At 33.1% G+C, this 70834-nt stretch overlaps 8 protein-coding genes, 1 long non-coding RNA gene and 1 pseudogene across 11 annotated transcripts in view; 4 read left to right on the forward strand and 6 right to left on the reverse strand.

The window, feature by feature from the left end:
* Positions 1-1739: 1739 nt before the first annotated feature.
* LOC146920047 (uncharacterized) lies at positions 1740-8223 on the reverse strand. 2 transcript variants are annotated; one of them, XM_085713439.1, is made up of 5 exons: positions 8155-8223; positions 7752-8048; positions 6160-7565; positions 5722-5871; positions 1740-2187 (listed from the first exon to the last, which is right to left on the reverse strand). In XM_085713439.1, the coding sequence occupies exons 3-5, from the start codon at positions 7558-7560 to the stop codon at positions 1825-1827; spliced, it is 1914 nt and encodes a 637-aa protein (XP_085569565.1). In that variant the 5' UTR covers positions 7561-7565; positions 7752-8048; positions 8155-8223; the 3' UTR covers positions 1740-1824. The 2 variants fall into 2 exon arrangements, with proteins under 2 accessions (XP_085569565.1, XP_085569564.1); XM_085713438.1 differs by lacking the exon at positions 7752-8048.
* A 6914-nt stretch (positions 8224-15137) lies between these two features.
* Positions 15138-18834, reverse strand: LOC146920048 (filament-like plant protein 5; annotated as a pseudogene). Its single transcript, XR_015011653.1, has 5 exons — positions 18565-18834; positions 18264-18465; positions 16390-17874; positions 16222-16282; positions 15138-15838 (listed from the first exon to the last, which is right to left on the reverse strand). The product of XR_015011653.1 is annotated as a filament-like plant protein 5 (transcript).
* Positions 18835-21873: 3039 nt separating this feature from the next.
* On the forward strand, positions 21874-23124 carry LOC146920049 (uncharacterized). Its single transcript, XM_085711097.1, has 4 exons — positions 21874-21899; positions 22022-22349; positions 22669-22718; positions 22788-23124. The coding sequence occupies exons 1-4, from the start codon at positions 21874-21876 to the stop codon at positions 23122-23124; spliced, it is 741 nt and encodes a 246-aa protein (XP_085567223.1).
* A 1112-nt stretch (positions 23125-24236) lies between these two features.
* Positions 24237-27568, reverse strand: LOC146920050 (uncharacterized). Its single transcript, XM_085713442.1, has 4 exons — positions 26616-27568; positions 25048-25336; positions 24738-24816; positions 24237-24653 (listed from the first exon to the last, which is right to left on the reverse strand). The coding sequence occupies exons 1-4, from the start codon at positions 26679-26681 to the stop codon at positions 24530-24532; spliced, it is 558 nt and encodes a 185-aa protein (XP_085569568.1). The 5' UTR covers positions 26682-27568; the 3' UTR covers positions 24237-24529.
* A 2591-nt stretch (positions 27569-30159) lies between these two features.
* RTH (RTE1-homolog) lies at positions 30160-32524 on the forward strand. Its single transcript, XM_085713440.1, has 3 exons — positions 30160-30235; positions 30329-30639; positions 31878-32524. Exons 2-3 carry the CDS (start codon positions 30358-30360, stop codon positions 32298-32300), a joined length of 705 nt encoding a protein of 234 aa, XP_085569566.1. The 5' UTR covers positions 30160-30235; positions 30329-30357; the 3' UTR covers positions 32301-32524.
* Positions 32525-36206: 3682 nt separating this feature from the next.
* LOC146920052 (thioredoxin H1-like) lies at positions 36207-38831 on the forward strand. The gene is made up of 3 exons (XM_085713444.1): positions 36207-36369; positions 38063-38185; positions 38442-38831. The coding sequence occupies exons 1-3, from the start codon at positions 36274-36276 to the stop codon at positions 38583-38585; spliced, it is 363 nt and encodes a 120-aa protein (XP_085569570.1). The 5' UTR covers positions 36207-36273; the 3' UTR covers positions 38586-38831.
* Positions 38832-39358: 527 nt separating this feature from the next.
* On the reverse strand, positions 39359-45044 carry BGAL3 (beta-galactosidase 3). Its single transcript, XM_085713443.1, has 19 exons — positions 44750-45044; positions 44549-44644; positions 44337-44449; positions 44173-44239; positions 43739-43831; positions 43434-43577; positions 43232-43320; positions 43040-43145; positions 42866-42953; positions 42543-42661; positions 42294-42458; positions 41951-42126; positions 41460-41569; positions 41268-41377; positions 41065-41175; positions 40872-40985; positions 40586-40788; positions 40163-40499; positions 39359-39960 (listed from the first exon to the last, which is right to left on the reverse strand). Exons 1-19 carry the CDS (start codon positions 44912-44914, stop codon positions 39835-39837), a joined length of 2532 nt encoding a protein of 843 aa, XP_085569569.1. The 5' UTR covers positions 44915-45044; the 3' UTR covers positions 39359-39834.
* Positions 45045-59779: 14735 nt separating this feature from the next.
* Positions 59780-60723, reverse strand: LOC146920054 (uncharacterized). Its single transcript, XR_015010712.1, has 2 exons — positions 60373-60723; positions 59780-59967 (listed from the first exon to the last, which is right to left on the reverse strand). It is a non-coding gene; the product is annotated as an uncharacterized LOC146920054 (long non-coding RNA).
* A 5025-nt stretch (positions 60724-65748) lies between these two features.
* DIM1B (Ribosomal RNA adenine dimethylase family protein) lies at positions 65749-68337 on the forward strand. The gene is made up of 2 exons (XM_085713446.1): positions 65749-66266; positions 67306-68337. Exons 1-2 carry the CDS (start codon positions 65937-65939, stop codon positions 67972-67974), a joined length of 999 nt encoding a protein of 332 aa, XP_085569572.1. The 5' UTR covers positions 65749-65936; the 3' UTR covers positions 67975-68337.
* Positions 68338-69449: 1112 nt separating this feature from the next.
* Positions 69450-70834, reverse strand: part of LOC146920056 (3-epi-6-deoxocathasterone 23-monooxygenase CYP90C1-like) — a 5219-nt gene continuing 3834 nt past the window's right edge. Inside the window, exons 5-9 of the mRNA XM_085713445.1 lie at positions 70526-70615; positions 70333-70411; positions 70125-70231; positions 69903-70030; positions 69450-69820 (exon numbers count right to left, since the gene is read on the reverse strand). Coding sequence (XP_085569571.1) covers positions 69730-69820; positions 69903-70030; positions 70125-70231; positions 70333-70411; positions 70526-70615 — 495 coding nt within the window. The 3' untranslated portion in view covers positions 69450-69729. The remainder of the gene's footprint in view (positions 69821-69902; positions 70031-70124; positions 70232-70332; positions 70412-70525; positions 70616-70834) is intronic.

The raw sequence follows: 70834 nt of genomic DNA on the forward strand, positions 1-70834 counted from the left end.
TTTCTCCGCAAGAGTACCTTTCCGTTTATGAATGACACCAAACACATCTTTGTTGAATGTAGTTGCATCTAACCGAATATGCTCAAGGCTCGCGGGTACAATATGTTCACCTTTATACCAAGATTTATAGACTACATCTGGAAAATCTTTATGTGTTAGCCAAGCAGCTTGAAAGCAAAACGGTCGCACATGTTTAGCTGAAACAAAACCGACACCCCTTAAGGGCGATGGTCGGAATAATTCTGTGTCAAGTTCTCTACATAAGCTTCTGGAAAAATAGTACGCCAACAATCACCAAAGGCCATGTCCAACCTTTTAACAACCTTCAAAATCCCTCGTTCCTTACGAGTCCAAGTATAAGTACTACCTGTAGCTCCAAGGTCAATAAGATTACATTGCTCTATCATATTAGAAAACTTCTCAGCTTGTCTAGCCGTAAAGATGTCTCCCTTTATCTCAGAGGGATGAAAGACTTAGTTGAAATCTCCTATCATAACCCAAGGTAGTTGAAATCTCCTATCATAACCCAAGGACTCAAAATATTTTCACGAATAGAAGTAAGGTAACTCCATAATTTTCACAATTGACTAGTTGAGGGCTACCATAGTTAGCAGAGCAAAGCCACATACAATCCACATTTTTAATGTAAATGGTGACCGCTTGAAAGTAGACATCTATCACAGTAATATCATAATCGCAACCTTTACTTTTCAGCACCCAAATACCTCCCGAATGACTGGACGCTTCAGAGATAACACATATCTCATAACCCAGACGATTCCAAAAAAGTGATGCTTTTGAGAAAGGACAACGAGTTTCCATGATAAAAATAAAGAAAGGATGATGTTTCCTTACCAAATCCTTAGCATGTCAGTGACCCTCAATCAAAAGCAAAAGGCGGGCAACAACAAAATCAAAACGGTGTGGAGACAACACAACACAAACGATCACGATTTAGAAAATTTCAATCCAACTGATAACATATGTTACATCAGTCATGACACATGGGAAAGCAATCGATTGCAAAGAAGAATTTAGAATTGAGAAGAATTGCAAAAAAGAAGCAAAAGAAGGGTGAACCTTGGAATCGCAGAAGAAAGGATTCACGATTTCAATTTCTCTCTCACGCTAACGCGATTCATTGAATCGTAAATTTGAGACGTAAAAATCGGTTTTTTCCCTCAAATATTATATACTTAATAGGCCTATAAAAAAAAAACGGTTTTCCAGATAGATGGATAGATGTGCCTGAAAGACAAAAAGGAAAGTGGATGGAGCAAGTTTCTTTCTATCCTTTTTTAATTTTGCAACCTTTTCTAATTCTTCTTTTAAAGAAGCTAAATTAACCGACTCAAATTGACTTTGGAAAATCGAACCTAAAACCTTGAGAGAAACACACTACTAGATCTCAAGTCAATACCACCAGATCATCCCAAGTGGGTTTGACCTTTCTAATTCTAATTTAAAAAAAATATATATGAACAAAGACAAAGCGATGCCGCTTTGCTTAAAAATCAATTTAAAATAAAATGAACCATTCCTTCATATAAAAATAAAAGGGTTTTGCTAAAAGCCACTGTCTTTTAGCAACCCACACCTCAAGGTGTGATTTTCACTTTTTAGTTATAATTTTACTAAAAGACACCTTCATAAAAATGATCATAAAATAACTTGCTAAAAGACACCTTCATAAAAGGTGTCTTCTAGCAAAACCCAAAATAAAAACACCCAAAAAAGGATAGTTAATATTGTAATTCATAAATAAAGTAAATTATAAGTTTTTATAAATGGATTTATTACCAAAAATAAATGGATAAAATAATACTACAAAATTATAAGCCGGCAATGTTCCTTTACTTCATCTTTAAGCATCTCATGAATAACATTCTCTCCAAACCAACAACCGCCACCACAAAAATTAATCCTTCTACGACCTATTTCACGAGCAATGGTGTCTTTGGTCCATCTACCAGCTCCAATATAGGCTTTGTCACGAGAACTGAAAGTCATTTTTCTGAGCGAATTTGCATTCCTCAATAGGTGACTAGCTAACTCAATAACATTTATGGAGCCAACACAACCACGAAATTCCACATGTTTCAAATCGTTATGAGAAAACCCTGTATATTCTCTTTTTTGCCTCTTAGATCCAACTTTATGTGAATGTTCCGAATGTAGATTTCTAATCTGAAAATTGAAAAATAACGATAACAATATTACATATATGAAAATTTTAAAATTTCATTAAGTTATTTATAGAATATCTTGTCATTGATCTATTGTTATAGGTAAATGCAACCTGTTTAAAAAAACATGAATTTTTCAAATACATATATGGGATCCATTATTATAGGTAACAAAAGCTTGTGTTTTTTTAAAAAAAAAAAAAAAAAAAAAAAAAACTTATTATTGAAAAAAAAAACATATACGAATAATTTAGAAAATGTATAATTGACAAATTGAACCTTAAATCAAAAGGGCATATAAATAGAAACAAAAAATCAAACATCATACAACAATGGAAAATACTAACTTGTGCCCTTAAGGCACAAGTTAATGAATCAAATATAGAAATAATGTATTAGAATGCGCGCGTTACATTTAATCATTAACTTTTCAATGAATTAGATACTCGGAATTTTAGAGAATATTTCTTATTTTGTGTTTCTTATCATGTGTAATAATTTTATAGAAATAATTTTATAGAATATTTCTTATTGTGTTTCTTAATCATTTAATCAGTTTTAACAATTATTTATCCTTAACCTTCACATTTATCTATGTCTACCCAAAAATAATTCATCAAACTCAAATCTTTCACCCAAAAATCATTCTCCCTCCATTACCCTTCTAAACCTCATCTCACGCAGTCACGCTCTTTGGAACACAAGAAAGAGACGAAAAAAGAATATCACATCCTATATTACCCTTCTTGAGCACTGTTATTTAGTACGATAAATGACACATACGAAACACAAGAAAGCTTACACATTCAATTTTGTAAACAATATGCACTATTCAATTCGGTAAGAATATCACATCCTATATTACCCTTCTTGAGCACTGTTATTTAGTACGATAAATGACACATACGAAACACAAGAAAGCTTACACATTCAATTTTGTAAACAATATGCACTATTCAATTCGGTAATTTGACACCTTTGTCAAATAAAATAAAATTGGCATTTAACACAATACATAGTCAGGTAGTGGGTGAAAGTGGGGGTCATAACATAATACATGGTCAAACAGATAGAAGAATTCGTGTGTAAAGCTGTACAGGCCGGCCCATTTTTTCCAACAACAAACCAAAAACCCCAAGTTCACCTTCGGGTCTACACACCCTTTACAAACCATAAATCAGTGTTTAAAAAATAGGACCGTCCGGTTGGACCTGTTCGACTGAAATCAGTCATGCATTGGAACGGGAATGAACTGGTCAATCAAAACCGATGAAAATCAGTGACCCAACAGTTTTGAAAAACCAATCTAGTTTGATGAACAAGATTTTTAATTAATTAAAATTTTATAAAAAATAGCAAAGGAGAAATTGAACACAAACACATGAAATATATTTTTACATATTTTTAAGTAATTTTTATTTATCGGTTAATTCAACCACTTAATTTTATCCGAAACTTCAAAATTCAAATTGCTAATTAACTATAAGTTAACTTATCAATTATTCGTTATTTTTTGTCGAACAAAGCATAAGCCATGAAATATTAGATTTGGACACTGTTTGGTTACGTCAATAAATGAGCTTATAGCTTATAAACTCGTATCTGTTTGGTAACAGTCTTTTCAACGAGTTTATAGCTTATTTTTCAGCCACTTTCAAATAGCATTTGAGCTTACAGATTATAGCTTATTCTTTTTTCTTCATATTTTACCCTTATTATTTTATTTAAATACCAATTTTACCCCTTATATTTTATTACAATTTAAAATAAAAGATTAATGTTTTTTTAATAATAAAATATAAATGTATTAAAACATGGATTACGATAAAATACTTTTATCATGTTGATTATTAAAATGTTTAATACAAAATAAATGTATTAAATAAAAAGTGTTATGTTTATTTAGAGAAAAATTGTTATGCTTTTATCATGTTTCGTTTAACTTGGTTTCCCTTTTTTCTTTTTGCTTCTAATTAGGGGTTCAAACTAATAATTAATATATATTAAAAAATGTTATTGCACTAAAAAAATACCGAGTATTATATATGATTAACGGAAAATGGACACTACGTGATTTTATTGAGAAATGATATTTGAACAACCACTTTTTGACAACTTTTGTGACAACTTTCACTCTCATACTCACATTATGTTTTTGCTATCTCTTTCTATTGCTTTGGATTTTATTTCAATACCCCATTTTCTTTGTAAAATTATGGTTGCACAAAAGTCGTAATATAAATAGATATTCAAATAACACAACTTTTTTTTATTATATTTCGTTGTATTTATACTTGATGTTTGTTTTATATTATAATTTTTAGTATTTTAGACAACTTGTAATGTGAACGTGTTGTGATTTAATAAAGGACAAGAATTTGACCTCGTGAGCTTAGCTCAGTTGGTATGGACAATGCATAATATATGCAAGGTCCGGGGTTCGAACCCAAGCCAACAAAAAAAAAAACAAGAATTTCACTTTTTGTCCAGTTTTCTACGCTCAAATTTGTCAAATCCCAATAGAGGTATGATTGTTGTTTGCCGTAATTGCATAAACTTAAATAGAGAGAATCTATCAATAGAATTAAAAGAGAGGTTGCAGTTAAATTGAGAGAGGAGAGAGGATTTGAAAGAGCATCTACAATGGGGGCATCCATTTTTGAGTACTTAAATGGGTCTCCCATCAAGTGTACACATCACTCATTTATAATTTTTTTAATAGTAGTACTTAATAAAAACTCAATCACCCCAACTCACATCTCACAAATTTCTTAAATGGAACCCACGAATCAATAACTTTTTATCATTACACATCAATTTTTTAATATTAAAAAAGTGTGGGTAGCACTTAAGAAATGACACCCTAGATCCTATAGAACCCCAAATAAATTTCTCTCCAATGGGGTACTTAAAAGGTACCGAATCTTGAGACTCATTGAGGATGGTCTAATATATTCCCACCTATGTTACACATTCCAAGACTTATACAATTCACTTTATAACTCAAAAAGTGAAAGTACAATTCTATTATACTTCTTTGCAATTAACGATACAGGAGTTACTAATTGAGTTAAATTTTAGATTCCTATTTTCAGTATACAAAAAAAAAAAATGGTCGAGTAGCCTAATGTTCGAACTTTAGACCCTAAATATTACAATACATTATCTCTTCAAACTGAGTTATGCTTACGGAGATATACACATAAAAATTTACCAATTAATTTAAGAAAGTAAATAAAAAGATTACAATAATCATTTATTAAGTTATCAATCAAGATCATTAGAAATCATCTGATGTTAATCTATCTGCAAAATTGTCTATTATTTTCTGATATAAAATTAGTTTTAGTTTAAAAATTTCTTGATACATGAAGAATTGCAGAAAATATAAAATAAGCTTCTAATTTATAAACTTCTTGATACATGCAGACAAACACATTGCAAGTATTAAATTAGGAAAATAAACTTCAAGTTCCATTCAAGTTAAAAAAAGTGAACAGCAAAAAAAAAAAAAAATAGAGTTTGAATAACTTACTGTCAGAGAAAGTTTTTGGAGAAGCTGAGAAGCCATTGCAATATCTAAAATCCAAAAATAGTCCATACTAGGATCATATGCTCCCTCGATAAGTAACTCCAATTGTCTAAGATTTTGAAATCGAACCAAGACCTTCGTTAATTCCTTTATCTGTGTACAATAGTTATATTTAAAGTGAATTAAAAGCAACTAATGATCAAATTAATTAAAAGAAACCTAGGCAGTGTCCTCGTGAGCTTGGCTCAGTTGGTATGGACAATGCATAATATATGCAAGGTCCGGGGTTCGAACCCCGGCCACTACCAAAAAAAAAACCTAGGCAGTGCTGCAATGCACTATTCCGTTGTCTCAAATTTGGGACCAAACGCTATCCGAGAGTGGCAACCTATATACAACCAATAAACACCAACTAGCAAACACGGGTTTTGAGTGACTCACCTGTGAAGTGCAGATGTTCATAGCTAAATTCTCAATATGTGGTAAACTTGCAATCGGATCAAAGAGGTGTGGTGCTGTCCTTCTCTGAGCTGTATTCCAGAAAACCTTGAATAATCTTGGGGCCGTAAAAGAAATTATCCTCGTGGTGTAAGTACTATATTTAAAGGATGAGAGATTCAATGCATCAATAGCTAACTCAGAAAGAGAATCATTCGACCCGCCACAACCAATTATGTTCAAATGACTATACTCAAAGGATGAGAGATTCAATGCATCAATAGCTAACTCAGAAGGAGAATCATTCGCCCCGCCACAACCAATTATGTTCAAATGACGTAACTTTGGACAGGTAATTTTTATTGAACTTATGAGCAGGCAATTCTTAAAGGTGACGTCTTCAAGTTGAAGACATTCAGAAAACAAATGAGGCAAGATGTGCGTGGATAGATTTTCAGTTAGTAGTCCATTAAACACAATTGCTGTTACGTTTTTCAACCCAGAAAACCCAACAGGTTTAGAAAATTGAGTACCTCTAAAGCTAAACTTGGATAACATATGAGCCTGAATGTTGATTGGGTGTGTTGGGAAATCATCATTACAAGAATATTCAAAGGATGAGAGATTTGATGCAATGATAGTTAGATACTTTGGAAAGTAAACCGCACAATTAACAATGTTCAAACGAAGCAATGATGAACTGTTTATTATCAAGCTAGAATTGAACTCACAACCATCAAGGGTCAAGTCTACAAGATGGGTGCAATTGGAGCACAGACTCTGAAGTAGTTTCCGCGGCACAAAAATTAGATGCAACACAAGAGTTCTCAAATTATTGAATCCAGAGTAATCCAGAGCTTCTACAATGAGGCAGTCTTGTAGGTGCAGATACGTCAGAGAATCATTGCCTGATAAGAGAGAAAGGGGAAATATGTATGTCAAAACAGAATCAGTAGATTCAGCTGACAAGAGAAGTTCAATTCGATTGACACCCTTGGCAATTCCTTTGGAGATCAATCTATTAATGACATCCCCGTGGTCAGATTGTACAAATGGAAATTTTACTCGGATTGAACGGATGATGGCACCTTTATAATGGAGCATAAATTGATCCAATCTTGTGGCAAATTCAGATTGAAAGTGAAATCTTTGAAAGTTTGGAAGGGTGTTTGGTAAGTCTTGAATTGTGTTATAGTCAAACATGGTATGACGATCAAAGTTGAGGTCGGTCCTTAATCCCCATTCGTGAACCCATCGTTTGGACAATGCACTAGTTTTCACCAAATCCTTCAAAGCTAACTTGGAAAAGATATAAGATATAATACTATCAGGCAACTCACTCTCAAGCTTCGTACACCTCTTCATTGCAGGCAAGTCACTCTTAAGCTTTTTACACCTCTTCATTGCCACTGCAAGCAATAACAAACACAGTTATTAAAATATAGTAAATACTCCCTCCGGCCCTCGTTATAAGAAACAATTGACTTTGACTTTTGACTTATAGTTAATGTATCTCGTTATAAAATAGACTAGATACATCAATTACAAAACTCAATTGTTTCTTATAAAAAGAAACGGAGTAGAAGAGTGACAACCTCAAGAGCACCAAAACCAAGCCGATATGCGCCTCGACACTCAAAACCAACTCCCCAGCAGATGGGCGGCCGAGAGAAAGAAGTCCCACCGGACAGAGCACAACACCCAGCCCCCAACAGATCTACTGTACCAGCACATGACGGGACGGGATGGGCCTCCCATCCATTAAAGGAGCGAGCAGAAGGCTACCGGATATTATACCTAGAAACCTCTTCCAACTCATACTCAAAAAAATTAATCGAAACCAGACGACACTTACAAACCCGCACTGAATTACCCCTCCACATCATAAATCCCTAATTACAAATCGAAACCAAAACCCTAATTTTAAAAACGATGAAAATCGCCTAATTTTATAATGATGCTAATTAATTATAGATGATGGAGAAAAGCTTATCGTACCTGTCTGTGCTGAACGACGGCTTAGATGAAAATACAATCCTCTGATTCTGATGATCGGGAATTTGAATTAGGGTTTCTTTGTTATGTATTTATTATTTATAGTGGCCACAATTTCTTCTCGTGTTTAATTCTAATTGGGCCTCGCCTCCTTTTGTGTTTGCTTTTCGAAAATTTGCTTTTCTAACATGTGTTTTTTCTTAAAAACACGTGGAAAATACCTTGTTACCTCCGCATTAGTTAACTAAAGCTGACACAAACCAACAGTAGTTAATTACCGTTGCGATCAAAATCAGCAGTAGTTAACTACCGTTATTCTTCTTTCTTTCTTTTTTTTTTTTTGAAAAATGAATATTCACTACCTCCATCATCTACGGAGTAGAAGCTACACGACAGCGAAGAGGCATCGTCGTGTGAATTTGAATTTTTGGATTTGGTTCCAAGACTTCATCATAATTGAAAAATGCACAAACCATCGTCATCCAAAAAAGAACCAAACTGAGTCAATCCAATTTTATGTGACACTTCTCAAAAAGCAAATGAAGAATTTTAAGTTATTGCGAAAGATGAAGATGAATTAATTTCATTAGATGAAATATGACACTTTTTTTGTCGGTTTTCATCCTTTTTTGGTCGATATTACACCAACATATTTTTTGTGATATACTCCCTCCGTCCCAAATTATAAGCAAAAAAAAAAGGTCATTTTCTTTGTCCCAAATTATAAGCAAAAAATACCAACTTTTATCATATTTAATTATGTTGTTTCAAAAAATTATCTTTTTCAAAGGAAAATTAGATGCAAAGTGCATTCAATTTGCTCTCTCTTTCATTTTCTGAATAACCAATGAAAATTGTTTTTACATCTTCCTATAAAAATTATTTCTATGATAACACAAGAAACTATGTTGCAAACTACTATGAATTAGTTTTTTTAATAAGTGTGATTTTTTTCTTCTTATAATATGGGACAGAGGGAATATAATGTAACGCAATATTTTTGTGGCAAATATGTAACTAACCTTTTATAAATTATATATATTTGACTTTTTATCTGGTGTACAAGGCACCTACATTTTACTTTGTTATTGATGTTTCGCATTTAATATAAATATATGTTTATATTTCGGTAATAATGTGTTTTACCTTTCATTTTGTTTTATTCTGATATTTGCTATTTTTTAATTTCTGCGAAGTTCATCATGTCTCAAAATGCACAAATTGAAGGTCATGTCTGATATTCCACTTTCAAGAAGACGGTTAAAGTTTTCTTAACTTCGACCGACATTATGGATGACTTGAAGACAGAGCTTAACAAATACTTTGTGTATCATGGTGAAGATTATACTACATCTCTTGTATTTGTACAGGTACCATGTGTAGATCTTGGGGCGGATAAAGACGAAGACATATAAAAAACGATTTATTATCCTCGGGTTATTCGTGATGATGGCAACATACGATTTATGTCTAGGACGATGGTTGAAAATAATGTGTTACATCTCTGTGTTCGTTCCAACCACAGGTGCTTAGAATGTCATGAGAGATTTTATGTCATTTAGTGTAATGTGTTGCATTTTGTTGAATTTCAAACATTCGTGTAACGTTAACTATCGCCGTATTCGTGTAATGTTAATGAATCATTGATAAATTATGTAATGTTGTTGTTCATGACTTGGTGGTTGTTATTCTATTGGTTTTATTTCATACGGAATTGCAGTTTGTAATTGCATGTCATAACAGGCCGAAAATGGCTTTGTTTTGCAATGCAGACTGCACTGTCTGCATTTATTGATAACAATGGTGGTTAATTGCCGCTGAAAGACAACGATAATTAACCGATTTTTTTCAACAATAGTTAGCTACGGTTAGGGATGAATGCGTCATTTCATTGTGTGTTTAAGAAAAACTGAATGTGAGAAAATCAATTTTCTTGCTTTACGCCACGCCTTTTGTGATATGTTATATAACACCACGAGACCCTTAAATTGATTTCTAAATTACTCCACTTGGATTTTATTTATTATAAGAAAAATAACTAACTATATATAAAATTATTAAGAAAAATTGTTAACCTCATTTAATTTTGTTGATGTAATATAAAAATAATTGAATTTTCTAAACTACTCTTTCTTTTCATTTATTTATGCATAAAAATCATATTTGTTTTTATGGGGTCCATGATAATCTAGAGTTAACATGAAGTAAATGAAATATAATACGATGGATGTGCAAAATATATTTATATTGTTGGTGTATGATCTTTTAACCTTTAGTTGTTTATGAGTAAAAATCAAATTTGACATCCGAAATTTACAACACTCACATGCATTGTTTACCAAACATTTGTGCAATACTTTGTGATCTTTAAACTCATAAATTAAACTAATTAATAAATCATTCTATTTTAAATTTGAATTGAACATCAATTCTTGACAATGAAGACTTTTCTAATCTATCTATCTATTTTTTAAAATGTGTCATGTGACTCTTCAAGCATTCTTTTATAAATAAATAAAACTTTTCATTTAGGTTTATCCTTTAATTTCAGTCTTATAGATATTATTGAAATGATGACTAAATTATACATCTTTACTAGTAAACTCCTATCTACAATTCTAGAAAATAATATAGCCAAAAACATTGTGATTGTAGAATAAAAAAGTAGGTCTAATCATATCTTCTTCTTTTTTTGTGTGAAAGGAGTAGGTCTAATCATATCATTAATCATAACAATTAAGCTTTAGTCAAGTCTATCCATTTAAAAACCACTCAGTACTAAAAAAAAATGAAATTCAATATTGAGAAATTGATAACTAGATGTAAGTCAAAATGGAAAGACATGGTATCATATAGAAGACGTGCTTTTGGAGGTGGCATTTAGCCTGGACAAGTCTTAGAGTTTCCCACCATGGGAATGGCCTCTCTAAACAGCCACGTGCCTGTTTTGCCAGTTTTTTTATTTTTGATTAAAAAAAACATTAAAATGTGATAATATATTTTATCTTTGGTATTTTCTGTTTCACCCCCCTTTCATATAACACTGTTAAACACACCTCCATCATATTAGACGATTTGTTTACTAAATTACCCCTCGTTATGATGTGAACTTGAAAAAAATTGGAAGTGTAGAATAAGTTCTGCAGAACCTCATACTCCACTGGTAGAAAACATATAAAACAAACTCTAACATTGAAGAAAGCTATCATTGAAAACAACCATTAAAGCTAGCTGAATCGGTGCATTCTTCCAGATCTGGAACTTGTTTTTTCTTCTTTGTTGTTTGCAACTTGGTGGTTCATCCTTTTTCAGCTGAAGCAAGGTAAGATATTCCATAGATCTGTAATGAATATTTCTTGGAAATTGATTTTGAAAACGAAAGTTGTTGCACTCTAGCTGGATTTCTTCCAACGGATCTATCAGTGGATATAGAGGTTAAATTGCTGCTGGATTTTTAATGAAATTTATAATATCAATTTTAAAGTGTATATAAGATGTAATTAGTATGAGTTATTTAATTTGGTGTTTTTTTTACCTTTTTTTTTCTAATTCTAATTGGATGAATTTCAACTTGCAGAATGGATCGGGAAGAATCTATTGGGATTTTCAACTGTCATGGACACCCTGATGGCTGCAATTTTCGGACACTTGCAAAGCATGTTCCATATTTAATCCATGAACCTCTTGAGCTACTGGTGCTTGAAGAAGACATCTCGAACCTAACTTCAACCAAAATGAAAAGATGAAGGAGAAGAGATGGTTGTTGATTATGGGTTTGTGAATTGGTATCTAAATGGATTGAATAATTCTAACACACTCATGTTTCTGGTACATGTGTTTAGAAACAAAATAATAGACCTTCAAACATTGTTAATAGAAAATAAAATTGAGCCTTGTTAACGAGTGCCCCGGACACTATTTAAGCATTCCTTATGAAGAAATTATATTTAAAAAAAAAGAAGTAAAAACTTTAATTTTCAATGCAATAAATGCACAAACTTTCGTAAAAACTTACTGCTTATTTATTTATGTAACCTATTTTGCATAAGCTAAAAATATGCTTAATCCAAATAGCTCCTAAAACCATAATCCAATCATTAAATAAGGTGATACAAAAGTAAAATAATTTGGGCTTAAAATCAAACTCCAAGATCTTGTAGCTCACGGTCCACACAGGCCCAAACACAATCATTAAAATATTGATATAAGAATAACGTTTGTTTATTATTTGTGTGGGGTCACAATTATTTTCCAAATGTATCACCAATAAGTCACTAAACATTAACCAGTAAAGCATCTCTGCCATTGAAATATAAAAGTAATATATCTATGGTGTTAAACTCACTTGGCCATCATGGGAAAGTCTAACACTTTCCCATTCTAAATGCCACCGCTTTTGGAAGTTGTTTGGCAAATCTAAAACCCATTATTGATTATTTGAAGAAGCACACGAGTAGGTGTTCGGTTGATGAAGAATTTGTAGGGCAAACATGTGCATGAACAATAAAATAAAGCTTATGTTACCCAACGTACCAATTCTTTACTATTTTTAATGTAACACATTCATCATCTTTACATCCAACAAAGCCTAAACTAATACCAAACACCAAAATCAACAACCATTGGAATAATGTAATCTATATACTATCAAATTTGTCTCCTAAATTTCAAACTAAATGTTCTACTTTATGTATGCACAATTTCATCGAGACCAAATGTCTTTGTCTTCATTGGTTGCTTTTGCTTCAATCCATAAGTGGATTTTAGGTACATTTTGAAACAGTGTCCTTCATATTGTAGACTATAGTTTTAAATTTTAATTCAGCTTGCACATGACATGTTTATGAATTATTATTTTTCATTCGTGGTTGAGCACTAAACTGAGTATATGGTTCTTTAATCTTTTCTTCTTTTTAAATTAGTTGACCTTGCATTTGATTTCAGCTTCTGCTTATCAACACAGGTGTTTGGTCCATGGTATTTTTTGACGTAGCCATCAATAATTCCTTAAGTTGTTCAACTTCTAATGAACACTATCGATTAGAAATTTGGAAATTCCTGTTTTTGAGTCAATGCTATAATATAATTGATAAAAGAAATAGTTAATGTAAATGATATTGAAATCATGTTTGCTTTTAATTCTTTATGCATAGTCTAATCAAATGTACTTTAATTTTTTTTTAACCCTCGGGTTCCTAAGAGCATTTGGTAATCCAGAGTTCGGCCGAAAGGTAAGTAAAATATGAACAATTTGTTATTTGGTGAAGTTCATTAACCATTTAAGCCAAATTGCTTGATTATGTTCTTCAACTTTCATTCCGACTAGTTTCTTATATATGCATAATAAGCAAAATAATGCTATCCACTTTTTGCTCTGTATGAATATAAGTTGAATTTTCTTATGACCTGATGTCAACTCAATAGTATATGTTAAAAATGTTTATTATACAGAATGCCAAACAATCAACATTGGAGAAAATCAAATTCCTTATGTCAAAAACAAAAATAGAAGTCCTACATGCACTAGAGATAAAATCCCAAAACATTTATAAAAAAATGGACATGTATCAGTTGATTTTGTAGCTTTGAAGTAGGTCCAAAATCTAGGACAATATCAAAGCTTATCCTGGATCCACAGGACTAATCCACAGGACTACTATGGAGAATTTGATTATAATAGCATAGATACAAAATTAGGCTTATTTATGCAAATAGTCCTTGCAAATATACGTCACTTGAGTTTTTACCCCTAAACTTACTAATCTTTTCAAACAGCCACTGCAATTACTAATCACTTAAATTTTGGTCCTTAAAACCTGTTATAAGGTTCTAAAAAACGGTCGCGGTCGCGGTCGCGTTAAGGTTGTCGCGATTTCGGCTGTAACGGACGTTGCGATACAAATAACGGTCTTCGCGGTGTGAATTAATCAAAACGTTTCACAAAACGTATTAAAACTATTTATATTATCATATAATGTATAATAACTTAGATTAATACTTTTTTCCATAATTATAACATATTTAAAGTAAATATAATAATAAAAATATACTACATTTAGTAAAGATAGAATGTTTGACAGATTGAAAAGAAATTAACTAATAAATAACTACTCATAGCATAACTTTAAACAAAGTTCATGATCAATTAACTACATTTAGTTTACATTATAAATTTTTATGAATAAAAAAGAGGCATTAAAGTGCCAAAAATAGTGTAAAAAATAATAAAAATGGTGAAGAAATAAATAAAAACAAAATTGGCTCAGCTGGATTAAATCTGGACCACTTGATGCATCAAGGGGTCCAAACTTAATCACTAAAGGGCTCATCACAGCCACAAGATCTAAATCAAAGAGTTAAACAAAAACAAGGGTGCAGAATTAAAACAGATGGGGTGTAATAACAAGCTGCATATGGAACAAAAGAAGGTGAGGGGCCCGCAGTCAACAAGGAAGGAAGGAGGTCAACTCCTTCTTCTTCCTCTAGTTCAAGTAAAACACCAACAACAACATCATTATCACTTCAAAAATTAAAATCTCAATTCTTCACCAAATCTCACAAACTAAAATACCATTTTGCTTGGATTTTCACGCTGATCATGAATCTAAGCTTATATTTCACAGTGAATGTTTGTATAGAGAGAAAAGTGAGAAAAAAGTTTTGACTGAATTTTCAAGTCTGAACGGAGTCCGTAACGGCGTTCCGTAACGCCGTAACGGCGATTTTCCTGTGATTTTTGTTCTCAACGTAAAAAGGTCCAAAAACGGTCACGGTGGCTGCCAATACCGATTTGTAACGGCCGCAATCCAGGTACAGCTCCGTTTTTTGAAACCTTTTATAATATTGATTGAAGGAGTGTATGAGAGTAAACTACTCTTAATCATCTAGGTTTTCAACCATGGTTAACTGCCTAGTAGAAACACCATTGAATAACTAATGAGGCTTAATACCTATATTACTACGTACCTACAAAGAAATCAAAGTGGAATAAAAAAAACTAGTGTGAGCTTATCATTGTCTATTTTATGATAAGTTTTAGACAGCCAGCTAAATTTTGGTAAAGTCTCAGTGATGCATACATGGAATAGAAGGACTAGGGCAAAAACAATATTTATCTAAGTTCAATATACTCGGGAGAATTACAGACACAAACATCAGTGTCCACATTTTTTTTTTACTATATAGTCTATGTACCGCATCATCGATGAGGTCCCTCTGATACTAGTAACAAAAAGTGCTAGTGACCAGTTTTCTCTTTAGAAGAAAATAATTGACTCAAACCATGTGAATTTTGCTTCCCTGTGGCAGAAGCAGAAGGATGTGAATTTGATTCAGTAAGCATATAACAACTTCGGCTTGACTTCATTGAAGAATTTGTCGAAAAGTTGCCTTCAGTGTCCGAAAGACATGATGTGGAACCAAAGTTGTGTGAAGATGAAAACTCATCATTCATTCCTTGAATGTCAGAAGTAGAAGATACACTACATGCTTCAGCATGATCAATTTCATCTGAGGTATAGGAGCCATTAGAATTCGACCAGCCATAATTCGGTCTAACGGAAGATTCATTTGTTTGAAACCTTCTGGAGTCAGTTTGTGGGCACATTGCTTGTAATTGCCTACCAAGTACATGTAGTGTCTCCTGACATTCTGCTAGCTTTTTCTCTGCAGCTGCTAGTTCTGTGTCCTGTAATGACATTAAGGTATCGAAAAATTATCATTGAACAATGAATTCATGGATGAAATAAATGTAATAAAACATTCATCAGAGTTGTTTCTAGTTGAGGTTGGATCTAATTACACATAATGACAATACAAAACAGCTGCATAAGATCTTGCCAAAATATATAAATAAATAAAAAAAACAGATACAGTTGTGATTCTATGAAAAGTAAACACAACGTCGATTTTAAACAAAGAGAACATAAAATGTTGAATCAATTCCAGTACCGAACCTATTTGTTTACTTGAGTATGCAGAACATGTATGACGGTATATAGGAAATAATGCAGAACCAACCATCACCACTATGATATGTATTAGTATCAGTAAATAATGTAATGTAATTACCTTCTGAGTGTTGATGTCATTATTTTCTGCTGAATTCGTTGCACACACCAGACACTTGTCCCTTCAAGTGGCAAACAGAAAGAAAAATCAGAAAGCACTCAAGAAACAAAAGAGAAAGCTCAAATTATACAATATGTAAGTTATCATATTGTTGCCAATGGGCCTAACCTTTGCATTTTTTCCTCAATATCTTTGTGCCTCGTCAAAGAATCTTGATGACATTGTTTTTCCTCTTCGAGATCATTCTTTAGCTCATCTATTTTTTCCTTTAGAAACTTATTTTCAGCTTCTAACTCTTCTACATGTGTTTGAAGTGACTTATAAGACTCTGTCATGCATTTCAGCTGAATCTCAGCCAAGTTGTATGATTTATGAGATGACACTAATTACGCTTTCAGTTCTTCCAGAAGCTGTTCATGTTCCACTAAAATCACATTTTTGTCCTTACAATCTTGCTTATCTCCAGATTCAAGCATATCATCTGATTGTTTATCTACGGCATCGTTCTTAACTTTGTTAACAATTTGCACACTGGCATTGTCTGATGAACATGCCATTTTCTCGACTTCAAGGAAATCGTCCATCAGTTCTGAGGAAGTCTCACTTTCGCGATTCTCAAATTTAACTGAGCTTCTAACTCTACTGTTACCAAAATGGTCAGAAACTGAGGATGCAAGTGACTCAACAGGACTTTCTAGATCCTTGTGCCAACCATCAGATATCGAAGTGATGCTCGGTGAATTGCTAGAAATTCTACTTGAGAAACTCCTATAATTGATTGCCAAATTTGATTTCTGGGAACTTCTTTCTTGATGAAGAACTTGTACCTCTGCTTCTAAGCTCTCAAGTCTGTTAACTGTTTTGGTGTACAAGTTCTTAGAAGCCTGTAATTCAGCATTACTTGAGGCCAAAGCTTCTTTCAATCTCTTTGTTTCTTCTTCAAACACCTCCAATTGTTTTGTAAGAACCTCGGATTCTTTCAGGCCCGTAGTTTTTCTTTGATGGATTCCACTGATGATGTGGCGTGTACTTTCAACTTCTAGCTTCATTTGTGCCAATGCAGCAGGACCAGGCAACTTTTTTCGCAACAGACCACGAAGCCGATGGCACTCGCCCTCCAGCAAGGCAATAGTCTTAACATCCTCGGTGTGTCGTTTGTTTGCCACTTCTGCTGATTTCATAATCATGTTCTTCTCTTCATTTCGGATATCCATCTCCTTAGAAATCATATGCAGTGCTCATACTTCAAAGAACTTATTTCTTTCTCGTACGACTTAACATTCTTCTTTTGAAGCTCTAACTCGGACTCAACTTCGGACTTTTCTTCTTTTAGTTTCACAATTTTATTTGAACTTTCATGAAGTGATCTCAGAAGGGAAGCATTTTCACGAGCTTCTTCGTGAAGTCCTTTATCTAATTTGTGTATTTCTGCTTCAAGCTCTAACTTGAATTTCTCCCACTGTTGAGATTTCATAAGAATCACCACTTGTATTTTCTGCTCACTTTCCTCCTTTACAGTTTTTATCTGCTTCATGCATTCTTTCAGAGCTCAATCTAAGTGAGCTATTCTCTCATCGCAACTAAGCTTCGAAAGAGTGATAGATTCAAGTTGGTGTCTTAAGGAAACAACTTCTGCATCAGCTTTCTCCCAACCTAAAATGCATAAAAGAATGAATCAATTTTATCTGATATTTCTGTTAGAACAGCTACCCGGTTCAAAAGTAAAAAGATACAAAAAATGCAAATAAAGAACACGCGATGTTTGAGCACGGAGTTTGGCCAATTGCACCTACCTCTCTGACTACAGTGTGACTGCATTACCTTTTTATTGATCAAGCTTACACTAAGAGTTTACATAGTACAAGTTGTAATTAAATACTACGGTTCTAGTTTACAAGATAGCGACTTGCCCACTTATCAGTAACTATGAATCATACCCCAATTTTACTTAACAAGTAGAATATAGAAAATGAATGATCTCTCTAATTATTTCATATTTCAACTAATATAAAGTCTATAGACGAGTTTTTATTAAGTCCTACCTGAGACAGCTTCCTCGGCAACTTTTGCGTGTTGTTTAACCAGACTTTCCTTGTTATCTAATTCTGAATAAGCTGCTGATAAATTTGCTTCCAAATCTTTTATTTGATTCTCCATGTTTACAACTTGATCTTCCAATCCAAACATACGCGTGTATGACTCCATGGAAATTTGAACATAGTTCTTATTTGTGCAATTGTCCTGCTGAAAAAAATAAGAAAAAACAGGACTAGTGAGCAATTTAGCTAGTTTTGAATATAAAAAACTTTTCCATCCCAAGAATTTAAAGCAGAAATTAAGTACCTGGTTTCCTAAATGGCCACAGAAGACAAGATGGAACCAACAGAACCAGGTGTAACAAATGGTTTCTCAGCCTTTGTGATTTTGTCTGATGATTTTTTCTTCCAAAGGCCAACCTCGACGGTCCATCTCAGAATTCTACTACCCTGCTCAAAGTATGCTCAAATTGATCATCATCAGGTAAAAAGGATTTTACAGCACTGATTAATATTATTCTTGTCATAAAATCACATCAAACACAAGAAAGAAGCTGAAAATACATTCTATAATCAAAAAAATTGTCACTGTTATTACTTAAAAATTAAAACCTTTTGGTTTAACTAGATTTATCCAATCAATATTTCATAAGTTATGTTAATGACAGCATATTACAGTGATATGATGCATTTTCATTCCCAATAAAGGTTTTCCTTTTACAAAACCTTTTAACCACCTATCAAATGCTTGCAGCTTCAAGTAACCCCTCCCCTCCCCCAAAAAAAGGGCCTTTCCTCACGAGCTGTAATATAAACTACTCCCTTCGTCCCGCAATAGATGACCCATTTGAAAATGTATAATTTTGACCTAACTTATTTTGACCATATTTTTCTACTAATATACAAAGATAAATAATATTATATAAGACGTCGTTAGATTTGTCTCGATAAGTATTTTTAAAATATCAAATTTTCATAATTTTTTGTAATATATTATTCAAGATATTTAAGCTCAAAATTATGCATTAGCATGCGTAATAAGGTCAACTGTGTCAAGTATTATGAGACGGATGGAGTATGTAGCAAAGACATTTCAGATTAAAGGTGTGACTCGGTCTGTCCAAGACGTATCACTATTAGGGGTGGGAACAGGCCAAGCCGTCCGACAGGGGCCTACGGCCTAGCCTATTTAAAGCCTAGCTCGGCCCAGCTCGTTTATTAACAAGGCCAGGCTCAAGCTTTTTATAAGGCCTATTTAATTAAACAGGCCAGGCTAAGGCTTGCAAAAAAGCCTATTAAGCCCATCAGGCCGGCCTATTAAGCTTTTCATATATAATATATCTTCCATTATTGATATTTTTGAAGTTTTTTTTCTTCATAAACACAAGCCTTTATATGATTGGTTATTTAGTAGCTGATATATTGGTGTGATTAGACCTTCGTAAGAATTCATTATTTAGTAGCAAACATATTTGTGTGCTTTAGGCCTTAATAAGTTTTAGCCTATTTAGGAATAGACTTACATGTGTTATCAGGCCTTAGTAGAAAATAGGCTTTTAAATAGGCTTTCAGGCTTCATCAGGCCTTTAAAAAGGCCAGGCCAGGCCTCGAAAATGAGCCTATGACGAATAATAGGCCAGGCTCAGGCCTATAATTTTTGAAGTAGGCCAGGCTTAGGCCTTACAAAGCCCGGCCCGGCCTAGCCCATTTCCACCCCTAATCACTATCCAACACCAACACGTTAGAGACACAGCTACATTCAATCATTTCTATTTTCTTAAATTATTATTGTTAGTGTTAGTGTCGTTTAAGTGCTTCATATACCATAAGCTTTGTAATTTTTTGTAAAATGGTCTGTCTAAGCTAAAATATCATGTGACTCATTTTAGTAAACATTTTAATGAGTGTATATATAAAAAGAAACGTTAAGAAAATGTAGAATGAAAAAATATAACATACCAGAAGTAAATACAAGAATGAATCAACACCAAAAAAAAAAAAAAATACAAGAATGAATCTGAGTGATGGAATGAAGAAGAGCAGAATGAGAATGAGATATGGCTGTATGAGAGTTCCAAGAATGAATTTGAATTTGAAGTGTTAGTTAATAGTTACTCCCTCCGTCCCATAATACTTGACACGGTTGACCTTATTACGCATGTCAATGCATAACTTTGAGCTTAAATATTTTAAATAATATATTATAAAAAATTATGAAAACTTGATATTTTGAAAATACTCATCGAGACGAATCTAACGACATCTTATATGATATTATTTATCTTTGTATATTAGTAGAAAAATACAGTCAAAATAAGTTAGGTCAAAATTACACATTTTCAAATGAATCATCTATTGCGGGACGGAGGGAGTATAACTGAAGAGAAGAGAAAGAGAGGAGCGGGGTGGCCAAATGTGAGCGTGTGTGGTGGTCACTGTTTAAACGCTCCTCATGTGGCTCCACCTTCATTACAAAAAACAAATATTATAACGTCAGAGTCAAAGAATATATGCATCGGATTTTTATTTTTTATTTTTGGATTATTATAAATACAAGTACATAATTTATGATCTTTCAAAAAAAAAAAAGTACATAATTTATGTGTCTTATTGTGTAAATTTTGTCCATTTGAAAATACATGAAGTTTCTTTTTCCTTGCTTGTAGTTATGTCTTATGTCGTTTTGTGTTCCTTTTTCCACATTAATTGTTGTCGTTTAATTGGTGAGCATTTTCACACTATATGTGTGAAATTGAATCGGTTGTTTTGTTCCTTTGCTATGTTCATATTGATAGAATTTTGTTCCTATTTCATAGTAGTTGCGTGCTTGAAGTTTGATGTTTTATTTTCGACCAATTATATTTATAAAAAACAATTGAGGAATTATTCAAAATAAATTGTTACATTGAAAGTTGTAAGTATTGTATAGATCGCATGTATAGGTTTTTACTTTAAGCTAAAATAAATACATGTTCAAACCATATTTTGTTCGATATGAGACCCTTTAACATAACATGTGTTTATAGGTGAGAGCAATCATCATCTCACAAGCCGATTTTGTGGGGTTGTGTTTGGCTCAACCACGATTACTAAGATGGTATCAGAGTCTCTCCAAGATCTATTGGCAATTAAAGAAAACAAATATAAAGACGGACCTATGGCAATTAAAGAAATTATTATTTTCTGGCATCATATTCCATAATTGCCACTTTAGAATATGTAACGATAAGTTTACTTGAGCATAACTCAGTTGATAAGGACATTGCGATATTCAATTGTCGAGGTTTAAACTCCGTGTTCTCCACTTATTTACCTTGAGGGGTGAATTTCTAGCCATTATGCCGCCAAAAAAGAATATGCAACAATAATACAAAAATAAATTAAAAATATCAATGCAACGAGTATTCTAGTAAATTATACTAATTTTACTATTGAAACCAACCAACTAAATATTTTCTTAAGGTTACGTGATTCATTGAGACATTGTAAAACTATTTGCACTTCTGGTGCATGGAAATTATACCCTTGGTATAATTGATTGTGATTAGAAGTAATGAAGTAATCACAGTTTTTACGATTAATATTAGTATAAAAATTTCAATTACGTGGGACGGTGATGGTAATTTATGTAAATGTCATATTGTATGTACATTATGAATCTGTAGAACTGATATTGAGAAGAAATAAGAAAATAATCGCGTTTTTCATGATTAGCATTAGTATTTAACTTTAACTGATAATGGGTGTTGATGGTTTGTTGACAGGATTAAGCTACCATCAGGGGCAAAGAAGATTGTTCCAAGTGAGTGCAGAGCTATGATTGGGCAAGTTGCAGGTGGAGGAAGAACTGAGAAGCCAATGCTTAAGGCTGGTAATGCTTACCACAAATTTAGGGTCAAGAGGAATTGTTGGCCTAAGGTTCGTGGTGTGGCTATGAATCCAGTTGAACATCCTCATGGAGGAGGTAACCACCAGCATATTGGACATGCTAGTACTGTTAGGCGTGATGCTCCTCCTGGACAGAAGGTTGGTCTCATTGCTGCTAAGAGAACTGGTCGTCTCAGGGGACAAGCTGCTTCCGCTGCTGCTAAGGCCGATTAACTGATAAGACTATTTGAAGAGATTCTTACGGTTTTATTTTGTTGCAAGATTTTGAAATTTTGTTTGATTCCTTGTTTTTTCCAAACTACTTGGGTATTTTGAGATCCTTTTGCCCCATTTATTTATTTATATGAAACTATTACATGACAATGGTTTACATTTGTTTTCAAGTTTTATTCAATTCATAGTTTACCTTCCTTCTGGGTTTCATCTAGTTCTAATGCTGTTGTTTTTTATTGCTTACTTTTCTTTCTTTTTTTTCTGTTGCGCAATTTATTTGTCTAGGTTGGTTTCTTAATTGTAAGTGCAGGATTCATACCTTGTCCAGGTAGTGGTTGTTTTACTATATGTAGTGAAAAGGTTGTTTTTTTATGATTTGCATTAGTATTTAACTTTTACTGATGATGGGTGTTCATGTTTTTTTGACAGGATTAAGCTACCATCAGGGGCAAAGAAGATTGTTCCAAGTGAGTGCAGAGCTATGATTGGGCAAGTTGCAGGTGGAGGAAGAACTGAGAAGCCAATGCTTAAGGCTGGTAATGCTTACCACAAATTTAGGGTCAAGAGGAATTGCTGGCCTAAGGTTCGTGGTGTGGCTATGAATCCAGTAGAACATCCTCACGGAGGAGGTAACCACCAGCATATTGGACATGCTAGTACTGTTAGGCGTGATGCTCCTCCTGGACAGAAGGTTGGTCTCATTGCTGCAAAGAGGACTGGTCGTCTTAGGGGACAAGCTGCTTCCGCTGCTGGTAAGGCTGATTAACTGACAAGACTACTTGGAAGAGATTCTTAGGGTTTTATTTTGTTGCAAGATTTTGAAATTTTGTTTGATTCCTTGTTTGTTCCAAACTACTCGAGTATTATTTTGAGATCCTTTTGCCCCATTTATTTTAAATTGACAATGGTTTACATTTGTTTTCAAGTTCTATTCAATTCACAGTTTACCTTCCTTCTGGGTTTCAACTTTCAACTAGTTCTAACGCTGTTGTTTTTTATTGCTTTTGTTTTTTTTTTCTTTTCTCTGTTGCGCAATTTATTTGTCTAGGTTGGTTTCTTAATTGTAAGTGCAGGATTCATACCTTGTTCAGGGAGTGGTTGTTTTACTATATGTAGCGAAAAGGTTACAAAAAACTATTTTTTTTCTTCAGTTTAGCTGAATTGTGCTGCTAGTTTTCATTCAGAATACGAATTGTGCTGAATCATGGCCTTGTTAGAAACTAGTGTTCAGTAACTAGCGTGTCCATATTGTCAGCATTGCAAGGATATACACATAATTTTCTACGGTTTTAGAAACACTGATCTTGAAACAATTAGCCTTGTGTACATCCTTGCAAATAGCATTTCAAGGATATATCCTTGCTACTGAAGTTATGCTAATGAAGTTATAGATCATTAGGAAGTCATTTTACAAACGTTCTTGAAACTACACATGTTCACTTTAAATATGTCAAAACAAAATCTGGATTTTATGCACGAAAAAATTGTTCTTGAAAACAAATTTATTTTTTGCACGAAAAAATTGTTCTTGAAAACAAATTTTCGTAGAAATTGCTTTGTTTTGATAGATTTAAAGTTACGATTCATAATATCCCATAATTTAAAAAACTATGAAAATGTTTCTTGTCCACAAAAAAAGAAACAGTGCAAAATAGTCTAAAAAAAGTCAACAAATCAATCCTTTAAATATATCAATTTCTAAAATGCTTGAAAATTATTTCAGTTTAACCATTCCTAGTATTGTATGACAAGAACTTAACAAATGCCAAGTCAAAAGAATTTATTTATTTCTTTGACCAAGTATTGTATGACAAATGATAAAATTTTCTACTTGGTATATATAAGTAATATATTTGCTGTTAAAAAGCTTGAGCGACATTACGAAATCTGGTGATGAGACTAACGCATTGGCTCATCAATCATCATATTCAACTACTGTTAATAAGCCAACAGATAATCAACACTCAACAAATAATCCAAAAGAAAGTACTTAGCAGAACACAAAACAACGAGCTAAACAACTGAGTAGCCTGGGTTTCAAACTAACCCCAGGGCTTATTCCCATCCACGTACATTTTGAAGCAGTAAGCGCTTCTGTCAAGAAGAATAATCCAAAAGAAAGTACTTGGAAGAACACAAAACAAAGTGCCAAACAACTGCATAGCCGGGTTTCAAGCTAAACCCCAAGGCTTAGTCGCATCCACAGACATTTTGAACCAGTAAGCACTTCTGTCTTGAAGAACTGCGTGTCTTACTTCAAGATCAGCAAAATACTTTGGTATGTCACCTGGGTCGCTGTTGAACAGAAAGATTTATCAGACTCAATCTTGAGGCAATAAAAGGTTTTATTAAAGCATATTATAATTGAATAATACTTACATCTCTGATATGTCCAAATTGAGTTCTTCGAACTCACTCTTGAGTTCCCCAAAAATTTTTGCACGAGTCCATTCTATACCTGCATTAAAGAAAGAAATGTACGGAAAGCAAAAGTTAAATATAACCAGTTCTGCAAGATTACTTTTTCAATATTACAAACTTTGTTTTGTTTATTGTGATATACATATCAGAACATTCACAACCTTATATGATACAACAAATCAGTTCATTCACATGCTTATAAGATACAAACATCTTTTTGTTTATTATAACGTGATTAACTTTTTGAAAGGGTAAAAGATAATATTACCATATAAAAGGTGGAACTGAAAGTCTGCCCCATGACGCTTGGACAGTTTAGCTATCCTCACATACAGCTCAGCTAGCTTCCTCATGGCATCTTTGATCTGCTTCAGCCTATGAAGCCTCTCAAGTCTGGAAGCCCTTTTCAATGATTCACTAGCAATTTCCAGCGTTTCCTTAGCAATCTCAGATTCAGTAGAATCATCCCCTCCAGCAGCAACCTTGGCCTTATAGGCCCTTACAGCATACCCATAGTGACGCTCAGCACGCGCCACCTTGTCTTGAGCAGAGGCAACCTGAAAACATGTAATACATTCATTTTTAGAAAAACACCATCTTCAAACCATCTATCACTTTTCAAAATAAACTCGGTGAATAAAAATCCTAAATTGAACAAATCATCGCAGCATAGGATCTATATGAACTAAAACCTGACCTAAAACACAAACGAACAAATCATCAAACAAATCATCACAGCATAATATGAACTAAAACCTAACCAAAATCATAAACAGATAAATCGAACTAATCATCACAGCATAATATGAACCAAAACCTAACCTAACGGTTTCAAGAAAACCAGAGAAGATCTAATCGGAAAGAAATTTAACAAATCATCGCAGAACAAGATTTATATGGATATGAACTAAAATCTAACCTAAATCATAAACAGATAAATCGAACTAATCATCACAGCATAATATGAACCAAAACCTAACCTAACGGTTTCAAGAAAACCAGAGAAGATCTAATCGGAAAGAAATTTAACAAATCATCGCAGAACAAGATTTATATGGATATGAACTAAAATCTAACCTAAATCATAAACAGATAAATCGAACTAATCATCACAGCATAATATGAACCAAAACCTAACCTAACGGTTTCAAGAAAACCAGAGAAGATCTAATCGGAAAGAAATTTAACAAATCATCGCAGAACAAGATTTATATGGATATGAACTAAAATCTAACCTAAATCAAAAACAGATAAATCGAACTAATCATCACAGCATAATATGAACCAAAACCTAACCTAACGGTTTCAAGAAAACCAGAGAAGATCTAATCGGAAAGAAATTTAACAAATCATCGCAGAACAAGATTTATATGGATATGAACTAAAATCTAACCTAAATCAAAAACAGATAAATCGAACTAATCATCACAGCATAATATGAACCAAAACCTAACCTAACGGTTTCAAGAAAACCAGAGAAGATCTAATCGGAAAGAAATTTAACAAATCATCGCAGAACAAGATTTATATGGATATGAACTAAAATCTAACCTAAATCATAAACAGATAAATTGAACAAATCATCACAGCATAGTATGAACCAAAACCTAACCTAACGGTTTCAAGAAAACCAGAGAAGATCTAATCGGATAGAAATTTAACAATCATCGCAGAACAAGATCTATATAACATAAATCATAAACAAAGATAAATCGAACAAATAATCACCAAAACCTAACCTAAATCATACACAATCGTTCAACTCACGGAAGAGATGAAAACAGATGATAACGGTTTCAAGAAAACCAGGGAAGATCTAAACGGATAGAAATTTACCTCACTGTTACGATACCTTGAACCTCCATTGTAGCGATTGCGATTAACCCTTGGATTACGAGCCATGGTAGAGTGAGAGAGAGAGAGAGAGAGAGAGAGAGAGAAAGCGCGCGCAAATGTTATGAAATATGAAATATTTTCAGCGAATCTGCATTTTTGATGCCCGATTCAAAATAAATAGTCCCGCATTGGTTTCTTCCGGGTCGGTCTTTCATGATTCTTCGGGTTTGGGTCTTGCATGATAAACGGGCTTTTCCCAAGCCCATTTGCATAAAGTACAAAAAAAAAACGGATGAAAAGATAAAAAATTATTTAAACTCCAAAAAAATAAGACAAAAACAAGAAACCAAAAAAAAAAATAAAAAAAAAATTGGATCCTCTCCAGCACTCTCTATCTGCTGCAGTTGGTCCTACCTTATCCTCAGCCATTAGATCTGTGATAGATGGCAGAAGAAAACAGCAGGAGGTGATCCAGTTCCACCAATAGACAGACCTGTAAAATTGGACCTTTAAAATTACGAATTTTATAGATCTATCAACCTATAGACAGATCTGTAAAATTGGAAAAAAAATTAATAATAAAAACACATTTTTTAACATGCAAAACGACCATGTAAAATCCTTGATTTGAATTGAAAAACTCGGATCTAGTTCCCAAATCAAAAAAAAAAAACAAATAAGAATAAAAAAAAAAGAGATAATTAAGACGTGAGGAGAGAGAAGTTGTTGTATTTGTGACGTGAGGTTGGGAATATCGTGTGTTGTTAGAGTTGTTGGATTTGTGAAGATGGAGAAGGGGGATTTGTGAAGAGGGAGAAGGGTCTATCATGGTTATTGGATTTGGGATGTGAGGTTGAGAATAGATGAGAGATATGTTAAGAGGAGGGAGAAGGAGCGGTCTATTTTGTGAGGAGGGAGAAGGAGAAAAAGAAACGGCACATATCGTATGACATGAGGAATGAAACAACTGTGAATAAAAGTATTTAAAAGCAACGCAGCCTCGCCAACACAAACTAGGGTTAGATATGTTGACCCGACAACAAAGTACAACATGGATGTCTCATGAGTCCAGCCCATTAATCTTTTTGGTCCCTTTTTTTTTCAACTTTTATTTTTTCTAACATCTTTTAGTTTTGACTGTTATTTTTTCCACTCTACTTATTTTTTCTTAGCAAGTGTCATTCCGCGTAAAGATTAAAGTCGTTGGTGGTTACATGACCTTACTTGAGGTAATATTTTTTTTTCTTATGTTGATAAATGAATATTTGTTTGTATACTTGATCAAAAGGTGATTGTCAGTGCTCTTTAATGTGCTGGTTTGAAAGTGGTGGAATGCGTCAGTTTCATTACTGGAACGGCGGGGGAGGGGGGGTATACCTGCAAACATTCCAACGCTTAAGTCAATATAGGTCAGAAACAGGGGTTAGGAGATGGGAGAGATTCTACATTGGGGTCTGCGAGGAGTCCCCTTTATATAGAGGTGGGTGTTTGCAAAGTCGTTGTAATGACACACGTGGTAGTACATGAAAGCTTATTCATGTTAGTATTTAGATGCTAACACGAATAATAATATATGTCATCTGATTTGTAAAGTTATTTTAAATTGATCTTATTTTGATATTTATATTTGGAAATTGCATGTTAGGGGTTTGAAGTTTTCACCGTCGTTAGTATCGACTAATCTCTATCGGAGAACATATTATACATACAAGGTGTGTTCTTCACAAGGCCATCCCTAAGAATTTGGAGGCTCGGTTCTGGGAATGAAAAGAGGTCAGTGATAAAATCAAAACGTATTTTTTTTAAAAGAGCAATGTTCTATTTATATTTTTTAAAAGATAAATACAAGGTGATGTATATATGCGGTACACCTAAAGGTGAAAATGACTACCGTATACATGAGGAACCCCCACCTAACACCAAAAGCAAAAGGACCTAATTTTAATAGGCCTAAAAGGCTAAAACAAAGGGGGCAGAAAATGGCTGGGGGTATTAAAAAAAATTGAAGGGCAGTAGTATTAGTGGGTATTAATTTTTTTTTAAGGCCCATGAGTGAGGGAGGCCCAGCTCTGTTGAGCTGTTTGCACCCCCTCAGGGCCGGGCCTGTTCTTCATACGCGAGTCAAAGATCGGACATCTAATTACTTACCTAAATGACCCTTTAGATCAATCAATTGTCGATGACAATGTGGAATTTCAACCCAATTTCAATATCATATATGATATCATCTATATCATACAAAATAATTAAATTTAATACAAGACGCTCCTACGTGGGTTCTTACCAAACAACTCATCTAGATGCCAATAATGGTATATGCTTGGTTGGTTATTGCTTTGGAGATGTTTAAATCGATTTTGGGAATGTAAAATTGAATTTGATAGGTTAATTAGTAATTAAAAAAATGGTTGATTATGTTTTGATTCATATAAATGTGTCAACTTTTCATTTTAGTCTTTTTAAAAAAAAAATCTTCAAAAAAGTCATTCTAAAAAATTTCTTCGACTTTCAGTCCTTAAAAGCTTTCCATCTTCACTTTTGGTCTCTCCTTTAAAGTAAACTCATATATATAATTTATTTTTTAAAATAAAATTTTGCACAAAAATTTATAATATTACAAGAATCTCTAAAAAAAAGTTTTTTTTTAACAAAACATGAATAAAATATGAATTTTTATATTTTTTGCAGTTAAAAATTCTATTTTTTTTTTAGAAATTTTTACAACATTCTATACGCTTATGCACAATTTCATTAAAAAATACAAAATTTAACTTAAAAATGTGGACCAGAAGTAGTGATTGAAAATTTCATAGGGACTAAAAGTTGAAGGAAAATATACCAACCTTTTCGTTTTAGTCCCTCTAAAATTTTCCTTCAACTTTTAGTTCCTATAAAATTTTGAATCACTACCTCTGGTCCATATTTTTAATTTAATTTTTGTATTTTTTAATGAAATTGTGCAAAAATATGTAAAACATTCTAAAAAAAAGAGAATATTTTAACAAAATACAAATTAATTTGTCAAAAAAAAATATATAAATTTTTAACCGTAAAAAAATATAAAAATTTATATTAAATTCATGTTATGTTAAAAAGATTTAATTTTTTTTTGTGGTGGTCGGGGTTTGAACCCTAACTTTGCATATATTATGCATTGTCCCTACCAACTGAGCTAAGCTCACGATGAGTTTTCTTTAAAGGATGAACCAAAGGTGAAGATGAAATTTTTTTTTATAGACTAAAAGATGAAGAAATTTTTTAGAGGGACTAAAACAAAAAGTTGACATATTTTTTTGGCAGTGGCCGGGGTTTGAACCCCAGACCTTGCATATTTGATGCATTGTCCATACCAACTGAGTTATGCTCACGAGGACACAAAAAGTTGACATATATGAATAAAAAACACATTTAACCCTTTAATTTAATTTGTACCAAAAAAATTGAAAATGAACTCGTTTTTAATTAAAATTAAGTAGTTAAAAATCAAATTTTACTACCTTAAGCCTAAAATTTATATATAGCTTACTAAGACGCGTGATACTCTGTTTGGTTCCCGAATCTTGACATGAAATTGGACGCAGCCGCAGAAATGATCCACTAGTTACCTTGCATCTTCACAGGTAACTCGATCGGATCTCTCTCTCATTCTTGTTATTACGTAATTCGCCATCATCATATTTTATTAATTTGATTATTATTGTTATCATGTACAGGCAAATTGATTGTTGTTCCAATTCATGCAATGGAAGCAGAATTAGATTTAGATCCAGAACAGCAACAAATGATGATGATGGAAAATGGTTTTTCACGAACTATGCAAATTGATCCTAGAAGAGCTCGCTTTCCGTGTTCCATTGTTTGGTCACCACTTCCTGTTATCTCATGGTTTATCCCTTTCATTGGTCACATTGGTATTTGCAGAGAGGATGGTGTTATTTTGGATTTTGCAGGTCCTAATTTTGTTTGTGTTGATAATTTCGCATTTGGTTCCGCCACCAGATTTCTTCAACTACCCAAAGATAAGGTAATTTATTATTCTTGTAAATAAAAATGCAATTTTGTTTACAATCGTTGACACTGGTGAAGAGACATGGGCCATCTTTCAATAAGCAACTTATTTGCATACTTATAGTACAAGCGCTTATCATGATAAGCCCTAATGTATAAGTTATTTCCATAGCAAAAGATAAAATGAAGTTAAATTGTTTTCGTATGGGCTATAACCTGTTTTCATAAGCTATCTTAGAGAACTTAAGGAAATTAGTTCAAAACAGCTTATGAACGATGTCATAAGTTGTTCTGATAAGTTCTCCTAAATAGTGATATTTAGCCTCTGTGAATAAGTGGGCGACTCTGTGCTGCCTTTTAGATAACCATGGCACATAATTGCCTCTATGAAGATGAAATAGACTGAGGTGGTGGAGGTATGATCATCCATGTTGCCTCCCCGATCAGTGTCACTAAAGGTATGTAATTGCATATGACTATATGAGACAGTTTCTTGAGTTTGAAGCCATGATTTATTGCGAGTTTGGGATACATCATCGCCCTTTTTAGCTGCTGGAAGTTAATTTGTGTGGACTTGTGAATAAATTGTGAGAGTTTGTTGATAGAAAATGAGAGATCCAAACGAGTGAGGATGATGTATTGTAAGGCTACTAAGGCACCAACGATGTTGTGATATAGCTTCGAGTCTGCAGCTGTCGAGCCATCAACTTGTTGTCGATATGCAAAGTGGAGTATGAGCTGGTTTTGCTCCTGCCATATCAAACGTATCCAGCAAGTTTGAATGTACCCATGCTAGGAGAATTAGGCCACCTGCTGTGCGAATAAGCTCAATGCCCAGAAAATAGTAATTGCTGCTACCCATTGTTTATCATTGTGAAGATCTATATGTCTAAAGAACAACTTATGTCAAACACTGATTGCGAAGTTAGGAATATGACAGTTTGTTCAAATTCCGTTATGCTGCTATTTGACAACAGTTTGTACTAAATAGCGTATTGCGGTACAACAGTGATTTGTTCAAATTCTGCTATTTGATATCGCCACTATAGCTGCTATTTGATAACATTGTTGTAGTGTGTTTGTTTTGGCTTACATACCAAAAAGAAAAGTGTTTGTTTCGGATACCACAGTAACAATATACTGAGTGAGTTTGAACGCCAAAATAACACTGCATTAACTTGTCCAACCTTTTAACTCATTGTTTTTCGACTCCTTTATTGTTTCTTTAATGATGTTTGAAATAATTGCTGGCAGTGTTGCATCCCTTTAAGCCAGTCTGCCTACAAGGGTGAGGAACACTGCATGCAGGATGAAACTGGAGGCGATTTGAGGACCTGGGACGATGCTCTACTGAAGAGCACTCAAGAATTCCAACACCGATCTTACAGTCTCTTTACATGTAACTGCCACTCCTTTGTTGCCAATAATTTGAACAGGCTCGGCTACCTGTCCAGTGGATGGAATGTGGTGAACCTTGCAGTTTTCATTTTACTCAACGGGCGCTGGGTCAGCAAAATATCTATGCTGCGAACTATTTTACCATTTGTGATTGTATTTTTTCTTGGAGTCACATTGGGAGGCTTCACTTTCCTAAAATTTTGGTTCTTATTCACTTCGGTTCTTATTGGTTGGTTCATTCTTGGGACATACTGTTTTAAGGATCTGATTCAGTTGTAGTGTCTATTTTTCTCAGTGATAATTAGTATAAAACTGCAATACAATACATTCCAAGTTTGTGAAACATAACTGTGTACTTTATTTTATGTTCAGATTGAGAATCAGATTCAGCTGTAGTATTGTAGTATCTGCTTCTCTTACTGGCACCCATTCTACTTTGTATAAAACTGTAATGCATTCTCATGTTTGTGAAAGATAACCATATGCTTCATGCATTTAGATCATTAGCTACCACAAATTAGTTGCTTCGGTAGGAATTCCTCAAAGGTATCATGTTATGTGTGATTTAACATTGAAATACTGCAAATACAGTATGTATTTGGCACCAAAGGATAATGTTCTTTGGTCCTAAAGAAACTATCCTTTGGGACCAAATGTTTACAGTTTTTCATCAAGATGATGGAGCATTAGTAGCTTCCTATTAGAAACTTACTATTTTATATAACATCTCTCATTGGAGATGTTCTAAAATGCTTTGTTCCATCATTTTAACCAGAATTTGTTTGATCTAGGCTTGGTATTTGGGGAGGAATTTTTTTTCAACTCTAATTTGACCTTGAATGCATACGTTTATTTTTTTTTAAACATGCATCTAATCAAATCGCATCATAGTGCACTTTTATGAGTTAGTTTTTAAAATATCTCTACATGTATCTATTTATGTGGCATTAATTTACTAAATGCATATGTAAAAAAAATTACACAATTGGTGTATAAAAATTGGGCTATGCTATATATCCCGACACAATTGATCGTGAATTTTCACGAATGTTGTTTTTATACATAACTACGTTATAAAAAATAGGTTTGTGTGTATATTTGTTATTAAAATGAAAAGAGAAAAAGGACCCATCAAAAATAAAAGAAACCCAACCGTTTGTGTGAAGATTGCACCGTCACAGCTCACTTCAATTTATAGCTATGTCAGAATGCAGTGAAGCTATTCAGCTGCCATGAAATCATCATGGTGTGGTGTAGTGGATGTGTTCCCATGAACCAAAGTCATTATTTTGAAGGGAGAAGTTGAATTGTTAAGCTAAATGGTAGTAATACAAGCTGGTGCAAGTAATAGTATCACATTCGGGATAAATTCGGGATGCACATTGTCGTGATATAAAGCATTATGCATAAAAATTAAATGGGTCGTGTTAACTTGTGCCCTAAGGGCACAAGTTAAGGAGCTTAAGATGGAAATTAAAAATAAATTTTACTAGACTTTTAACCCGTGCGTCGCACGGATTTTCTCGACTATAATAGAGATCAATAAATAATCTTTAACCCGTAAGATCATTGATATGGTAGAAAATATTTTCTTCAAAAAAATAAAGGCAAGAGGATATGAATGAAATTGGTGTGCAATGCATTTTTTTTAAATGAAATTTGTTAGGTTAAATAATTGCAAACCTAATAAAGCAAATGAGCGAGAAAAAATTAGGTTAAGTTGTTGCAGACGTAACAAAATTAATAAATAAGGATATTGAAAATATAACCTTTGCAACTTTTAAGACATTGAATGCACAACTTCCAAGAAAAACCTTCTACATTTGCTTTTTTAACTTATACCTCAATGACACAAGTTAACATTTCCCAAATTAAATCCCTGAAGTAAATTATCCTTGAAGTAAACACAAATAACCTTGGTGTTTGTGTTGTGTTGTATCGGATGTTGAATAACATGTACTACCTTCGTCCCTTATTAGGACCCTTTTAGAAAAAACACGGGTTTTAAGAAAGTTGATTATTGTGTTAAATTTGTTGACAAATGACATTTCTTTCCATGTTTGCCCTTCTAATAATTGAAATCACAATTTATTATTTTCCTATATTAATTACCCACTACTACTTGAATAATGCACCAAATTAATTTATCATTGTACCCATAATTGAAAAGGAGGCGTGAATGTACCTCTGGATTGAATGTAGACTTGAAAAGGCCATGGCACAAAAAAAAATGAAACGTGAATAACCATTCCATTTTTTTCCACAAAAATTGGGAATCACTCTTTTTTTTTTTCCCAAAATTTCAATTTTGAAGCTCCAAACTTAAAATTTTTAGGAATTATTTTCAAATTTCTGGCACCATTTTTTTAAGAACAATGAGCATGAAACAAGAGTATATAAACATATAGACAACTAGTATATGTTTTTAGGATAATGTTAACCGGTGCCCCCGAGGCACTGGTGAAGGAATCAAATGTAGTAAGTATTGCATTGGTACTTGTGCTGTCAACTTTTCAAAAGCATAAAAAGTGTTTTTTCATTTTAAAACTTTCTTTTTTTAGGTTCCTTAACCAGTGCCCCGGGAGCACTGGTTAACATGACCCATGTTTTTATTGTGGGACGTGAATATCATCATTATAAAGGCAGCTTCAGTGCATGAATGAGAGTTATACTCTTTTGTTTTCCCACGCTAACTTATTGCTCTTCTTTTATCAAAGGAAAAAAGAATTTATTGCTTTTAAAAAAAAATATGTAGAGTAAATAGGGGTAATTTTGTAAAGAAATAATTAATGCACTTAAAAATATTAAAAGGGTCTTATAAAAAGGGACAAATTTTTTTTTCTAAAAAGTTCTTATAATAAGGGACGGAGGTAGTAAGAAATTAAGAATCCTATAAATATAGTTTGCATTCTCGCATTCAGGGATAGAGAGTTGGAAGGGGCACTACCAAAAAAAAGAGAGTTGGAAGGGGGATCAGTGGAAGCAAAATTCCCCCAAGATTTTTCAATATTGTCTATATAGTAGTATGTTATATGTTTTTGGTCTTTATATTTATTATTTGTGAACTTTTTAAGATATTGTATACTCGACATTGTTTACTCAATATATTGAGACTTAAACACTTAATTTTCTTTAAAATATGTGAACAAAAGGAGCCAAATTTTCAAAGCAAATTAGAAACTTTTAGGAAAAGAAATACTCCTACAAGCTTAATCTCCCAAGATGAGCAAAGGTAGAAAATCCGGAACTAAATCAAACATCTTTAAAGGAACACACTAATTAAGACCATAATTATCAAGGTCAGCCACTTGATTAAATTAACGAGAAACCAAGTTGGAGCTACCCTGTTTACCGGATCCTACGATTTAGAGGTCTGCCCGTCCGGCCCATGTTGACAATGAAAATCAAACGATAGAGGAGATACCATCTTAATCTAAGACAACAATGATGAAAACTACATGAAACATGCACCATCTTCGATCATTTTAATGGAAGAGACATAATCTATTTGTTCAATAACTTAATGGTATCCATGTTGTTTGCCTCTCAAAAGATCATATGGTAAATACTCCACAAAAGTCTTTTAACTAAGCAGAAGATTAAGTTATTAGAAGAAAACGTTGGTTCTGTTTATATTTAAAATATAATTTTTTCTTCGCCTAATTATTCTTTTAAGTTTCGTCCCCCTTAAACTTAATTCCTTTCTCCATCCCTACTCGAACCAAAAGAAGAGATGGTAGATATCTTCAATTCACTCTCACACAACACACGGTTGTTCGGACATATAGCCCCGCGTTGGTTGAGTTCGATTTGCACAAAAGAGGGATTGATTGAATACATATTTTAAAATTAAGAAAAAACTTAGGGAATATTTTTTCTCTATAGTACAAATAGGAAATATTTTATTTTATGTTGAATGAATTCAATGTATGAGACGGTATTTAAATTCCAAATTAAGAAGATTAATTATCATTTATGGAATGAAATAAATCATTAATTTATTGGGCTTATTTAAAAAAAAAAAATATTGGCCTATATTTGACTAAAAAGAAAAAAGAAAAGAAAAAAACTGCATGGAGATTATCATGGTTGTCGGTTGATGGCAAACTTGTAAAATAGTAATAAAACCAGTCCTTTTAGTTACAAGTCTTCCTAATCTGTGTTTCTAATTCTTATTTAACACAGTGACGATGAACACAATTCGTTACGATTCTTTTGAAGTTAAATTTTAAACAACAAAAATTAGGAGATAATGGCAGGTTCATCAGAAGAGGGACAAGTAATTGGCGTTCACAACGTTGATGCATGGAACGATATCCTCCATAGGGGCAATGAATCCAAGAAACTGGTATATTTTTAGTACCTTTTAATTATATGTCAAACTATTTTTTGTTTATTTTTGCCTTCGAAATACGGATCTTAATTTATGGCTTTTATTTATGAACGTGACATGATTATATTTTTCTCTTTGTTTTGTTACATAATGCATTTGCCTTTAAAATATTGATGTGAAAAGTTTTCTATGGATTTGATCATGGTTGGTTATTTGGTTATTATTCTCATGCAACCATGGTTATGAAACATTATTTTAAAATTTTTGCCTTTAAAATTTTTGTTTTGTTTTTGTTATAAGGTGGTCGTTTTAGGTTAATGAATTACGATGTGTATAATCCTTGGACGTACGGTTGTGTGTTGTGTTTTATTATAAAGTAATTGTTGGTGCCTTCGATTCATGATAGTGTCTAAGAAAAATGTTAATTCTGGGGAATATTAATTTGAAAAGGTTAATATTAAGGCTTAATTAGGCTGCTATTAATCTGATTGCTATGTAACCGTCCAAGTTCATGTAGCAACCTGCAGTGGTGCAAATCCTGTTGAGTCACACTGATGTAGCTTGTTTGTATGCAACACCGAAATTTCTGATTGAAACGAGTTTGGTGTCTGAGACATGTTAGTATTGGACACCGACACAACACCCATACACGTAGTTTCATTCAACCGTTTTTTTTTTCTTTTTCTTAAGTTATCGGTGTATATACGTATATGTCAATGTTGTGTGTGATGTACATGTCAGCATGTCCTATGTAGCTCTGATACTTTAGATTGAAGACGTGTCTAGTGTCCAACATGACACCAAACCATGTGGTTACATTCAATTAGTTCTATTTTTAAAATTATTATTATTAGTGTCGACACGTTAGTAACGTGTACCGTGTTTGTCTATGTCAATATCATGTTTGGTGTTTGATATCATTGATTGATTAGATATAATGTTTGACTATATGTAGCACTAAAATTTCTGATTGAAAATGTGTCAGGTGTTCGAGACATGCTAGCCTTGGACACCGACACAACACACACATGTAGTTGCATTCAATCACTTTTTTTCTCAAATTATTAGAAGTGTATGCGTATGTAACAATGTTGTGTCTGATATACGTGTTAGCGTGTCCTATGTAGCTCCGAAACTTTAGATTGAAAATGTGTCTAGTGTCCGATATTGCACCAAAACATGTGGTTACATTCAATTAGTTCTATTTTTAAAATTATTATTATTAGTGTTAGCATGTTAGTATCGTGTACGATGTTTGTCTATATCAATATCGTGTTTGGGGTTCGTGTATGTAATGCTTCATAAAAATATTTCACAATCTTCTGCACTTCATCTTTCTTGTTTATTATCATTGATTGATTAGATATAGTAAATCCTGACTCCTGACTTATTGATAAAAACATGCATGTGAGTGCTATAGGCCTAGTGTGCCAATTGCAACAGGGTGATTTTTTTACATTGTATTTCATAATGATTGTTATAATTTTGGTGTGTCATGATTTTGTTTGTATGGGAAGATATCTATTATCTAATGATTGTAATTATAGACCTACATGCTCCTCTGTCTGTAGTTGCATTGCATGCACCAGTTCACAAACCTTTCAAAATCAATTTTTTTAATGTTTTACCTCAGCATCATATCTTGATTTAGTGTATTTGTGCTATTATTTTGAAATCTAACATATATTTACCTTTCTAATTGATCCAGATTGTTGTGGATTTTACTGCTTCTTGGTGTGGACCATGCCGTTTCATTGCACCATTCCTTGCTGAGTTGGCCAAGAAGTATACAAATGCCATATTCCTTAAGGTGGATGTGGACGAATTAAAGGTAACAAATTCTAATTAATTTGCACTAGAGTTTAATGAAGATGCCATGTCGTTATAAATTAATTTTACACCGACATCCAATGAAAACTCATCATGTTGTCACATAAACCTACTTTGTAGCCGCATTTGAAAAATGACAGTAAAATACTAAAGTTTTTTATTGGACGACGGTGTAAAAGTGCGTACACTCTGCCTGAAAAATCAGAAATTTTGATAAATAGATATCAATCATGTATAATTTGTTGATTGAATTGCAGTCTGTTGCTCAAGATTGGGCTATTGAAGCCATGCCAACTTTTGTGTTTGTGAAAGAAGGAACAATTTTGGGCAAAGTGGTAGGAGCAAAGAAAGATGAGCTGACACAGACAATAGAGAAACATGTGGCATCATCCAATGTTTAATTTTGTTGGTGGTGTTGTTGGCTTCATCTACAATGACATAATAATATTTACTCTGATGCCATCTTTATTTTCAGTATGATTATCTTGTAATGAACGTTTTTCTTTTTATTGCACCTTACAACTTTATATAGATGGTGACGTATCGTCTATGACTATCCAAGACTTTATTCCCTCTTGTCTTAAATAATGGTTGATGATGATGTTATATTTTGCAAACCTAATTTATGACATTGACTTTCCTCTTCACCATTGGAACTATATTTTGGATTGATACTATTTATGTGCATCTTGCTAGTACTATTTGTTTTGGATTTAAAGTTTTATTTCAAGAGAATTCGGTGTACTCGAGTTTACAACACACTATGTACCAACCACTAGCGCAAGATCTCGGTGATCAAAGACTCAGAGGCATATGTGTGGCACATTTAATAAATTATTGGTTTTTGTTATAAATAAAATTTTAGATCAAGGAGGCGCACCCCATGCAAAGCTAGGGAAAAGTGGAGAGCCACTGAACTTGTCGAAAATTTAAAACAGAATTTACTTATAACTCATCAATTGCGGTATTTTATACTTAAAAACTCAAGTCACAACAGATGTGAGCGGAAGATTCAACCGTCAATATCAACATCGGGTCCCTTTGGTGTGTACGAAATAGTATTATCAGAAGATATTTACCAATTGTATGTCTTGTTGGAGCATACCTTGAATCAACAACAAAAAGGTGTATTATTTTTCTATCTCAAACTTTTGATTGCATGAGAGTAATGTCATTGAGTAAAGTAAAAAGCAGTAGAGAAATACTGAATTACAAAGAATAAACTTCCAACAAACTTCATGGTTACATTAGGATCCATTCCTAACTTGAACCTAATTTGGAGTTTAATTTACTCCAGTAAGTAAAACACTGAAATTGCCTTTGTTCCCAGTGCCATATCAAACTAAAACATATAGGCTGGGAACTGACTCCAAATTCACACTCTCAACACAAGGGTCCAATTCTTAGACCCCTGGTTTCATATTCACCTATCCATTAATGACTAATTTTAAACACAATCCCATTAAGAAAACAACACTGCTTAAAATTAAATAAAAACCATGTGCCTTTGGCACAACATCTTAGATACTGACTCCCTAAAAAATTTGGCACTTTACCTATTCTACTCTTATTACTCTTTCAACTTTGCTTGCTAATAAAGTCACTGCAAATTACACTTAAAAAGGGTGCTTTGTTAACTAATCAGCTCCTTTAATTGGTAATAGTCGGAGCGCAAACAGCTTCAACTGATAACCGCTTCAATACATTTGGACACGGGTCTCGCCCAAAATTACTGTTTGATACAGTTACTATGCATCTTGGCTTTCCTACACATTTCTGTGTAAAAATGAAAAAACAAATAGCATCAGCAATGTTATCATCCAAAAATAAAGTTGACAGAAATTAGAGACGGAAAAAACAAAATTAGTCTCAAATTTAGTGTCTATTAACACTGAGCAACTGAACTAGAGACAATATAACTTTTTATAATATTAAAAGTCAATGTTTGATTGTTAAATGAAGAAAATGGTTGAGTTACCTGCTCTAGGATGTCATAAGATGCAGAAGAATGACAAGCTCCTTGCTCGTAACTCCCACAGGTTCCCAACGGAGTTCCAAAGCTTGCAAATTTAATGGAAGAGATGGCTTGGCCAGGATTACAATGCAAGTGAACTTTTGGAGGATGGAAATTTTCCGATTTTCCATAACTATCAATGTGCCAATTCTTAAGATTAGGATGATACTCTGATACATCAGCGCACACACTGCTCACTGATCTCTTTGCTAATGAAATTTTTGAAGGGTCCCCCCCAAGTTCCTCAAAAACAACTAACAGATTATGATTTTGCTTCAACCAAGATCGCGGTACATGGTACCTGAAACATGAAGTAACCCATGTTAGGTATTTTTTAACCAAGTCATGCATCACCTAAAATGTTAATTAACGAATAAATAAACTTACCATCGCTGAGTTGGTTGACCGCAACCAAGCTGGCACTTTGGAGGTCTAAATGACCCGGCATAGTTGCAGTCATTGCAACTACCAGTAGCTATAGCAGTCCAGTATCTTCCGATACTTATCCCATTAATCCATATTTGACCTTTACCCATACCGTCCATATCCAATGCCAACGGCTCTTCTCCTTCAGGAGCATCGAAAAAAGTCTGCGAAGTTTACTGATCAGTTATTTCATCATTTTTGGGGTCAAATATTTTATTTAAGTCGATCTTAAGCACTTTTTTAGTACCTTGTGCCATGTCAGTGGCTGATTTCTTTGTACAACTAACGCCGACTGCATCCACTCTACAGAAGAGATACCGTCTGGAGATGCAAGATTCATGGCCTCTCCTTTCAGCCCAACCTGTTAGAGAAGAGATCATCTTAATTGAAATTTCCTTGTAACTATGTCAACTTAAGCTGCTAAAGTACGATTAAGCAACCTGGTAAGTCCATTTCTGCCAAGACAAGTCCAACTTTCCCTTATCAAGTCCATGGATAACAACTGGACCTAGGATTCCTGTGTTCCAAGTCTCAAAATGTCCACCTACGTTCTTTGACAGCACAAAACACGGATGAATGATATTAGTAAGTACTAAGTACTGCAGTAGAATTTCAGAAAATAAAGGTAGAAAACAAAACTTACTGGAAGTCCAACAGCAACACTGAGCAAAGCTATAGTGTTTGTTCCAGCACGAAGATTTACATCGCCAGTGTATCTGAATCTCCTATCCTCCCTCGTTCCATAGGCAGAACCTGTTTTCAATCATATATATCATGTTTCCTTTAACTTTTTGATGGAAGTGAGATCTACTAAAGAAACAGACTAACTACATACCGGAAAGTCGACCATTGATGAAAACATGCACAGCATGCCCGGTTGACTGAACAATGAGACTGGGGCGCTTGCCTCCATGGAGAAAGGATTCAGATGAACCTACATCAACACTATCGACACATTGTCATGAAATAAATTAGTACAGCAGAAGTAGTTTTTGTTTAGAAGCTAAAGAACCTTAGGAATTCAGTCAAAATGTCAAAGTCGTGCAATTTTAGATGTCAATTTTAATACAGCATATAGAAATATCAACCACTTGATTCCATGGTTGATGCAACTTGCTAGTGATCTAGAGTGTGCTAGAAAAATGCAAGAGAATTGCTAAGCATTATGACTCAATACAGTCATTGTCGATGTATGTGGGATGAAAATAAAGAATGACTCTACTTTCAACTAGTTAGGGAATATAAAGGCGTAAGTAATTTCCGGCAATTGATGATGACAACATCAATTAACGAGCAAGCGTAAACAACTTACAAAATGAATCTTACCTAGTTATATACCAAAGATAATCACTTGTATCCCTTGTTACGTTTATCTGTTCCAAGAGACCAGAAGCAGTGATTGTAGTTGCAGAACTAGAAGAAGTATCTTCCTCAAAACTCTCCCATGAGAACCTCTCACTATTTGTAGGCAACATTTGCATTTTAGATGTTTGCACTCCAACCTAATATAGGGAGAAAATGAATTCAGTGGTTTAACAAAACGCTAAATTGTTAAATCTCGTTGAATGGAGATGTTGAAGGTGAATAAATTGAGTACAGGAAGCGTAATTGTGATCGTTGAGTATCAATGTTGTATGATGATTTCATGTCTGACACTTCTGGTACATACCTTTGCCGTGTTAAAAACAGCATTTCTACAATCCGGGAGGATGCTGACGGACCACGGAGGTAAGTTATAGTGCATATTGTTGAACATCACTCTGGCAGATGATTTGGAGTCATAATTTGAGAGAAAAGCCGAACAATCTCCAGACTCTGTGGTGTATACATAAGCCTGAGAAAGGATGAATATCCACTTGTGTCAATAAAGGAACTTAAGGAACAGTGAAAGGAAATAACGTTTGAAAGTGAGTTTAACCTGTTGGAAGTTTCCTAATGAGGTAACAACTGGGTCGGTTGAAATTAAAGCTGTCTCACACATCTTAATAGCCTTATGAAGCTCCTTTAGATGACCATACTTTGGTTGCCTAATTAAACCTGTCAATATTTATTGAAACAAAAAGTAGTCAGTTTAGTCCTCCGGCAATGTAGCCTATGGATACTGTTGTGAGCTGTGACAACAAAATCTTGAAGTGAAAGCATTGAATAATATTGTGTTACTTCAGTCTAGTGAAGTGTGGCAAGGTTAGAACTCAAAATTGCTAATTCATGCATAAGTGTTTGTGAACTATCAGCTCTCACCATATTCATCTAGTGGAGCATCATAATCATAGCTGGTAGTGATAAAAGGACCTCCAGCTGTGCGGCCAAAATTTGTTCCTCCATGATACTGCATGAACGAAGTAAGTTACTCAAGTGGCTGTCATCAATTCATCACCAAATTTTCAATTGTTAAATCGGTATGAGAAAACCAACCATGTAGTAGTTTACAAAGGATCCTCCTTTTTGTATAAATCGGGCTACTGCAAATGCCAAATCCTGAACAGGTCTTTTGTGAATTGGACCTCCGAATTCTGAAAACCTTCATGTTTGGCAAAAGAAAAAATTATGCAAATCCATTTCCGAAATTCCAAAATATGGGAGTAAGTAACTTAAAAAAATGATTACCAGCCACTCCAAGCCTCTGTCCACATTGTAGGCTTGTAGGGTTTATTGGGAGTAAATTTATCACAATAAAAGCCATTGCAGGTGTTTATCTGTAACATAACAGAAAACAGATAAATTTATCCATCAAATTCCTGAATATGCAACCACATGTTACCGGTGCATAATGTTAATAACTTTTAAGGGGGAGAATGAGAATGCTTACCACTGGATCTGGAGCATCATCTTCCTTGCACATAATCCATGGAACCCCAGTTCCCATTTCAACAGCCATTTTCGCAGCCCAGCTCATATAATTATAGCCAACAGGTCCGAGCATTTTACTCTGTACCCCGTACTCGTTCTCAATCTGAAACAACATATAGTGTATATGTATCATTATTATTGTTGCCACAAAGCTAGATCTAGAAGAAAAATTTACCATAATTAGCACCTTTCCTAAAAACAATTAAAGGGACTTTGATAGTTTACAAATACACAAAAAGAAAATTAACAATAAAGGTTACACACCTGAGAGAGGATTATAGGGCCACCCTGTGACTCATAGAGACGTTCGCTCTTCATCATTCCCACAATTTTCTCAGTGAACCCTTGCATTGCTTTCTGCAAAACCATTCATTAAAAAAACTACTTCAATTGAAAAAAATGAAGGAATTTCATAAATTCCCTTCTAATCTGTCACTAGTCATGTATATATTTGGTCTTAACCCTCCGGTTCCAAGGAAAAGGACCCTCGTAATCTGAAATCTGATCGGGAGGTAAATAAAGTTTGGCCAATTATTGTTTCTTCCAGGGTTAATACTCGAGTACCGCCAATCAATTTTACCTTCACTGAAGCTCATTAACCACTTGAGCTCAACCACTAGGTTTCACTAGACATATATATAAAAGCAATGTTCTAACAAAAAATGTTTTTGAAGAAGTACATAAAAAATGAAAGAAACCTTGAAAGGTTCATTGTCTTGTCTAAAGCTTATGCCAGGAACATACTTGAGCCAAACAGGAAAACCTCTGCACATGACAACATAAAATCATTAAACAATGGAAAATTACCCCTCAAAAGACCAAAACAGCAAACTTTTCAAGATAATAATAATAAGTAAAGTACCCAAAATTCCATTCAGCACAAACATAAGGTCCAATCCTTAGATGAGCATATAGTCCTGCTTTATGCACTGTCTGAATAAACCTCACAAGGTCATTTCTTCCCTCAAAATTGTACTGCATTGAACAAATTCCATTCAGTATACACACAAATTAAAACAAAACTAAGCAAAATAAAAACAAAAACTTGAGAAAGAGAGTGTGAAAGTAAAGTACATTTCCAGGAGAAGGTTCATGAACATTCCAAAACACATAGGTTTCAATTACATCCAAACCTCCTTCTTTAGCTTTGAAAATCAGATCTTCCCACATCTGCAAAAGGGTTATTACATATGTCAAAAAAAATTCACAAACAAACTGAAAAAAAGGTAAAGTTTCGATTTTTATATTGATTTTCTTAATTTAGAAGGAACATACATCTGGGGTGCTTCTAGGATAATGTATGGAACCAGAAAAAAGGATTCTTCTTTGGCCATTGATGATAATGGCTTTTCTGTCATATGTAACATCAGAGTAAACAACTGAGAACAATGTAAGGGAAACAAAAAGAAACAGAAATTTGGAAACTGAGGTAGTTTCCATAATTTCTTAAGCAATGTCTCTTGTTGTGGTTGTAGCAGAGTCAAATGTAGGATCAGAAAGAAAAGAACAATGAAAGAAGAGAGAGAGAGAAAGAGAGAGTATGTGGAAAAGGAAAAGGAGGGTTTGTGGTATCCTATGAGAATGGTGAAGGGGTTAAGGTTATGGACTTATGGTGACACCACACAACACTCACTCATTCACTCTTTTTTGTTCCAACGTAAGAGACTAGAGACCAATTTATTTTTAGTAATTTTGTAATAGGAAAAGTCATCAAAATGTAACAACTTTTGTTCCAACTGTTTCGCAAGCAATTCAGACTCACTCCTAAGGTGTCGGTTAACCCTCCTACCTAGCTGTGAACCTACTCATTCCTTTATTTATTTATGATTTTGTTTAGGTAAATACTAACTTAAAAATATGTTAAGGAACTTCTTATAGAAATATACGTATTAAAAGTCGTAAAATCAACTTCTAAAATGTTAAAATATTATGTTTTTTAATGCAAAGTTACACTTTTTGGGTTCCTTAACATGTGCCCTAAGGGCACAAGTTAACATGATCCTTTTGTTCAAGGTCACGGGAATATCCTAAGAGCATTGTTTAAGAATTTCATTAATAAAATTTTTGTTTTTAAAATAGGGTCATGCTAACCGGTGCCCCCGGAGCACTAGTTAAGCATACCAAAAAAGAGAATTTTTTGAGAGAACTATTGTGATTTTACCATAAAAGAGAATTATTACCGTAAAAGGAAATTATTGTGATTTTTTATGAATTAATTATACAATTTTTAATGCAATAAATATTATATGATTTACCTTTTTTAGTATCCTTAACTAGTGCCCCGAGGGCACCGGTTAGCATTTCTCTTAAAAATAATACATATTTGTTGCTTTTAATACTTTGATCAGCGTCTTAATGACACTCGTTAACATTTTTTGTTTATGATAAAAATTTCGATGAGTTGGATAGCCTATGCTTATGGTTTGATATAAAGTATTAAGCTTTAGAAGAGATGTAGATATTCCCACATCAATGATGAGAATCAACATAATATTTCTATATTCTCATGAACATAGTTTAATTGGTGAAAATATTGTATTATATAGGGTAGTTGCTTGAATCCCATATTCTTTACCTATGAAGCTCGGATACTCCAAAATGGTGCCGTACCCGTGTCGGATACGTATCGGATACCGATACTCCGCAGATACTCCCGGATACGTATCCCAGAAGTATCCGAATGATTTAATTTAATTTTTATTTAAAAATATATTGGATACCTTAAGGATACGTTAAGGATACTCCCGGATACGTATCCCAGAAGTATCCGAATGATTTAATTTAATTTTTATTTAAAAATTTTATTTGTATTTTGATCACAAGTATTAATTTTTGTAAATTGGGATCATTATATTGGCCATTACTTGAAAAGGGTGACTATCTTCATACTACCTTGGTATCATCATAGTGCAGGTTGTTTATATGGTATGTTTTGGTTTAAAGGATATCTTAGTTGGTGAATGGTCCATTGTATTTTGACTTGGTGTAATTAGTTTTAAGATTTCACGCTATTTATTTTTTGTGCGTTTATGTCTAATATATATATTAAAAAAAATTGTAAACGTATCCAAGCCGTATCGTATCCTAAATTTGAAATTTTTGACGTATTCGCGTACCCGTATCGTATCGTACCCGTATCCGTATCCGTATCGGGGCTTCATAGTTCTTTACCTATTCACCTCAAAGATGAAATTTCTATTTATTTTCTTAAACAATAAAATTATTATTTTTTTGGTTACACCTTAACCAATATCACTAACTTGAGAATATTTTCTGATATTTTTAATTTATTTCTTATTTTGGCTTAAAAAAAATATCTTAAAACACTCATTACCATTCTTATATTTTTAGTTACAAATTTAGGAGGTTGGATTTGTTAAGTTAGTGAATGCATAAATAATGCAATACACTTATGAGTAACCATGGCCCACTCAATGAATGGTGATTCATGTGAACACAATTACTACACAAAATAGAAAGAAAAAAAACCATTCACTTTGCTTTCTTTGTTGTATAAAATAAAATGGTAGTAATATCATGTGAACCAACGGTGAGCCGTCAAACCCTTTTTGTATTCTCTTAAGAACGGCCATTTTCTATCCCCACACAATTTCAATGATGAACAATTTTTTGTTTTATAAAAACACTACTACTTGTATTATTAAAAAAATACTTAGGAGTGAACAAAATAAAATATAGTAAAATAGGAATAACAAAGTAAAATAACGTGATTGATTTGTTATGGTTCTTCTCCTCCAAGAAAAAGCATAACTTAATCAACCATCTTACTGTAGACAAAATAAATAATAAAACTCTAACATCTTTTTTGTCAATTTATTTTGCCTTTTCAAGTGATACCAAACTCCTAAGTCCCACCGCTTCCATTTTGTCTCAACTTTCCACCCATGACTGGAGCATAAGTTAAGGGGAAACTGTCGTATTTTAGTTTGACCCTCATTTATGTTCATGTAAGTATAAATGGGACCATTGTATTATATATACGCTCGATCATTATTATAAATAAAAATTAATATTTTAAATTTATTTATTAAATTATGTATATGGTTTATAATAAAAATTATATATATCATTAATTAAATTAATGTAAAATGTAGATTTTTGTATATAATAGTAACCGAAATATGTATATTATGTGGGAGTTCGAACCTTAATTTTTTTTACTTATTTATTAGGTGAATTCTTTTTTTTTTTTTGAGCAAAAGCAAAGTTAATTCATTTCATCCATAAATAAAGGGTACAAAGTAGTCGGTACATCACGAAAAAAAATATGGGGGCTGGAGTTGGATAAAGATGTTCTAGCAGTACTATGAGCAACTTTATTTGCTTGCCTCCTAACATACGACACAACAAAGTCGTTTCTAGAAAGTAAGAGACTTCTACAATGAGAAACAAGGTCACCAAACTCGTTAGTAAGAGTAGAGGTGGCATGGAGCACATCAGATAAAACTTTTGAATCAGTTTCGAACATAACATCTCGCATGCCATTTGAGATGGCCACCTTAATAGCTTCCAGTAAGCCTAAAGATTCAGCTTTAAGAATGGTGGTAGAAGAAGCAAAGTAAAATCTGATTTTCCAAGCAAAAATAGGCCTGTAGAGTCTCGAAAACACATATCGTATCCCATAATGGAATTTCCGTTGAAAGAGGTCGCGTCAACATTACACTTGATCATGTTTGGTGGCGGTTTGGTCCAAGGCTGTTTCGTATGATCACTTCGGGACCGTACTTTTCCTCTTTGCATACATCCCCATTCAACTAGTGTGTCTTTTGCTCGGCTCACAATAGCGAAAGGAGAGGTGTCAATAGCTTCCCAAAGTTTTGTGTTACGACTCTTCCATAAGCTCCAGAGGATCATTGCCGTTAGAGTTTGCTGCTGCACTTGTAACCTGTCAAATAAAGCAAACAACATTGTTGTAAAATTGTTAGCAAATGGGAGGAGCGCTTGGATGGTGCCATTGAGCCCAAGTAGATTCCAACATTGATTTGCCTTCGAGCAAACAAAAAAATATGCATTTGTGTTCCAGCAAAAAGATCACAAGAAACACAGGAGTCTTCACACGGAATTCCACGATTGAGGAGATTAGTGCGTGTAGGTAAGCACTGGTGCGCCAAACGCCAAATAAAGGCACGAGCTCTTGGTGGAATTTCCATATTCCAAATACTATTCCAAAGAGTACAACCATGGGCAAGGCTGTTTATATGGATAAGATCCGAACAAATACGGTAGGCAGATTTTACAGTGTATGAGCCATCAAACGTAGGCTTCCAGACGCGCTGGTCAAGAGTAGAGCGCGTATAAAGAGGCTTGGCTAAAATGGCAGCAGCATCGGAGGAGGTAAAAATGGCACGAACAAGGGTAGTATTCCAAGAATTCAAGTCCAAATCCAACAAATAATTTACCGTAAGATCTTCAAAGTTTTGCAACGGCAAAGACGACAGTGTTATTAGGTGAATTCTAACAACTATGTTACTTGGCCAAAAAATAATGATTATGTAGAGTTTATTCTTTTTCTTTATTTTAAAATTAGGTAGAGTTTTCCGGTAAGGTCTCGTTCAACCGACTATATGTTATTATATTAAATATCTTTATATGAATTCAATCTTAAATTTTCATAGTTGTATGTGTGAGTTTAAATGATATACTTGTCACTTGTTTCCAGACTATAAAAAAATTACACATCGGTAAAAAAAAAAGTTTAAGTATATAAAATACTCATTTATATATGTCTTGGTATTTGTGTTGATATATTTCTTTCGGTATTAATCATTTGGTTTTCAAGAGAAGAAGCCTTGGTAATATGATGTTTGGTCAGGAGGTAAGTAAAATCTGATCAATAATTATTTCATTAAGGAATCTAACTCATATTATCCTAAACAATTCGTCATTGGTGAAGTTAATTAACCACTTAGGTCCAATTGTTTGGTTCTTTTATGCTAATATATGTACTCCCTCTATCCTAAATTACAAACGAAAAAACTCATTTTCTTCGTCTCAAATTATAAACCTATAACATATTTAATCATGTTATTTCAAAAAAATCATCTTTTTCAAAGTGAAATTAAATGCAAATTACAATTAATTTGCCCCCCCCCCCCCCCCCCTCCTCTCATTTTCTCCATAACATATAACCAATGAAAATTTGTTTTACATTTTTCTATGAAACTTATTCCAGAAGAACGAAAGAAACTATACTCCAAATTATCATGTTTTAGGCAGTGGCATATTCAATGATAAAGTGATATAAACAAAATTGGAATTGTTTCTCTGCCCCAAACCACTTTCAATAGTCAATACAAATAAAGTGATTACTTATAATGATATTATAAACCACCTATGACTTAGTGTCCAAAAGAGTTAGTAAGCCCCTAGAGCGACCAAGTTAGCGTGTGTTTGTTATAGCGGCGTGTCAACCATTCTCGCATTCAAAAACCAAGTTGCTACAAAAGCTTGCTTTTGGAGCTTCTATAAATCACGGTGAAATCGTCCATAAATGTGCGTTTGGAGACGACAACGCATAACCAAACAAGTACTTAGACTTGAATGAGGATCCAAACTTAGTAGTCTCCCTTAGCCCTACTACATGTTTGATCGACTTAGCAATTGGCTTTAATGATTTATCATTGGCTAAACTGCACTTTTCTACCCCTAAGTTTCAAAATGTTGCGATTTTGGTCCCCTATTTAAAAAATGACAATTTTGGCCCCTTTCGTCCCAAATTTGCTGAGAAGACGCCACGTGTCCCAAAAAAAGGGGTCATAATTGCAACTTTTTGAGAAGATAAGGGGTCAAAAGATCATATTTCCCTTATGTTAAGGGTCAAAAGAGCATATTTCCCTAAACATGGGGGTCAATTTTGTCATTTTTTTCATAGGGGGCCAAAATCGCAACTTTTAAAAACTTAAGGGATGAAAAATGCACTTTAGCCTATATCATTTCAAATATATTCTTAAATTACTATAATTTTTTAATATTTTTTAATAATTATTTTATCTCTTGGAGTAAATTTGTATAAATGATACTTTTGAGAATATATGTATCTTTTTATGAGATCAAAAAGATTTATAATAGTTAACTAAATCTTATGAGATCATTGTGCTTTGGCTCAAGTTGTTAGTACACGGTATGTTAGCGTTGTTTTGTAATTTCTAGAGTATCAAATTTGATTTCAACTCATCTTACACAAACTAAATCTCACGAGGTTATATGTTTTTCGTTATAATCAAAAATTTCATATTACATTAGACTCATAAAAAATCACGAGCATGAGGCACGACTCTTAACCAAAAACTAATAAAAGACTCGTGTTTTTAAAATAAGTAAAAGACTCGTACATTCACATTAAAATTTCGGACTATCATAAATATGAGACATGACTCTTAATGGAGAATGGTATGTATGTTATGTTACTCGCACTCTTTCATTCCACGAGGGGGCTGACCTTTTTTGTTTAATTATCTGCAGCAGGCTTTGGATGAATATCTTGATTGGAGATAAAGAGTTAAAGATCTTTATTCCTTAGCCGAATATTCACTTTTTTATAAAAACATTACAATGCACAGAAAGATAAATAAAGCAAAAGTACTTATTTTGTTTACTTGTGTGTGCATGCGATCCTCTAATTTTGTTTACTAATTCTTTTTGTTACGCTACAATAATAACAACAATCCATGACTAAGCATGAAAAAATCACATTGCATGTGCTGCTCAATCAGACAAGTCACAAAGGTCAAACGATTAAGCATGACTTAACAAGTATAAATGGTTGGTACTTCATAGTATTCATGATACTCTAAAAAAATCATAATATTCTTGATATCATATTATTATTGAGTAGTAAAAAAAAATGATATCATATTATCTATCCCGGAAGATGAAGTCCCGATGAAGTCCCACATGGCCATGTTTTGGCTGTCATTTGGAAGCTACCCATCGATTCCGTTTACACAATGTCAAATGTTGTTTATATATTTAAATAAATAAATAATTTTAACAGCTTCATTCCTACCTTAGCTTTCTCTAACCCTTCTTTGTCTAATTCACGAGAGTAATAAAAATTATGTTAAGTTGGTTTATATATCTCTAAAAAACAGGTTTTGTATCCCTAATTACACTAGTGATAGGAGTAGTAAATTTGTTAATATATGTAACATATTCGAAAAAATAGTATTCTTGACACTTTAATTTTGTCATAATTGTGGATATTATGTTGTTGTACGATAGTAATCTGAATGTTGTGAGTTTATTCGTCTTGTTCCATTGTTTTATTTTGAATTTGTGTTGTTCAATGTATTTTTATCAATTTGAACAAAATGATGCATTTTTTTAGTAAAAAAAATAATCTTAATAATATATACTATTAATTTTCTAAAATTACTCATGTAATTTTTTTAGGGGAAATTGCTCATGTAACTATTTTTTTTTTTTCAAGTAGTCTGACGTTTAGAATTCACCTTTTTCAAAGTGAATAAGTGGGGTGTCCGAGGTTCGAACCTCGGCCCCTGCATATATCAATGTATGTCCCTGACAATTGAGTTATGCTCACTGGGACTGCTCATGTAACTATTAGTCTAATAATTTTTTTATCTTATTTTTCGTGATCAAAATAATAGATAGACTCATTTTTTTCCTCATATGACTTAAATAAGGATGTTTTTATAAAAAGGCTTAATTACACCACAGGTCCTTTAAGTTTGACGTTTGTAACATATAGGTCCTTTAAGTTTGTTTTGTAACAGATAGGTCCTTTAAGTTTGACGTTTGTAACATACAGGTCCTTTAAGTTTGTTTTGTAACAGATAGGTCCTTTAACTTTGTAACAGTGTGCAACTAAGTCATTCTGTTAACTCACCGTAAAAAAAAACGCTGACGTGGCTGTGAAGTCTGTCAATTTCGTCTCCTTTACCCTTACATTTCCCCAATTCTCAAACCCTGACTCCATTTTTATTCATACCAAAGCTTGAATTCGTCAAATCAATGGCTTCCAAGTGTAATACCAGCATTATTGCAGGGGAAGAACGTAGGATAGATGATAACAATTTCTTATATAGAGAGTTGAGTATATTTATCATCGGTTTCATCATCTCAGTTATTGCCTTTGCAATGTACTTGGTAATCTTGGACAAGAACTTATAAAGTCCAACAATTAGATTTCGTGTGGTAGAACTGTTGTCTTCTTTCCTTCGGTTATCTTCTCCTGATTCTTCAAAAAAAAACTGGGTGTAGTAAAGGAGATGAAATTGACAGACTTCACAGTCACGTCAGCGTTTTTTTTACGGTGAGTTAGCAGAAGGACTTAGTTGCACACTGTTACAGAGTTAAAGGACATATCTGTTACAAAACAAACTTAAAGGACCTATATGTTACAAACATCAAACTTAAAGGACCTATCTGTTACAAAACAAACTTAAAGGACCTATATGTTACAAACGTCAAACTTAAAGGACCTGTGGTGTAATTAAGCCTTATAAAAAAATTGCAATAAATAATTTAAAATGTATCTTATAAAAAGTATTACTTTGTTTAAAAAGAAGTTATTATCACATTGTAATTAGAAAAGGTTGGTATTACTTAGATTTTTAATTTATTTTGGAATATGAAAATCTAAGTAAATTAGATTCCGAAGATTTATCAAGATCAGAACATGTCTCAACTGTAAATACATATAACTCACCAACAAAGTTCTTAAACCGACAACCAGAGTTGTATCCATATTTTTGCGGGGTATAAATCAAATATTTACCGATCGATCAAACAAAACCTGGTTTGACTACTTTAGTCGTTTTAGTTCTCTTCAATGTTTCCCTTAAAAAATGCTTCAATAAAAACAGAAGTAGCTTTCTTCAACATTTAACGGCGTAAAGAACGGATGGAGATTGGAATTTTGAAGCTGAGAGGATGGAAGTGGGGCATTAGCCACACTCCCTTTGTTTTGTGATAATTTGTAGTATTTTGTAGGCCACCTACTTATTAATTTACGTAACGTATTGGACTTGCATTTCATTTCACATTCTCTCACAAGCATTGACACCAAGGACATATACACCGTCAATTTTTATGTCGCATTTGCGTCATATATAATTGTGATTTATGTATGTTTTGTAAATTTGGAATGCTTATAAAATAAATATGCATATGCTTTTGTTGAAATATACTTGCAAAATTATACATGGTTAATGGCTTTGAATTCTTATATCATATCCATAAATATGGCTCCACCCACTTTTTTTATATATGCTACTCCACCCACTTTATTATGATGAAATATTAATGTGTAATATTGATTTGTTTATCTGTAAAAGGGTCATTGTGTACGTTGAATGCTCCCATGGCCCTTGCTTTAATTCAATTTGTTTGTTTCTTTACGAAAACAAAGGATTATGTAGCTCCAATTGAGGATTAGAAAAGAATAAAAATACAATGATAATATGAAAGAGAGTTGTCAGAAAAATTATTCTAAATATTTATACAAATATCATTTCTATGCTTAAAACTCTTGGCATGCAACTGCAAAGACACCAAAACGGTCTATAAGCATAGGTAGCTCTTCTCAACAGAGTCAATATACAATGATTCATTAGCACATGACTTAAATGTAAGTTAAGAAAATTACATTAACAACTATCTGCATGCTATTTCTAGCTAGCATACCTGCTACATAAGAGTATGTGTTTGTAATTTGTATTTGTAAACCCCCAGGAATGTGTCTTGAGAAAAAGAGAGAATTGGATTCATTACCATTTTGCACGCTCTTAGATCTGTGGAGATTATATTCCTTCAACCGTAAGGTTTAATATATAAAAAAAACTAAGAATAGTGCACTTTTTTAGTCAGCAAGCCACTATGCAGTTACTAGTCACGGTACACTATGGAGTTTGGAACCTATAAAATGTAAATAATGGCCAGCCCAAGCTTTTGATGATGCTAGTGGATTAGGTTGTTATTTTATTTTATTCTTGGATTGTATTTTTCATGGTATAAAGTTTCTCATCAAGAACTCACTAATTTAAAGTAGGGACTGCTATGGTGCAGTTGTTTTTATGACTTTTCTGGAAAAGTCGCTTATGTGGCTTAATGGGAGAGTGCCACGTGGATGTCTTTTTTAAATCGGTTATTTGGAAAAACGATTTTAAAAAGCTTTTGTTTTATATAAAAAATATTTTTTAATTTCTTTTTTATTTTTATTTTCATGTTTATCCCTTAGGATTGTGTTTCCTGCTCTGATACCAGGTTTGGAGTGGGGTTTTTTGCGGAATTTTCTCGAGCTCGAGCTTCATTTATAAGTTGTTCAATTCTTTCTCAGGTTTGGAGTGGGGTTTTTTGCGGAATTTTCTCGAGCTCGAGCTTCATTTATAAGTTGTTCAATTCTTTCTAAACCCCAAAAAGGTTCTAAAAGAATTTTTGCTCTCTTCTTTTGAATTTCTGTGAGATTTTCTTGCATTTCTTCTACCAGATCTTCAATTAAATCTATATGAGATCTCATTAAAGTTTGAGCTTTATATATTATTTGTTTGTATGTTATTAGATCATAATACCATTCTATATCACTTACTAGATGTTGTAACCTAGTTTTAAAAAGTATTAATTCTGATTTAAGAGTTAAACCAGGCATATCTAATTGTTTATTCTCCAGCGGAGATTTTCTTGGTCTAACATTTGTTCAGTTTTTATTTGTTTTAACATTTTTTCGATTTTTTCTAAACCTTGAAAGGGTTCTAGAAGCATTTTTGCTTTTTCTTGCTGAATACTTGTAAGAGTATTCGAATCTTCTATTTCTTCTAATAACTTAGAAATAGAACCTACATGGTAGATTATTAAATCTTGTGAAGCAAAAAGAATTTGTTTTAACATAATTCTTGTATTTTGATAATTTATTTCAGAAATTATTTCTTCTAGTTTTTGCTTATAGAGTTGTAACTCTGTTTTTAGATTTAATCCAGGCATTTTGACTTTTTATAGTCTTTGATTAATCTTATTAACCTGTATCGATAGAGTTTTTATAGAATCATGCAAATCCTTAAGCTCTTTTTCTCTGCTTATTTCGAAATCCTTCCTAGGGGGTTCGAATGAAGTGTTATTTGAGGATGAGGCATCATCTTCAAATATAGTTCGAGAACTTAATGATTTATTAAAATCCTTTTGATCTCTGTTTGGTGATGTTATTCGAAGACTTTGGCTTCTAAACAACGGTTTTTCTGTTTCTTCAAACATATTCTTTTCTGCTTCTATCAAAGAAAAACTATTTCTTGTGATATCTTTAAATATTGGTGTTTCCAAAGTAATTAATGGTGTAAATAATTCATCAATATGAATTGTATCCTTTCCTATAAATTCTATGCTATGATGTGAGTTACTCAAAGCATAATTAATTCTGTAGTAAATTGTAAAAGGATGATTACCTTCTTTCATAAATGTTGAATCTTTTAGTTTATAATGAAAAACTATAGATTTATTCAAATCTATATCTTTTAGGGATAATCCCATTTGTAAATTTATATCAAATTTTATCTTTCCATATTTTAGATTGCACTTTCCTTTTGCAATTACTGCTTGTTTCTTATTTCTAATTCTAGAATCTTCTAGAGCTATTTCTAGAGGTGAATCAATACCTTTCATGAAGGTACTTTTGATTAGAATTTGAATGGTTGATATATGAATATAACCAATCTTTTTTCTCTCGTTCTCAGAAAATTTTCTAAGTCTTTTATCGATTTGTTGTTTATCTATAGTTGATATAACTATTTTTCCATTAGTTGTTTCAATAGGAATTGCTTCCTCTCCTACCATTATTCCGAATTTTAGAATATTTTTTCTTGACAGAAATTCCTTAAGTTTACTAAACTTTCTTTTAAAATTTTCTTCAGCAGTTAAAGATAAATCTGCTTCTTCAATTTTATTATCTATTATGCTATCAGCATGATAACTAGATGTTCCTTCAAAATATGAAACTTCAGACATATTTTATGATAATTTTTGATAAATTCATACCTGATTTTTCTTCAGAAATATGGGTTGTTTTGCTTCAGCAATCTGATCTTCTTCAGCAGTTTTTTCTGCTTGTGTTGAGTTTATCCCAACTCAGGGCGAATTCCTCCAGAGTATTACCTCAAGAGTTCTCAGCTATAGTGTTTTACCACTATAGGACCATTAGTTTTAAAGAAAAACTAAGAGGCAAAGTTTATGAAAAACTTATATTATCTCAAAACATGGTGAATACAAATGAGCTTCGAGGCCCTTATTTATAGGATGAGAGACTCACAAGTTGGCCATCATAGTTGGCACAACGTCTCTTTCCTTTACAGCACACGGAAAAGAAACGACATGACAGAAAGAAGAAAACGACAAAGAAAATTATATTACATAGTTGCCTTAGAGATAAGGCTTATCTCTAAATGGGTCCCATGCCCACTAATTTTCTACATTTTCTTCGTTGTTTGGTGAAACGTCACTGTCATACAACGATTCTTTGTCTGCCACGTTATTTATGTCTTTTGCACACCACTTGCATTGGTGTCCTTTGTATTTTTGAAAGTGTCGGCAACACTCCTGTTGGATTGGGTCGGGTAGACGGCCTAAGTCTGCTTCAAGCCCACTAAAGTTTTCTTCGAACTTTAGAATTTGCTGAAGGTGTTCTTCTCTTGCTTGTTTTCTTGAGTCACTGTAGACTAGAAAACTTTCTTTTGCAGTTATTACCCTGAAATTTGGTAATTTTACTCCAAATCTGATGAGAGTATCGTAGAATTTTTCCATTTGATGCAGAAAACATTCTGGTCTTGGATCTACATCTCTTCCATCATTTGTTGGATATGAATGATTTGAAATGCCAATCTTGATTAAGTGTCTGGCTTTAATAACTTCATCGTCTTCGAACCATGGATAAGTTGAAGTAAAAGATAAAAAGAACTCTTTACCTTTTGCGAAGCTATTATTGAATTTATAAGCGATTTCGCCTATATCTTTTGGAAGAAGTTCTAGTTCATGAATTTTTCTTCCTGCATCTTCTTGAAGATACATTGTTTTAATCATTCCACAATCATAGAATGATCTGACTAACTCTTTGCTTACGCCTGGGACTGTTACGGCTTTTACCTCTATCCCGTTGTTGCTAGGATAAAAACATTCTGTTTTTAATTCTTCTGAATAGTTGGTTAACCATCTCCAGTTTTTGTAGTAGTCTCCAATGGTGACTTCTTTAACAAATTTGCTTTCTCCATAGATAATTCTATCTACAGATATTTTCTTCTTAGTCTCCATTTTTGATGGCTGGACTATATTGTTTGCTGTTGCAACTTCTTTGTAAACAGCGTTGTAGGCTGTTTTTGCTTCTTCAAGGGTCTCATATCCTTTGTATCTGACATTTTTGCCGTTTGTATGTAACTTTGTGGTTTCCCAGTTTTGGTAGATACCTTTCATAGGTCCATCAAAAATTACATAAGCTTTCTTTTTACCTCCAAGTTGACTGTCAATCTTTTGACTTGTTTGTTGATCAATGGATTCTTTTTCTTTTCCATTTTTTCTTTCTTCTTCTTCGACCTTATCGGCCCAAGATGTTTTTGGTAAATCTGCAAGGACAGTTGTTGGGTTTGTTGAAGATTTCCATCCTTTTGGTTCTATTGACTCAATTGGGATGTTTGACTCTTTTGGAACTGAGTATTTTACATAGTAGTTGAATTTTCCAGAATCTTGACCTAGCAGATCCCAGTTTTCAGTATTTTTGGATTCTGAAACTGTTGATGTTTCTTTTTTGCATAGTTTTTCAAGGTTTTGAATTGTTAATATCATCTCCCCCTCTTCAGAAAGAAGAGTTTCTAGACGATTTTTTGCAGAGGCAATTTGCTCCTGCTTTTGCCTGAGAGAATTCTGTAATGTCTTTATAGCTGCTTCCATTCTCTTGTCAATGCATCTGCAAAGCAATTTTTTTCAGATTTTATATATTCAATATATGGGTGAAACGGTTGGAGTTTCATCTGCCATCTTACAAGTCTTCCATATTTATAATTGACGCGAAGGTCATATTTCCAAAATCCAGTTACATATTTGGAATCTGTTCTTAATAAAAATCTGGTTGGAATTAATTCCATTTGCCATTTTGTTAAAACTTTAACACAACTTAATGTTTCTAATTCATGAATTGGATATCTTGTTTCGGTATCTGTAAATGATCCTGAAACATATTTACAAAGTAAAAGATCTTCATCTTTTATCTTATTTTTAATATTTTCATAAGAATAATCAATCTTAGTATCTTTTGATACTAATTTTTCTGATGAATCAGAGAGTTTGTCCAATTTCTCTTTCGAGCTACTAGACTTAGCGTACTGGGTTGCTCCAGTATCTTTCATTCCTTGTTGATGGGTTACATCACCAACATAGTTTCCCGAATCATCAAGATTCAGTATCGCTTTACCATTGGGTAGAGCTCTCATACAACCTGCCCAGGTTGTTTTATCAGCATCAATCTCAACAATTAAAAAATCATTTTCTGTTGGATTGTATAAGCTGGGTAAAACTTTAATTTTTCTTTTAATAGTTTTTACAGTTAGAGTATCTTGTTCAGTCCATGACCATGGAACTTTCTCAGATATCTTTTTCTGTAAAATCTTTCTTTCAGTTGCCAAATTTTTGAAAAATCCTTCATTGGCAATATAATTCAAACATCCTAAAAATCTTTGAATTTGTTTTCGATCTTTCAATTCATCAGGGAAAGCTTGGATCTTTTCCTGAACATGTGGAGATAAATCGAGGGTGCCATTTTCTTTAAAAATAAGGCCTAAATACTCGATTTCCTTTTTGGCTAATTGTGATTTCTTTTTTGAAATAACAATTCCCTTTTCTGAAATTCTGTTTAAAACAATTTCTACATCTTTAAGATGTTGTTCTTTAGTTCCTTTTGTAAAAACTAAAATATCATCAATATATGCCAAACATATATGTTCTAATCCTCTAAGAGCATTATCCATAAATCTTTGGTATATAGATGGTGCTTGTTTTAGTCCAAATGGAAGAACATTCCATTGGTAGTGTCCTTGTGGACATGAAAAAGCTGTTAAAGGCTTAGTTTCTTCTGAAAGTCTGATTTGATAGTATCCTGATTTTGCATCAAAAGATGAAAACCAGGTAACGTTTAACCTGGGAAAGCAGTCTTTTTTCCCACCATGGGAAAATGTACTTTTCCCTGCCACCAGTAAGTTGGCAACTGGTTCTAAAAAAAAAAACAAAAAAATTCAAAACAGTTTTTTAATATTAGTTCTACTTTCTGCACCACACCCCCATTTTACTATTGTCAACTAGAAATAATACTACTCATTGATTAATATCATTTTCTTCTCTTTCTTAACATAAATCAGTTTCTTCTTCTATCTCAACAAAACGCAAAACGCATGAAGAAGGAAATATGATTCTGAAATTCTCAAGCAAAACACCCAATGAAATTCTCATTCTTCATTGTTTGTTCTATCTTCTCTTCTTCTTCAACCCTGATACAGGCAAAACGCAAAAATCGAAGATTATCCATCTAAACTGATTTTAACAGATTCTTATACGATTTTGCATTTAAAACGGTGTGACGATTCGATTCTGAGCGAAATTTCAAAATATTGGGGATAATTTTTACACGGATCTGTCAGCTGGTTTGCATATGAAATGAGGTTTTATTTTCAATTGGGATTACAAAGAAAGATCCAAACTTAAACGATTTTGAATGTTGATGTCATGAGTGATGGAATGGGCTTTTTTTTTACACAGTCAATACATCAGTAATAAAATTCTAAAATTAAATTATTAGGGATTAGAATTGTGCTTTGATGAATAACATGGAAATGGAATCAATAAAAAAAAAAAGTGATATAACGAATACAACATAAACTTGGAGAAGGACTTACGCAGACACTACTTCCTTTCCAATCCTTGAGTATAGTTTCATATTCATTGCATAAATAAAGAAGCTTTTTTTTTTTGAGGATGAAGAAGTTTATTTTTCTGAAAGGAAGAATGAAGAAAGCATCAATGGCAATCTGGGAGGTATATGGGTGAAGAACAAAAGAAATAACAAAAGAAAAAGAAAAGAAAAAATAAAAGAATCTTAAACAAAAGAAACATATTATTATTTTAATTCATAGGTGGGGCCGAAATTTTTGTTACACAATGCCCAACAACAAGTTGCAACAATTATCCCTTCTTTCATCTCAGCCATCCAATTAAAATACTATTAAATCTATGGCTATAAAGGACACTTTCCCATCATGGGAAAAAAGAATCCTTTCCCATACTAAACGTTACCTGAAAACCAATCACATCCTTTTATTTTTTGCAAAATATAATCCTTTCGTGGTAATTTATAAGAATCTCCGATTGTAGCATCATTGAGTTTCTTATAATTTATCACCATTCTAGCTTTTCCTCTTTTTATTTCATTGTGATTTGTCACATAAAAAGCGGGTGCTGAATGTGGACTTGCAGATGGAGTAATTAACTTCTTTTCTTGAAGTTCTTTTATATTCTTTTGAAATTCTAATTTATCTTGTACTGAATAAGGCATTTTATATTTCACATTAATCTCCTTATTAGGATCTCGTAATTTGATGGTAACAAGTTCATGATTTGTATTTTTCAGATTATCCAGAGGATCTTCTGAACATACAGTATCAAGTTTTTGTTCTATTTCTTCAAGATTTAAAAAGAATTTTCTATCCTCCCAAATACTCTTTAGATTTATAAGGTTTTCAGAAATTAATTGAATAATCTCATTTCTAGTTATAATTTTTGTTGTTATAACTTTTGTCTTTTCTTTGGGGTTTGCTAAATTTTTCCAAAGCAAAGAAATAGTTTTAACATTTTGCACAAACGGTGCATATAACTTTAAAAAGTTATTTCCAATGATTAAATCTAATCCTGAATCATGGAGATAAATTGTTGGTATGAAGAATTCATGACCTTCTATAGTAATTGAGATGTCTCTCAAAACAAACCATATTTGATGTTTTGACTTATCTGCAACAATTATTTCTTTGGGTTTTCCTAATTTTTCCCAATTTCTTGATATGTTTCGTTTTCCAAAACATAATGTTGCGCCTGTATCTAAATAGGCTAAAATCTCCTTCTTACGAAGTTTTATTTTGATAAAGGTAGCACTAGGGTTTCCTTTACTCAAAATTTTGGTTTTGCTCATCTTCGGAATCTGTACAGAGTTCGTAGAAACTTTGTTGCTCCCAATCAGAATCTGAATCTTATTCTACTGGTTCATAACCTATTCTATAGATCATGTTTAAAACTTGTTTCTTTTCTTTAGAAACTTTCTTTGGACATTCATTAGCATAATGTCCTGTTTCATGACATAACCAGCATGTGCATGATTTTTTACCTTTAGGACAGGTTTTATTTTTTCTAGGGTACTCCCTCTTTCTTCTATAGAATCTCTTCTTCCTATGTTTCTTTTTGTCATAGGAAAATCTTTTAAATTTCTTTCTTCTAGGGTATTTTCTTTTTCTCCTAGTTTTTTCACAACCATATGCTCCAATCTTTCCTTGGATTCTATCACAGCACAATCCTATTTGCGCATCTCGTTTTGATTGTTTCTTTAGGCATTGTTCTTGCATCCAATTTCTAAGGATAGAAATTCTAGCTCCTAAAGTATCTTTAACCTTTCCTGAAGATACTGCACTGTTAAATTCAGTTTGAATTATTTGGGACATTGCCATAGGTAATTTTTGGTAAAATAATTCGACAACCTTTTGGTTTTCTCTAGTGTCTTTATTTAGATCATAATATAATTGTGAGAATTCACAAATATAATTTTCTATGTAACAAGGATTACATATGGATAGATTCATTATTCTCCATAATTTTTCGGCATTAAAAGCGGTATTTGAGTCTACCGTATCTTGCCATCCTTTAAACTCATTTAAAAGCCATTCAAAGATTTTATTAATCATTCCCATACTGTTTTCTGCAGTTTGTTCTTCTTCAGGTTTTTCGGCCAGAAATTTATATGCATTACCTTCCGTTCTACACAAAAGATAGTTAAAAATTTGTTTTGGGCTTAGACCTTTTAAATCACTATCTAACTGTATTTGGATAGTATTTTTATTATACCAACTTCTTATGGCTTGAGCTAGATTGTCAACACAATCAATGTTTAGAATTCCACTTCCATCATTTACACTATGTTTGGGAATATAACTCATAGGAATTCTTTGGAATTTAGCTTGAGAAAATTCTCTATGGAATTCTGTATTCCAATTATAAGAGGGTCCTCTTTTTGTTCCTGAGCTTTCGCCCATTTCTAATTGTTCTATTTTAACAAAATTTCCGTCGTCTTTTGAATCATCATCTGAACTAAAGTCGTAAACAAAATCTTTTAGATCTTTAGGTTCAGGTTCTTCCTTAATGGAATCTTTTTCACTTATGTCTAGGGTAGCCATAAGTTGATCTAGTTTTTCGAGTTGATACTCTATGTTTTCTTCTATAATCATTTTTTATAGTTAGTAAATAAAGATGCTTCAATTTTTTCCTTATTCTTCCCCCCTTCTTTAAGTTGAGGAGAATGATTTTGCTTACAACAACAATTTTTTATGATATAATTAATCATATCAGTTATATTGTTTAACTGAGGATTAAAAGAATGATATATATGAGGATATTTATGATTCTCATTTTTGTTGTAGCACGGAAATTTTTTTTCTATATTTACCCAAGTTTCGTGGGGTCTCTCTAATCCTTGCTCATAATCTTTCGTAAACATATTATTTTGTTTATAGATTTGAGGTAAGGTTTCAAGAAAAGAAATTTGTCTTTCAAATCTCTCATTTAATTTCTTGGTTTCGTCAAGCAAAGCTTTAACTCTGGTTGTAAGTGTATTATTTTCTTCACTCATCTAGCTATTTCTTTAAGTTTATTCCTTAAATTTTGAGCTAATCCTTTATATTCATTATATAAAAAATGATCTATATTTTCATGGCTTTCATATAAATATTTGTTTAAAAAATATTCAGCCGTTGTATCACACCATCTAATTTGTGCTTTAACTAGTGTAATATCTTGATAATTTGGACATAATATAAAGGGTTGTAAAATACACTTCCCTGTTGGTCCTTTAATAAATTCCATTTATTTTAGACTTTTAAAGCCGGTTTTCTTCAAACTGATTTAAAATGTTTGACTTTATTGGAAAAGTCATTTGGGTGACTGTACCGTAGAATTCACCTTTAAAGTAACATTGTGTCCAAAAGAAAAGAAATTAAAGTAACTCGTTTTGGTCCATCATGTTGATTCGCGTTCCTTTTCAATTATTAAACTAATTTTTCTATAACTAAATTGATCTCTCAAACTTCATTTACTTTTATGTTTTGCTTTGGCGGGACTTCGATGGATTTATACATGGCGCCACAAAAATAAGGCTTTTCATGTTTCCCACAAAGTCATAGGTGACTTTGACTTATGGGCATAATTATGTTGGCCTAATTTGTCTCTTCAAGAGTAACAAGGTTAGTTTAAGGAGTAGTGCTTTTTAAAGTTTTAGCAGTCAAAGGTTTTATGAGCTAACACTAGTGGAATATTACAATATTCAAAGCTAATCATTTTCTAAAGAGGCAATTAGGCAACAACCCTGTGAATCAACAGTTAATTTATGCATGTTTCAGTTTTATGTTTATGTGTTGGAACATCAAAACCAACATTATGTAACCTGAACAGATACTAAAAGATGTTATCAATTACTAAGTATGAGTTAACGACCACGCTTTGCGATGAAGTTTAACCCTGTGAAATCATTTTGTTGTAAGTAATAGAAAAAGGTTGACAAGAATGATTAATAAGCTAGATTTTTTTTTTTTACAAACAATATAATTGGAGTCTTCCCCAGACCAAAGCAAAAATGAACAATGATTTTTCATTCCAAATTATGAAAAAGATAGAGGTCAAACGAATCGAGCGTACTGCATACTTGTAATGAATAACAAATTCCCTCTCAAGTTGGAAACAAATCATCATTGTGTTTAATTATTGGAGTATACTATATGTGTTAGTTTAGTTAGTTGCCTTCACACTGATTGTTTTTGTTAGAATTCTGTTATTGATAAAACAAAATTCTCCTAGTTACATTGTATGTGATGTTAATTTTATATCACCTTTCTCTCCTTAATTTAGTCACATCAACAATTATAAATGGAGAAATGATATGTTTTACATTGTATCATTTTATGTTCAAATATTATTATTCTATCAGTATAGCTTGAGTTTTGCTCTAATTGTTTGTGTAAATATATATAAGGATAAAGAGTACAATGATACAAATTACACGTGGATAATTTCATTTGTTCATATTCTCCTTTGAATATATGTAGTGCAAATTTTAATTGAAAGTGAGTTTAACGCATTAATGATATTATTATTATCTTAGCAAAAGTTATACTTTAATGTTCTAATAAAATCACGACGTTCATGATAAGATCAAACTCATTGTCATTTCAAACATATTCTAATGACATTGGAAGTCTTGAGCACATTTGATCAATAAAAGAAATTGGAGGGAATCAATTATAAAAAATACAGTAAAAAATGAGAGAACTTTTTATTACTTTAGTATGAGAGAGGCGATAAAAGTAGACAACTCATTAATGTGGGCCTTTGATGTGGTTTAGGTTTAACAACAAAAATTAAGTAGTTCGACCCACAAGAAATTGAAGGATTTTACTTTTTTTTTTCCCTTCCTAATTTAGCTTTGCTAGGGTTAGTTCCCCTTCCCCAATGACGATGAGTTAACTTCGGCTAGGGTTCTTCCTCCTACAAGAGGGGAGTGCTCTTGCTTTCTTTAGCAACCTCGTCTGCTCATTTTCTTCAACCATGGATGTTCCACAATTTCGTACTTTCAATGGTACCACCCACACATCCTCTTGAGTCTCGTCGACCACCACCAGAACCCCCTCATTTGCAGCTCTTGTTTTCAACACCCTCTTATTATTGTGTTTGTAGCTCGTTAATGAGCTCACCAATCAAACTTCCTTTCAACTCTATGTACATTATAGGAAAGCGAGTTTAACTTTTGTTGTCGGCGTAAAAACATTATCATTAGATAAGAGAAATGTTAGAGACACTATATTCCTAACAATATCTCTAACACCAACTTTTTTATCAATTGAAACTCATGTAGAATCCACATTTCATTATCAAAATGGATCCCACATATACCCACATATATGTTAGAAATAGTGTTCTTAACATTTTTGTAATGGATAATATATCAATATCTCTAACAACAATCTAAACCCCGCGTTATGTCCTATGAACATCGGTCGATCGATCCGTGATCTAACCTATCTAAACTTTATTTATTTTCCTTCCCTTTTTTACCGGTTACATTTCCTACTAAAACCAAACATATATTAACTCTCTCAACAAATTCACCTTCCCTATATTCATAGTTTGAAGAGCAATGACTACAACTTGAACCATGCTTAGCGCCACAAAACGCGTCACTGCATTCCTCCCTCGGAATCTCCAACAACTCCGTCAACTCCATGAAGACATCGAAGAAAGCATCTATTTCTACAAGAGCAGAGGCCAACACATTCTCACAAACCCTCGAGTTCTGGACACCATCGTTCAAAAATCCGCAATTAACCCTTCCGATACGGTCCTCGAGATCGGTCCCGGCACTGGAAACCTCACCCTCAAGCTTCTAGAAGCTTCACGCGAGGTTATGGCCATCGAAATCGATCAACGTATGGTTAACATTCTCGAGAATCGTGCACTCAAACGCGGCCTCCACAACAAGCTAACGGTAACTCGTTTTTATAATGCATTTCACCTGTTCGATGAAATGCCACACACAACACGTGACTTACCACGTGACATGTTAAACCTCAGCGCTTGGATTTTGTTTTATGTTAATTTTCTCCTAGATTGGTGTTTTATGTCATATTTTGTTTGCACTGTTAGACTTTAGGTTATGCTCATCTTATATTGTTGTCGTCTATGTTATATTTTGTGATAGTGGGAACCTTAACATTGTTCCACAACAAGAGACGAATGGCATTTAGATGCTCATTCATCATGTCTTACACTAAAGATGAATTGCTTAGTATTTTGGGTTTGTGAATTTGAAACATTGCTCTTGAATGACTACATTGTTGTGAAAAATTAATAGTATCTACCCTGCCAGCGATTTGCTAAGCAAGGATGAAGGATGTGAACTTTGTCTGATTTGTAAACATGATACATAGAAAAGCCTGACTCCTCATGGAAAACGAACTTCTGCCGAGATGGTCCTCATCCTATCCTGACCTTGCCCTTGTGGCCAGCATGTGATGGGATATATGATCATGCACTTTCCACGTGACCTTAATAAGTTAGCATAACTATTATCGCGGTACACTCTAGTTTTAAGGTTTTGGATTTGAGAATTTAGATCTAAAGAAGAAGAAATAGATAGAGAAAGGAAATGGAATTTAACATGTCTATGTGAGTTATCTTAATATTAGAATGTCATGTGTTTTTTTTTTAAACAAAACATGTTAAAAATGCTAAAATTGCAACATAATGTAATATAAACGATCAATTTGAAAAGAAAAAACAAATACTGAAAAGATCAATTTGGAAAAATGATCAAACTTAAAGGTCCATAAATATAAGACTGGTGCTATATCCAGCGAGAAAATTTCTAACGAAAGGGTCGCGAAATATGGTGTAGCCAATTAAAATAGTACTTGGCCGGAAAAAACGGAGTTGTTGTTCCTATACTTATTCGCTAAAATTCACGAACAACCATGTCGCTTTATCTAGCATTTCCCTAAATATAATTGTCTTTTTTTCTTTTCCAGGTGATAACGAAAGATGCATTGAGAACAGAGTTTCCACCATTCGATCTCGTAGTAGCCAACATTCCTTACGGTATATCTTCACCACTCATAATTAAACTTATATATGGTACAATACCATTCCGAAGCGCAACTCTTCTACTTCAGAAAGAGTTTGCTCGAAGATTACTGGCTAATCCTGGTGACTCCGAATATAACCGTTTAGCCGTTAATGTTAAGCTTCTAGCTGATGTGGAATTTGTTATGGATGTTAGCAAGAGAGATTTTCTTCCGTCACCTAAAGTTGATTCCTCCGTCCTTATAATTCGACCAAAGGTTAACGTTCCCGCCGTTAATCTTCATCAATGGAGGGCTTTCACTAGGACTTGTTTTAATAACAAGAATAAGACACTTGGTGCTACGTTTAAGAATAAGAGGAAAGTTTTGGAGTTGTTGGAATTTAATAATGTGTCTGGTTTGGTTGGAGAACAAGATGATGTTTGTTTGTTTAAGGAGAAGATTGTTGGAGTTCTTAGAGAGGGAGGCTTTGATGATAAAAGGCCGTCAAAACTTTCGATTGATGAGCTGTTGCGTTTGTTGGCTTTGTTTAATGATGTTGGCGTATATTTTGATCACCGTGGAGATGTTAGCAATGAAGATGATAGGTTTGAGGTTGATGATATTGATGATTAGTGATGAGCATCAACCACTTTGTGACATTTTGTATATTATTAAGATCAAGATAGATCAGATTCTGTTATACTCATTAGTCAAAAGGGTGGCTGTTGGATGAATCCAGCAGTTGAGAGATCAAAGCTGAAGTTGGTTGAATTCATCAGTTGATCAGTGGCTGTTGCAAAGACGAGAAAATTTGTTTATAATTGATTTGTTTTGATTGCATAATATCATGAATGCAAAGCCTTTTTATAAAAAAAATATGTTGGGTATAGATTTAAACTGATAAAGAATATTGGAAATGTTTGAAAACATAATCTATCTCGTGTATATTGTAATTTGTAATGTGGCCCTTAGGAATATAAATATATAATTTCGAAACTTGATGTTGATGAATAGGTAGCTGGTATTAGAATTGTTTCATCCATTAACTGCTAGTCTGCTACAACATTACAGAACAAATATGATTGTTCAATTCATGATCCCTTGCTCAATTTATGGAAGACACTGAAGCAGTGATTACCCGGAGGTTAATACCAAGAACATATAATTATGTTGCAGTGGTAGAACGGGACCTCAAGTAAATACATGTAAAAATTTCCCTCGAATTATAATGGATATGCAAGCAGTGACAGATCTAACTCAGGCTAGTGGGGGTTTGACTTCCTCCTTAGACAACTATTATGTGTTTACTAATTTGCATAATACTCTGGTTTCTGGTTTAAGGAGGTATGTTCTAGTGTTTTTTCTTGTTAACACGTGTATTTTGATTGTTTGTTCCGCATTCTTTTTTCATGGTTGGGCCTTTCCTTGATCCTGTTATTATTTATGGGCTACACCCATTTTATAGAGCTACTTTTTTCCCCGTTGTTTCAAAACCACACCCCATCCGGATGAAGACAAATGCATCCAAATTAACTGTTTTTTCTCTGGCTGGATGGGTAAATCCGGACGGAAGTGTTTTTGAAGATTTATAGGAATGGGAAAAAAAACTCTTAATTTTATAGGTTGTTGTATTTTGGGGTAAACCAGTGTGCTTTACATGATACGGCAGTACATGTGTTTTCAATCTAGTTTCAATTGTGTTTCTTAGACCTGGCATATTTTGTAGTTAAAAATTCACTTTGCTTATAAGAATTTTATTACTAAAATTTCAGCAATAATAAACTTCAAGTGGTTAAATGACAGAACATTGTTGCCTAGTTACAGAGTTTCCACTTATTCAACATCTTACTATCTTAGTCCTAGCTATGTATATACAAGAGTTGTACTACAACTACACTAATTGGGATAATAACCTCAGAGATACTGGAACATGAACTTATGTCACGGCATGGGCCAAGAGTACACTGCAAAACCCACATGGAGAACATACTCACCACAAAAGTTGCATTGGAATCAAACAAATAAAGTCAAGTAATGTACTATACACACAAGATCTGAGAGTTAGCTTCAATCATCTCCCACTTGCAATTAATTTTCAAAGATAGCAATAGGGTCCAAAAGCACCTTTATTTTCTGAATATTGATGTTACGAAATTGCTAACACAATATATATATAGTAAACACTATTTTCTGAAAGAGCAACCTTATTGTTTCTGTCTACTTGATAGTTACCCTATAGGTTGAAATAAACATAAAATGTAAATAAATACATTTTTCTCTCTATGTAAGATTTTCTTGTATTCAATAACTTTTGATTAATTATTGAAATGAATTGAGTATGTTTTGTCAACAAAAAAAAAAAAAGATTTTCTTGATGGTCTAATCCAATCAAGCGGTTATGGGTTGCACTCTAATTGGGAGCTTCTTCTTCATCTTAACAGTTGGAAAGTATATTATTTCATCCCTCTCAGCTACCCAGCTGCATTGTGGAAACCAATCACATGTTAAAATCACGAAACATTATGAACAAAAAAATTATAGGTTAGATATTATAATATTACCTATATGTAGTAACAAGATGGTGAAGGAAAATAGAGAGCTCTAGCCTGGAAAGTTCTAACCCAGGACACAGTCTATGTCCACTCCCAAACGGGGTAAAGCAATTGTTACTAGGCACAACTCCAATTTTCTGCAAGCATAGAACATTGTATATATAATTGCTTCATGTAATTATATGATCTTTATATAAACATGACTAGATATAGGTTTAGAAGCTGAATTACCTCCCATCTCCATGGATCAAACTTATAAGGGTTTTCATAGATTTTTGAGTCCATGTGAACAGAGGTAAGAGATGCCATAACACCCCAATCTTTTGGAATTAAGTACCCTGCATTCATATGCAAAAAAAGTTAAACTGCATTAGTATTTTTTTTTTTATTTGTATGCATTTATGCCAAAGATAACTTATCTTGTGAATAACTACACTACCTTTAATTTCTACATCTTTGACTGCTTTCCTCCAAATGCCATTAACTATATTTGCCATTCTAAGAGTTTCACTGATGACCTTTTAGAAAGGAAATGGAAGAGAAATCAATGAACATAATAATGCTGTAATCACATTTTTTATAGGGTAAAAACTGATATTGTATATATAAGAAAGTTAACATTGGAAACTCACATTTTGAGTAAATGGCAGTGACATGTAGTCGGTCCATGTATAACCATCTGGGAAATTAGTCTTCTGCTTCTTCAATTCCAAGTTCTCCTCCTAATAAAATAAATGAATCAGATAAATCATATATGAAATTTTTATTTGGTTGAGTATTTAGTCCACAAGATTAATAACTTCAAAATTTTCATTGCTTAGCAGAGTAATATGGACTTGGGGAATGTTTGAATTGATTTATTTAAGCTTCTTACTGACACAAGTCCTTGTAAGACCGTTTGGGAGAACTTATGATATGTTCAAGAGTTGTCTTTAGCTCAT

The sequence above is a fragment of the Medicago sativa genome, chromosome 5 (genome assembly GCF_051527215.1).
Source record: "Medicago sativa cultivar Bolivia chromosome 5, Bolivia_mono, whole genome shotgun sequence".
Taxonomy (NCBI): Eukaryota; Viridiplantae; Streptophyta; class Magnoliopsida; order Fabales; family Fabaceae; genus Medicago; species Medicago sativa.

Coding starts and splice junctions, on each gene's coding strand:
- LOC146920047 (XM_085713438.1), bottom strand. CDS start 7,560: ATGAAGAGGTGTAAAAAGCTTAAGAGTGACTTGCCTGCAATGAAGAGG. Junction 5,872..6,159: donor TGAACATCTGCACTTCACAG/GTGAGTCACTCA, acceptor TATTGTACACAG/ATAAAGGAATTAACGAAGGT. Junction 2,188..5,721: donor TCCAAAAACTTTCTCTGACA/GTAAGTTATTCA, acceptor TTCAATTTTCAG/ATTAGAAATCTACATTCGGA.
- LOC146920049 (XM_085711097.1), top strand. CDS start 21,874: ATGGTAATTTATGTAAATGTCATATT. Junction 21,900..22,021: donor ATTTATGTAAATGTCATATT/GTATGTACATTA, acceptor GTTTGTTGACAG/GATTAAGCTACCATCAGGGG. Junction 22,350..22,668: donor CTGCTTCCGCTGCTGCTAAG/GCCGATTAACTG, acceptor TTGTAAGTGCAG/GATTCATACCTTGTCCAGGT.
- LOC146920050 (XM_085713442.1), bottom strand. CDS start 26,681: ATGGCTCGTAATCCAAGGGTTAATCGCAATCGCTACAATGGAGGTTCA. Junction 24,817..25,047: donor TCAGTTCCACCTTTTATATG/GTAATATTATCT, acceptor TCTTTAATGCAG/GTATAGAATGGACTCGTGCA. Junction 24,654..24,737: donor AATTTGGACATATCAGAGAT/GTAAGTATTATT, acceptor TCTGTTCAACAG/CGACCCAGGTGACATACCAA.
- RTH (XM_085713440.1), top strand. CDS start 30,358: ATGGAAGCAGAATTAGATTTAGATCCAGAACAGCAACAAATGATGATG. Junction 30,640..31,877: donor TTCAACTACCCAAAGATAAG/GTAATTTATTAT, acceptor AATTGCTGGCAG/TGTTGCATCCCTTTAAGCCA.
- LOC146920052 (XM_085713444.1), top strand. CDS start 36,274: ATGGCAGGTTCATCAGAAGAGGGACAAGTAATTGGCGTTCACAACGTT. Junction 36,370..38,062: donor GCAATGAATCCAAGAAACTG/GTATATTTTTAG, acceptor TAATTGATCCAG/ATTGTTGTGGATTTTACTGC. Junction 38,186..38,441: donor TGGATGTGGACGAATTAAAG/GTAACAAATTCT, acceptor ATTGAATTGCAG/TCTGTTGCTCAAGATTGGGC.
- BGAL3 (XM_085713443.1), bottom strand. CDS start 44,914: ATGGAAACTACCTCAGTTTCCAAATTTCTGTTTCTTTTTGTTTCCCTT. Junction 44,240..44,336: donor TGTGCTGAATGGAATTTTGG/GTACTTTACTTA, acceptor TGTCATGTGCAG/AGGTTTTCCTGTTTGGCTCA. Junction 42,459..42,542: donor CATTAGGAAACTTCCAACAG/GTTAAACTCACT, acceptor ATCCTTTCTCAG/GCTTATGTATACACCACAGA.
- DIM1B (XM_085713446.1), top strand. CDS start 65,937: ATGCTTAGCGCCACAAAACGCGTCACTGCATTCCTCCCTCGGAATCTC. Junction 66,267..67,305: donor GCCTCCACAACAAGCTAACG/GTAACTCGTTTT, acceptor TTTCTTTTCCAG/GTGATAACGAAAGATGCATT.